The sequence below is a fragment of the Salmo trutta genome, chromosome 23 (assembly GCF_901001165.1).
Source record: "Salmo trutta chromosome 23, fSalTru1.1, whole genome shotgun sequence".
NCBI classification, from domain to species: Eukaryota; Metazoa; Chordata; class Actinopteri; order Salmoniformes; family Salmonidae; genus Salmo; species Salmo trutta.
In genome coordinates this window covers 5,986,021-6,046,968 of record NC_042979.1, presented here as the reverse complement: position 1 = coordinate 6,046,968, position 60,948 = coordinate 5,986,021, and the positions used below count along the sequence as shown (strand labels likewise).

General features: G+C 42.8%; 3 protein-coding genes across 4 annotated transcripts; 2 read left to right on the top strand and 1 right to left on the bottom strand.

Annotated features, from left to right (window-relative positions):
• The first annotated feature begins 497 nt into the window (after positions 1-497).
• LOC115159162 (integrin alpha-2) lies at positions 498-42,235 on the top strand. The gene is made up of 29 exons (XM_029708621.1): positions 498-947; positions 6,612-6,735; positions 13,942-14,051; positions 14,900-14,991; positions 15,542-15,656; positions 16,185-16,312; positions 18,167-18,315; positions 19,122-19,272; positions 19,539-19,704; positions 19,849-19,922; positions 20,085-20,223; positions 20,484-20,629; positions 20,940-21,083; positions 21,795-21,998; positions 22,529-22,659; positions 23,360-23,523; positions 23,963-24,111; positions 26,021-26,131; positions 36,816-36,901; positions 37,685-37,826; positions 37,928-38,020; positions 38,119-38,195; positions 38,290-38,476; positions 38,603-38,713; positions 39,706-39,816; positions 39,966-40,079; positions 40,197-40,286; positions 40,551-40,667; positions 40,846-42,235. Exons 1-29 carry the CDS (start codon positions 899-901, stop codon positions 40,936-40,938), a joined length of 3,567 nt encoding a protein of 1,188 aa, XP_029564481.1. The 5' UTR covers positions 498-898; the 3' UTR covers positions 40,939-42,235.
• LOC115159163 (molybdopterin synthase catalytic subunit) lies at positions 41,974-46,152 on the bottom strand. Its single transcript, XM_029708622.1, has 6 exons — positions 46,051-46,152; positions 45,775-45,870; positions 45,217-45,364; positions 43,766-43,919; positions 43,382-43,505; positions 41,974-42,408 (listed from the first exon to the last, which is right to left on the bottom strand). Exons 1-6 carry the CDS (start codon positions 46,060-46,062, stop codon positions 42,349-42,351), a joined length of 594 nt encoding a protein of 197 aa, XP_029564482.1. The 5' UTR covers positions 46,063-46,152; the 3' UTR covers positions 41,974-42,348.
• A 2,450-nt stretch (positions 46,153-48,602) lies between these two features.
• On the top strand, positions 48,603-56,057 carry LOC115159161 (follistatin-A). 2 transcript variants are annotated; one of them, XM_029708619.1, is made up of 6 exons: positions 48,603-48,796; positions 49,747-49,938; positions 50,226-50,444; positions 51,292-51,516; positions 53,269-53,499; positions 54,368-56,057. In XM_029708619.1, the coding sequence occupies exons 1-6, from the start codon at positions 48,703-48,705 to the stop codon at positions 54,382-54,384; spliced, it is 978 nt and encodes a 325-aa protein (XP_029564479.1). In that variant the 5' UTR covers positions 48,603-48,702; the 3' UTR covers positions 54,385-56,057. The 2 variants fall into 2 exon arrangements, with proteins under 2 accessions (XP_029564479.1, XP_029564480.1); XM_029708620.1 differs by having other exon boundaries at positions 53,269-53,510; positions 54,654-56,057.
• The last annotated feature ends 4,891 nt before the right edge of the window (positions 56,058-60,948 follow it).

Genomic DNA, 60,948 nt, shown 5'->3' with positions numbered 1-60,948 from the left:
GGTTGTTGTCCTACGTCAGCCTACGTACAGTATACAGCAGATAGTTATCTTGAATGGATGATCTTATAAGGAGTCTAAAGCAGATAAAGCACTTCCTGCCTGTATAGAATGGTTCCAGAGAACTTCACACACAGTTACCACACATACCTCACCACATCCCACAGTGTGACTGTTGTAGGTGCAGTGTTATATTCTGAAGTCATCACGTGAGATGTGTCTTTGCTAGTAAACTTCAACTTTAAGAAAATAACGACACAACCACAGTCTACAAAATTAGAAAGGGGTTTTGTGAAAGAAAATCCAATGTTGCTCCATTGTATCCACAGTTTACAAAATGTAACAAAAAATGTTGCCTAGGGCCCCCAAAAGGCTAGGGCCGGCCCGAATTCATAGGTGCCTTTTCACTCAGACAAGTTATATTAAAATGGCCTTAACATGTGATATTAAAATGGGCTTGTTCATGTTGGTGTCATTCTCTCCACATAAAAGCGTAGTCCTGTATTTGTATGCTGCTCCTTGAAATGTCAGTACCCTTCGTTGTCTCTGCCGTCCCGAGCAAGCCGTTACTAGTTACCACAGCCACAAAGTCATAACTATGGCTAAACCCCACCTATTTCCAAAATGTATCTTCTAAAAAATCTGATGTTAAACCTAACCTTAACCACACTGCTAACCTTGTGCCTAACCACAACCTTATATTAAGACCAAAAAGCTTTTTTTTTCATACATTTTTATGATATCCATTTTTTACTTTGCGACTTTGATAACTAGTGGCAACCGACCCGTGCGCCCGTTCTGAACTTCAACAACAGTGAGAGAGGTCTGCTGAAGTTAAAACTGCACTGGGACCGAAGAGGCGCCCGCTTTCATCACCTAGTTGTTTCTCATTCTTGGAACGATGGAGTTTAATCCAAAGAGGACTGTTTTGACGTTGCTTTTGATCCAGTGTAAGTACTTTTGCACTTCTATGGATTTAGATTAAGATTAGAAAACGTTATTTTGCTAAACGTGTCAAGTGCCAGAGATATTCCAGTGCAATACAGGCTACTGATGCAATTGTATCAACGCTATGATTACGCAAATTGGCTTTCTATGGAAAGTATACAAATGTTTCCAATGGCTCCCCTGAGATACCTGGCCACAAGATAACGTTGCTTCAATCTCTCAGTGACATTCCTTTGAAAACATGTCAGTACAGATGAGGCTGGAGGGGTACCAAACTATTTAAGATATTATGGATATCAGGATTAGAAGACTGCGTTTGGAGTATTGGAGTATTGTTATTTTAGGACTAGTTATCCGCTAGATTTAGGAAGAGAGTGTTTTTTGCAGTTGAACGTCAAGAGTGTTGGGAAAGCAGCACTATTGCAGGTTAGATCGGGCTCTATTGCATTTCCATGTGTTCTCAGGTGAGAGCTGGTTTGGCAACCCGGTGAGATATTCTGTTGCCTGAAGCAATGAAAATTATTGTCAGCCATGCATGCTCATACACTACATCACCAAGAGTGTGTGGACATCTGCTCTTCAAACATGTCGTTCCAAAATCATGTGTTAATATGGAGTTGGTCCACCCTTTTGCCGCTTTAAAACAGCCTCCACTCTTCTGGGAAGGCTTTCCACTAGATGTTGGAACATTGCTGCGGGGACTTGCTTCCATTCAGCCACGAGCATTAATGAGGTTGGGCACTGATGTTGGACGCTTAGGCCAGGCGCGCAGTTGGCGTTCCAATTCATCCCAAAGGTGTTCGATGGGGTTGAGGTCAGGGCTCTGTGCAGACCAGTCAAGTTCTTCCACACCGATCTCGACAAACCATTTCTGCATGGACCTCGCTTTGTGCCCGAGGCCACTGTCATGCTGAAACAGGAAAGGGCCTTCCCCAAACTGTTGCTACAGACCTAAGGGGCCTCACTGGAACTAAGGGGCCTAGCCCGAACCATGAAAACCAGCCCCAGACCATTATTCATCCTCCACCCATTTCTACAGTTGGTACTATGCATTGGGGCAGGTAGCGTTCTCCTGGGATCCGCCAAACCCAGAGTCTTCCGTCGGGCTGCCAGATTATGAAGCGGGATTCATCACGTCAGAGAAAGCGTTTCCACTGCTCCAGAGTCCAATGGCGGTGAGCTTTACACCACTCCAGCCGACACTTGGCATTGCGCAAGTGAGTCCCGTTCTGTGAGCTTGTATGGCCTACCACTTCGCGCCTGAGCTGTTGTTGACCCTAGACGTTTCCACTTCACAATAACAGCACTTACAGTTGACCAGGGCAGCTCTAGCAGGGCAGAAGTTTGACGAGATTTTGCCACAATTGCATCAGTAGCCTGTATTGCACTGGAATATCTCTGGCACTTGACACGTTTAAGTCTATGATTTGATATTTGATAGAGCAGTCTGACTGAGCGGTGGTAGGCAGCAGCAGGCTCGTAAGCATTCATTCAAACAGCACTTTACTGCATTTGCGAGCAGCTCTTAGCAATGCTTGCTTAACAGCGCTGTTTATGACTTCAAGCCTATCAACTCCCGAGATTAGGCTGGCAATACTAAAGTACCTATTAGAACATCCAATAGTCAAAGGTATATGAAATACAAATGGTATAGAGAGAAATAGTCGACGCGTCATAATTCCTGTAATAACTACAACCTAAAACTTCTTAACTGGGAATATTGAACCACCAGCTTTCATATGTTCTCATGTTCTGAAACGTTAGCTTTTTTACATGGCACATATTGCACTTTTACTTTCTTCTCCAACACTGTGTTTTTTGCATTATTTAAACCTAATTGAACATGTTTCATTATTTATTTGAGATTAAATAGATTTTATTTATGTATTATTTTAAGTTAAAATAAAAGGGTTCATTGTTCATTCAGTATTGTTGTAATTGTCATTATTCCAAAGATATACAAAAATCGGCCGATTAATCGGCACCAGCCTTTTTGGCCCGCCAATAATCGGTATCGGTATCGGCGTTGAAAAAATCATGATCGGTCGACCTCTAATCAAGATGAGATAAAACTAGAGATCATCCTGGTCATGTCATTTGGTCAGTAAAATCTGTATTTCCTGAACCAATCTATGCTGTCTTTTCACCATCTCTAACATTTCAAACAGCTGTATGACATGATAGCTAACATGGCTTGTTTTGGCGGTGAGAACTGCAGTCAGCATCTCTCTGAGGAGAAACAGGGAGGAACCATGTTGTACATTAATATATAGTTGCCTAACTATGTCATTTTAACTATACTTTGAAAGAATGAAGGTGGCTTTTAGAATGTTGTTGCAGCACGCTCTTCTACACACCTCTACAAACCGCTGCCAGAGAAGTAGGTGTGTCCTCCTCCTTCGCACAGGTCATTGTAACCTCATCATGAGGATACACTATATATATAAAAGTATGTGGAAACCGCTTCAAATTAGTGGATTCGGCTATTTGAGCCACACCCCTTGTTGACAGGTATATCAAATCGAGCACGCAGCCATGCAATCTCCAAAGAGAAACATTGGCAGTAGAATGGCCTTATTGAAGAGCTTAGTGACTTTCAACGTGGCACCGTCATAGGATGCCACCTTTCCAACAAGTCAGATCTGGAAAATTAATTACGGTCTTTGTTAGGAAGAAACGTAGTTGGCAACGAGCCAGGCGGCCCAAACTGTTGCATATACCCTGACTCTGCTTGCACTGAACGCAAGAGAAGTGACACAATTTCCCTAGTAAATCTTGATTATTGTCCAGTCATATGGTCATGTGCTACAAATAAAGACCTAGTTAAGATGCAGCTGGCCAAGAACTGAGCGGCACGTCTTGATCGTCAATGTAATCAGCCGGCTAATATTAATACTATGCATGTCAGTCTCTGTTGGCTAAGAGTTGAGGAAAGACTGACTGCGTCACTTCTTGCTTTTATAAGAAACATTAATGTGTTGAAATTCCAAATTGTTTGCATAGTCAACTTACACACAGCACTGACACACACACTTACCCCACCAGACATGCCACCAGGGGTCTTTTCACAGTTCCCCAGGTCCAGAACGAATTCAAGGAAACGTACAGTATTATACAGAGCCATGGGTGTATGGAACTCCCTTCCATCTTATATAGTGCAAGTGAACAGCAAACCTGGTTTCAAAGAACAAATAAAGTAACACCTCACGGCACAACGCCTCTCCCCCATGTGACCTACTTGTTGTGTGTATGTACTGACATGTATGTGGAACTGATAGATACACACACACACTACATGTTCATATTTTTCAATGTGTGCAAATTGTAAAGTATTTTGTCTATAATGTCTTTCTCGTTATATGTCGAACCCCAGTAAGACTAGCTGTTGCCATTGGCGTCGGCTAATGGGGATCCTAATAAATCGAATCAAATCAAATAAAGTCCCAATAGACATGGATTCACCAGAGCCCTCCGCTGCCCAGCCACTGTCCAATGAGGTCCTCAGTCAGTCACAGAGCAGGGATCTAAAGTGGGTTATCCAGCTTGCTGCACACAATGCACCCAGCCGACTGGAACCACATTGGGACAGAATCAGCAAGGTTTAGCCAGGGCCAGTGGGGACTCTCTCTGTATCTCTCTCTCTCTCTGTATCTCTCTCTCTCTCTTTCTCACACACACACACTCTCTCTCTCTCTCTCGCTCTCTGTCGGTCTGTATATACATGTACAGTACCAGTCAAAAGTTTGGACACACCTACTCATTCCAGAGTTTTTCTTGACTTCTACAATGTTCTACATTGTAGAATAACAGTGAGGACATCGAAACGATGAAATAACACATACGGAAATCATGTAGTAACCAAAAAAGATCCAACAGTGGGACCAAAACTCACGCGTGTGAATAATAAGGTGATCGTCACCTCCTCACCTCCTCTCCTAAGATGTCTGCCCGCCACTTGTCTAACAGGTGGACTAAACTCAAGGGTTGCATCCAAAATGGCATCCTTTTTCCTATGTAGTGCACTACTTTTGACCAGGGCCCATAGGGAATAGCCTTTGTCTAAAGTAGTGCACTGTACAGGGAATATGGTGTCATTTGCCTTTGGCCCGCTCACAGCCCTGTTTTAGTGTTTGCATGTGACTCATTGAAGGCATGCTGAACCATGATAACGCTTAAGTAACTATACTATCATATCTTAGCTGTCTAGTAGTATGGAGGAAAATGCTGCAATCTCAAACTGTGATCCCTATTTCTCCATTTGTTTGGAAGGGTAAAGTTCACCTGGCCTGTGTTAGGTTAGGGCTTGTATGGTATGTGAACTTAACCTGATTGTGGTGTCACCACCCTACTAAGCAAATTCTCTTGTTCTGCAGCATAAAATGCTCAGACCCCTTGGTTGGAATAAAGTTTATAAAAGCGCTTCATGGTGGCTCGCACAGCATATGTAAAAAGTAACATTCGATCACATTCTTTGTCACTGTCTCCAAGTAAGAAAAATGCATTATTGGGAAATGCTCAATTCTAACCCATTAATTCTTTCCGGGCTCGTCAATTGCTCGCGTTTAAGTGTTAGTCATTTAGCAGACGCTCTTATCCAGAGCGACTTGTAGTTTTGTAAGACACCGGTCATAGTGAGTAAAACCTTTCCTCAATAAAGCAGCGATCAGCCAAGTCAGTGCTAGTAAGACAACACAAGTGTAGTGCAAGAAAGGCAAGGGTGTTAGTTAAAAAAATGTGTTTCTATTCTTACTCAGTGTCTCTGTTCAGTGTAGGCTCTGTTATAGACCTTATGGATGGTGCTGTGACGTGACCGTTGTTTTGTCGTCCTGAAAGGCCTTGCTAGTGGTTTGATATCACTCACACTCATCTCAATAGGCCCCTCGGTACTGTGTGTCCTCTATTAGCAGCCACTGCACTGACATGTCCCGCACCTCAGACCAGTAATCTGTACATATTGTCATGCTTCGACTTGTCCAGATCGGTGATCACACACAGCCAGATCCCTGTCTCTAGTTGAATCCATCTTCAGTACCTTTGGGAAATGTGAGGCCGTTGAAATTCTTACCTTGCTTTGCAATAGAACAATGAGAGTACTTCGGGCTGCTGTGTGTATGAATTGATGATAAATACTAGCGAGGTCGTCTAAAAACAGAGTTGAGTATTATTATCATTGTCGTTATATTTTGACCTTCAGTTCACATGGTGGAAAAATACTTTCTTTATGTTTCACTGTGAATGCCTTAGGTGTTATGCCTTGATGGATGTGTTTGAATGTCTCTGACATCTTTATTATCGCAAGACCTGACACTGCGTAGTACTGCATTGTTGTTGGTATTAGGAATTTGTTGTTATTCCTGGTACAACCATAGTATCCTGGGAACAAGGATAACACACACACACACACACACACACACACACACACACACACACACACACTTACATGCACACACACACACACATAAAAGCTAAGCACTCCATAGCACATATCACAGACGAAGAAGGTGTGGTGGTTTTTTGTCATTCAATTCATCTCCCAGTCTTACACAACCCTGAACCTCGCTGCTGCAGCATATTTGTGAGAGTGTTATTTATGATGGCAGTGTGATCTCTCTCTCTCCCTCTCTCCCTCTCTCCCTCTCTCCCTCTCTCCCTCTCTCCCTCTGCAGGTTGGAGCATCCCCCGATCCCTATCCTTTAATGTGGGGACGGCAGGAGCCAAGGTATTCTCTGGACCTGCCGTAGAGGAGTTTGGATACACTGTGAAACAGTTCAGAAATCACCAGGGAAAATGGTGAGACTAGACTACTGAGTCATGCATAGGCCGCCATAACAGAAGCAGTACAGAGTGGTAGAAAGTGCTAGGCAGTGTTAAGTTCTGACATGGTAAGAACAGCATCTCAGCACATTCACAGATGCACACTTGTACTACACTGTGCTTATGTACAGTTACTACAGTAGTACTGTGTCCAATGACTCTCACACACAGTATAGAGCCCAGGAGAACTGAAACAAGCCCTAGCTTCGTTTGGGTCTGAGAGATCCAGAATTGTTGTGTAGCTGCTGGATTTGGAACCCCTGCTGTGAGCATCCGTTCTCTCAAGCTAATGTTGTTCCTGTTCTTACAGTAGGTCACATGACCCTCAGCAGGGTTGGCAACGGAGCAAGATCCAGGCACTTCAAACACTATACTGGCACCTACATACACGCAAACACGCACGCTCGCGCACACACACACACACACACACACACACACACACACACACACACACACACACACACACACACACGCCCACACACACACACACACACACACACACACGCCCACACACACACACACATGCCCACACACTCACATTATACAGTTATACTGCTGATCAGCAGACATCACAGACAGGGCTCACACACACACTTCCTGTAGTCCGTAGTGCCGTCTGTCTGCATCCGGGAGATCTCAGAGGAGACATTTTCCTTTTGAATACATCTCTCCAGGGTCATAACTGCCTTCCTTTCATTCCCATCATAAGCAAACATGGAGACTGAGCCTGGGTTAACCTATGGCATATTAACTATGTGTGGATGGAAACATTGTTAACAAAGGAAAGGGCCCTGAAGAAGCTGTTATGTCTCCACAAGACTAGATTAACATTTAACATTTAACCTCATCCCTTCAGTAGAAGATGCCTGGTTATTTTTTTTAAATGCCTTCCTCACCATCTTAAATAAGCATGCCACATTCAAGACATTTAGAACCAGAAACAGATATAGCCCTTGGTTCTCTCCAGACCTGACTGCCCTTAACCAACACAAAAACATCCTGTGGCGTTCTGCATTAGCATCGAACAGCCCCCGTGATTTGCAACTTTTCAGGGAAGTTAGAAACCAATATACACAGGCAGTTAGAAAAGTCAAGGCTAGCTTTTTCAAGCAGAAATCTACTTCCTGCAACACAAACTCAAAAAAGTTATGGGACACTGTAAAGTCCTTGGACAATAAGAGCACCTCCTTCCAGCTGCCCACTGCACTGAGGATAGGAAACTCTGTCACCACCGACAAATCCACTATAACTGAGAATTTCAATAAGCATTTTTCTACGGCTGGCCATGCTTTCCCCCTGGCTACCCCTACCCCGGTCAACAGCTCTGCACCCCCCACAGCAACTCGCCCAAGCCTCCCCTACTTCTCCTTCACCCAAATCCAGTCAGCTGATGTTCTGAAAGAGCTGCAAAGTCTACTTCTACTTTGCACTTTCTTCCACTGCAAATCTACTATTCCAGTGTTTTACTTGCTATATTGTATTTACTTCGTCACCACGGCCTTTTTTGCCTTTACCTCCCTTATCTCACATCATTTGCTCACTTTGTATATAGACTTATTTTTCTACTGTATTATTGACTGTATGTTTGTTTTACTACATGTGTAACTCTGTGTTGTTGTATGTGTCAAACTGCTTTGCTTTATCTTGGCCAGGTCGCAATTATAAATGAGAACTTGTTCTCAACTTGCCTACCTGGTTAAATAAAGGTGGAGAAAAAATAAATAAAAAAAGAGGTTTGAGGGAGGGAAATGATTGAGAAACATAAATAAATAGATGTCCACAACTTAGGCTGATGATGGGTTGTATAATTGTGTCAATGACTTAAGTGGACTTCAATTGAATGTGGTTTTGACTAACCTCGTCCCCGGACTGACTCAACAGGAAGAGAAATGGCTGGTGGACGAGACTAGGTTTTGACAAAATGACAGTGGAAAGAGGTTTACGGTTTCGTCATTTGTAATCTTGACAATTACCCCATTTGAAATGAGAGGCATAAAGACCTCTTAACCCCAGAGAAAAGAGGTGCCTTGTTGCATTGAAAGCCAGAGTGTATGACATCACAGAGATGGCCAGGTGAAAGTTCACTCCCTTTGTCTAATTGGCTGCCTCCTGTCTCAGAAAGTGGGCTTTGGCTCTAACACCAAGTCAATAGGGGCATAGGGGAGTTTTGGGATATTCTTAGAAACCACACCGAAACATGAATGCCAACCATTGACAAACGTGTACCAAGTTCATAATGTTTCTTTAGTTGTCATCCATCACCATGGGAAAAGGCGTCGAACTCACAAATTAAAGGAGACTAATGGTTGTTGACTTTCAGAAATCAGGCAATGGGTACAACAACAAAAAACTCTAAACCAAATACACCGCTTACTACTATTATGGCAAAATGAGGACGTTTAAAACCACTGGAACAGTGGTAAACTTGCCTGGTATCTTGTCCTGACACGCAGTGAGGGTTTTGGCTCTAACACAAAGTCAGTAGGGGTGTAGGGGAGTTTGGGGATATTCAGAGAAACCACACCGAAACACGAATGCCAACCATTGGCAAACATGTACCAAGTTCATAATGGAACTGAAATGTTTCTTTAGCTGTAACCAGTGGAATACATGTTTATATCTGTGGTTTAGAAACTAGCATGGCGAGGAAGTGCTATTTTCCTGCATACTACTGATACCAGAGGTCATGCTTTGGGCTTCTATTCTGTCTTTATTAGGTTTAATATCACACCAACACACTGTGTCCTGGCCAAAAAGATATACAGTCATGACTGAAATTATAGGCACCCCTGATAAATATGAGCCTATTTAGCTTCCACTGGTCCTGGGGCCCTTGTTAAGGTCAACAGCATCATGAAATATACTGAGTACCAGGACATTCATCTGGTTGCCTCTGCCAGGAGGCTGAAACTTGGCTGCAAGTGGTTCTTCCAGCACACATCGAAATCCACAAAGAAATGGTTAATTGACCACAAAAATCAGCATTTTGTAATTGCCATCTCTGTCTCCGGACATGAACCCCATTGAAAACCCGCGGTTTGAATTGAAGAGGGCAGTTCATAAGCGCAGACCGAAGGATATCAAGGATCTGGAAAGATTCTGTATGGAGGAATCAAACATTACAGAAAAAGGCTAAGTGCAATTATCTTCGCAAGGAGAGTGCACAAAGTTTTGAAAACAGGGTTGCCGATCATTTTTTAATAATTTTTTTATTACTTGTTTAATGAAATATTTACAATTTAAATGTTTTTGTCGCATACAGTATTTAAGCGGTAAGGCACTATAAACCAGGATTATTGTGTTATCTCCCGACTAAGACCTGTTATTATCACACTATAATGCCTGGTTTCAAGGGCCTTATTGCTTTTCTAAAATGGTTGCCAACATATTTTTTTTAAAGATTAATGACATTAAAAACATTATTAAAAACATTATTTTAATGAGTAAATTCGTTTTATTTCACCCTTCCACCAGATAATATAGTCCCGGTCGAAAAATCCAGTTGTTTGTTCTGAATTTCTGAAGTTGGTAACCAAACAGGCTGGTCGTTTATTCTATTCTCATGTTTTGACCCAGTCCTTCATTCTCTTTATTCCACGTTACTATGCTAAATAAATCATTGGCATGTAGCTAGCTATAATAGAGGATCAATGATTACAAGAGAACTTCAGTAAATAATCTAATACATAATTTATAAATAGGCAACAACCAGCTGATTGTCGAGCCAATAAGAAGGTTATGGAGGATAGCTAGGCTAACTTTACTTCTCCTTTGCTAGCTAGCTAGCCAACTACAGCTGTCACATCAAGCAGCTGAAAGGACAGCAAACTATGTGCATTTTAATTTGTTCAAACTTCGTTTCTATTGCCATTTCTTTGGATATATCCATTATAATGATCCTGATAAATGAATTTGCCTGGATCAGATAAGCTGTCAGTCTGGTGACGTTCTGCACGGTGGAGATCGCAATTCCCAGGTTGGGAATGCACAAAACGAGGCTTATTAACCCCAACTGTACCAAACCAAATATTAGGCTAGTAGCATGGGGAAATACTTTCTAGATGCTTTTTCCAGGTGAGATTAAGTTTATACACTGAATAAAAATATAAACGCAACATGCAACAATTTCAAAGATTTTACTGAGTTACAGTCAGGGGCGCAACTTTGGTTTTAGAAGTGGGGGGACATATTATTATTTTTATTTTATTTTGTCGGATAAACACTCCAAACAGCATACCCGACCGCTCGGAGGCGTCCGCATGGTCCTAAAGCACACCCTGCCTCGTTTTGTATCACATTCCAATGATAAAATTGTGGTGGGGGAGCAAAAATAGAATTTCCGAATGTAGGACATGTCCCCCCTCCCCAGTGAAATTTGCGCCCCTGGTTACAGTTAATATAAGGAAATCAGTCAATTTAAATACATTCGTTAGGCCCTAATCAATGGATTTCACATGACTGGGAATACAGATATTCATCTGTTGGTCACAGATACCTTACAAAAAAAAAGGTAGGGGTGAGGATCAGGAAACCAGTCAGTATCTGATGTGACCACCATTTGCCTCATGCAGCGCAACACATCTCCTTCACATAGAGTTGATCAGGCTGTTGATTGTGGCTTGTGGAATGTTGTCCCACACCTCTTCAATGGCTGTGTGAAGTTGCTGGATGCTGGTGGGAACTGGAACATGCTGTCGTACACGTTCCTCCAGAGCATCCCAAACTTGCTCAATGGGTTACATGTCTGGTGAGTCTGTAGGCCATAGAAGAACTGGGACATTTTCAGCTTCCAGGAATTGGGTACAGATCCTTGCGACATGGGGCTGTGCAGTATCATGCTGAAACATGAGGGGATGGCAGCGGATGAATGGTGCGACAATGAGCCTCAGGATCTCGTCATGGTATCTCTGTGCATTCAAATTGCCATCGATAAAATGCAATTGTGTTCATTGTCCATAGCTTATGCCCATACCATAACCCCACCGCCACCATGGGGCACTCGGTTCACAACGTTGACATCCGCAAACCGCTCGCCCAGACGACGCCATACACGCTATCAGCCATCTGCCCGGTACAGTTGAAACCAGGATTCATCCGTGAGGAGCACACTTCTCCAGCATGCCAGTGGCCATCGAAGGTGAAGTCGGTTACGACGCCGAACTGCAGTCAGGTCAAGAACCTGGTGAAGATGACGAGCACACAAATGACCATCCCTGAGATGGTATCTGATAGTTTGTCCAAAAATTATTTGGTTCTGCAAACACAGTTTCATCAGCTGTCTGGGGATGGTCTCAGACCATCCCGCAGGTGAAAAAGCGAGATGTGGAGGTCGTGGGCTGGCATGTTTACACATGGTCTGCAGTTATGAGGCCGGTTGGATGTACTGACAAATTCTCTAAAACAACATTGGAGGCGGCTTATGGTAAAGTAATGAACATTCAATTATCTGGCAACATCTCTGGTGGACATCCCTGCAGTCAGCATGCCAATTGCACGCTCCCTTAAAACTTAAAACATCTGTGGCATTGTCTTGTGTGACAAAACTGCACATTTTAGAGTGGCCTTTTATTGTCCCCAGCACAAGGTGCACCTGTGTAATAATCATGCCGTTTAAGCAGCTTCTTGATATGCCACACCTGTCAGGTGGATGGATTATCTTGGCATAGGAGAAATGCTCACTAACATGGATGTAAACAAATTTGTGCACAAAACTTGAGAGAAAAAAATATTTGTGCGTATGGAACATTTCTGGGATCTTTTATTTCAGCTGATGGGATCAACACTTTACATGATGTGTTTGTATTTTTGTTCAGTATAAATTGACTGGCTGGGTTGTGATAAATCTAATGGAACTGTTAACAGGCATTACACATGGACTGTGGGGATTGTGGTGCTATAACTATCAACTAATCATCATCCAGGATCCAAACAACCCGTTTTATAAAGCTCAGTAATTGTACTATTTATTTTATACTGCCTTTTTTGCTCTCCTTTATCAAGGGTACCGATAGTTTCGGTCATGACTGAAGATTCAAAGCCAGCAGAATATGAAATAATTTACAGATCAACTGCTGAGTGGTCTCTCTGTTCACACTGTAGTTGGTGGCAGGTAGCCTAATGGTTAGTGCGTTGGGCCAGTAACTGAAAGGTTGCTAGATTGAATCCCTGAGCTGACAAGGTAAATATCTATTGTTCTGCCCCTGAACAAGGCAGTTAACCCACTGTTCCTAGACTTTCATTGTAAATAAGAATTTGTTCTTAACTGACTTGCCTAATTCAAAAAAATAAAAGTAGTCTAGCAAGGTGGGGCTTTCCTCAGTGATGTGTAATGGAGTGGGCTTGGTTTTTCTATGGTGTGTGTGTGTGTGTGTGTGTGTGTGTGTGTGTGTGTGTGTGTGTGTGTGTGTGTGTTAGGTCATCAAGAAAGGATAATGAGTGTGACTTGTTTCTAGTGTGGTAGGCTAGTTTGATGTCACGCTGTACAATATAGTGGTCGTGTGTGTCCTGACTGATTGACTCACATGGCAGTAACACCATGGATACCAAGCCCCTGAGCCACCAACAGCACTGGTCATTATGGCTCTCTCATGCAACAGGCAGAGTTGTAAATGTCGCTGTACTCTGCCCTTCAGGGTTAAGGTGTTTATTATACTTTCCCCCCTAAGGTTAACTGTTAATGATGACCTTGGTAAAGTATATGTTTACCTTCCACACCTGTAGATAATGAAAAACTCTGTAACTGTCATTGTCTTGTTGTGAATGTATGTACTGTATCCAAATATGGGTACATATACAGTCTATGGTGTACAAGGACAGTAACATCAGTGTATTCCCTAACAATGGTATAAGCTACCAATAATTGTGTGTAATTTAGACATACATGCCATTGTAATTATTATGTAATCAGTATGCAAATGTCTGTCTGTCTGTCTGTCTGTCTGTCTGTCTGTCTGTCTGTCTGTCTGTCTGTCTGTCTGTCTGTCTGTCTGTCTGTCTGTCTGTCTGTCTGTCTGTCTGTCTGTCTGTCTGTCTGTCTGTCTGTCTGTCTGTCTGTCTGTCTGTCTGTCTGTCTGTCTGTCTGTCTGTCTGTCTGTCTGTCTGCCTGCCTGCCTGCCTGCCTGCCTGCCTGCCTGCCTGCCTGCCTGCTTGTCTGTGTGCATGCATGTGTGTTTGTTCCCCCAGGTTGCTGGTTGGTTCTCCCTGGAGTGGATACAACCAGGACAGGAAAGGAGACATCTACAAGTGTGAGATCAGAGGGTCCAGTTCAGGCTGCCAGAGACTCAACCTGCAGAGTAAGTCATACTTCATACTCTTCATATTGTATATACTTTATACTCAACCTGCAGAGAAAGACATACTTCGTACTCTTCATACATACTTTATACTCAACCTGGAGAGTAAGACATACTTCATACATACTTCATACTCAACCTACAGAGTAAGACATACTTCATACATACTTCATACTCAACCTGCAGAGTAAGACATACTTCATTCTCTTCATATATACTTCTTACTCAACCTACAGAGTAAGACATACTTCATACATACTTCATACTCAACCTGACGAGTAAGACATACTTCATACATACTTCATACTCAACCTGCAGAGTAAGACATACTTCATACATACTTCATACTCAACCTGCAGAGTAAGACATTTATACTTTTCATATGACATTCAAACAGCTCCAGCTATTCATTAGCCTGGTCCCAGATCTGTTTGTGCTCTTGCCAACTCCATTGCTCTTATTGTCAAACCAAACATGGAATTGGTATTACATTCCATAAAGAGTTGGCAAGGGAGCAGAAACAGGCTAGCATCCAGGCTAGCTATTCCTTCTCCCCTTCTGTATTTCTATAAACTCCTGCCCTTTTTTAGCAGTCGTTGTATCGCCTAGCATTAGCTTGTGTTTCACCACAATATTCCATTTAAATCCCATTTGAATCTGGTCAAATCTGTCTGAAAGTCAGAGTGATGGCCACAGTAGTTAGAAAATGACCTGTGTTCTTCGGAGTGTTGCAAGATCTCATTGTGTGTTTTCATGGATGTTAAGCACTGTAATTGCACCATGAGAATGTATTCGTTACCGAATACAAGGACCCTGTAACAATATATTTTCTCTCTCCTATATTTCAGACTCAGTCAGCATATCAACAGTGAAGAACATCAATGTCAACATGAGTCTGGGGCTAACCCTCACCCACACAGCTACAGAAGATAAATTCATGGTAAACAGTTTTTATACATCACTACATCTGTATAGAACTTTTAGCTATCCTAACCCTAATCCTCACCCGCACAGCTACACAAGATAGATTCATGGTGAACAGGTTTGGAATCATTACATCTGATTCTTTACAGCCACACAAGATAGATTCATAGTTAACCGGTTTGGAATCATTACATCTGATTCTTTACAGCCACACAAGATAGATTCATAGTTAACCGGTTTGGAATCATTACATCTGATTCTTTACAGCCACACAAGATAGATTCATAGTTAACATGTTTGGAATCATTGCATCTGATTCTTTACAGCCACACAAGATAGATTCATAGTTAACAGGTTTGGAATCATTACATCTGATTCTTTACAGCCACACAAGATAGATTCATCATGATCAACAGCTTTAACATCACTGCAGCTGGAGAGTTCATATAAGATCGTATCAGTCAATCAATCCCACATGTTTAGGGACTTGGGATTGATAGCCTAAATGTAATGTTGTGTTGGATGTTTTACCTTATATCTTGTGTGTTGTCTTCTTCTCCTGGTAGACATGTGGACCTCTGTGGGCTCAGAAGTGTGGCAGTCAGTATTATTACCCAGGGATCTGTGCGGAAGTTAACCCTCTCTTCAACCCCCTGTCTTCGTTCTCACCTGCCCTTCAAAGTAAGAGTCCTTCATCATTTTAAATATCCTTAGCATACGAGTTATGTATTGTTTTCACCATTGATTAAAAGTATAAATTAAAGCTAGAATCCTTATTTGAAACAATAACAAAGCGTCCTCTCCACCCCTGTTTTGCTAAAAAGCTAAGGGATGGGGCTAGAGAAAGGTAACCACTCTCAAATTCCTAGAAAGAGCTGTGGATGTACATTTGCAACCACATTCTGAGGCTATATATTGTTTATTTGCATGTATGTTGTATACAAATGTACACATTGCCGTAAAACAAGCTTATATGTTGTGTTCTGATAGGGTGCAAAAGTTGAACTTAGCTCATGAGTTAGCTAAGTTATATTCTTCAAGAACCAATGGGTACACCGCTGTATAAAAATTGATGTAGCAACTAAGGATTCTAGCTTTAAGTCCTACTGTATATCATATTTAACGCCCCTTTTGTGATTGGAGTTGTGAATGATTACCATGGAAAATGCACGTGTTGACATGAACTCAATTCTTATCTTGTCTTTCTAGCTTGTGGGGGTCCAATGGATATTGCTATTATTGTGGATGGATCCAACAGTATATATCCCTGGCCACCAGTTGTGGCTTTCCTCAAGAAACTGTTGGAGAATTTAGATATTGGACCGGATAATACTCAGGTAAGTGTGCTCACAGTTATCGATGTATAACATTTGCCATTTGTCAAGGTTATTGACAATGCGTCTTTTAAAGGCAATGTTCCCGCATCCGCAGAGATCTCATTCATGGTAAGCACTGCATACAGTGGGGGAAAAAAGTATTTGATCCCCTGCTGATTTTGTATGTTTGCCCACTGACAAAGAAAGGATCAGTCTATAATTTTAATGGTAGCTTTATTTGAACAGTGAGAGACAGAATAACAACAAAAATATCCAGAAAAACGCATGTAAAAAAAATTACAAATTGATTTGCATTTTAATGAGGGAAATAAATATTTGACCCCCTCTCAATCAGAAAGATTTCTAGCTCCCAGGTGTCTTTTATACAGGTAACGAGCTGAGATTAGGAGCACACTCTTAAAGGGAGTGCTCCTAACCGCAGCTTGTTACCTGTAAAAAAAGACACCGGTCCACAGAAGCAATCAATCAATCAGATTCCAAACTCTCCACCATGGCCAAGACCTAAGAGCTCTCCAAGGATGTCAGGGACAAGATTGTAGACGTACACAAGGCTGGAATGGGCTACAAGACCATCGCCAAGCAGCTTGGTGAGAAGGTGACAACATTTTGTGCAATTATTCGCAAATGGAAGAAACACAAAAGAACTGTCAATATCCCTCGGCCTGGGGCTCCATGCAAGATCTCACCTCGTGGAGTTGCAATGATCATGAGAACGGTGAGGAATCAGCCCAGAACTACACGGGAGGATCTTGTCAATGATCTCAAGGCAGCTGGGACCATAGTCACCAAGAAAACAATTGGTAACACACTACGCCATGAAGGACTGAAATCCTGCAGCGCCCGCAAGGTTCCCCTGCTCAAGAATACATATACATGCACATCTGAAGTTTGCCAATGAACATCTGAATGACACAAATGAAACTGGTGAAAGTGTTGTGGTCAGATGAGACCAAAATGGAGCTCTTTGACATCAACTCAACTCGCCGTGTTTGGAGGAGGAGGAATGCTGCCTATGACCCCAAGAACACCATCTCCACCGTCAAACATGGAGGTGGAAACATTATGCTTTGGGGGTGTTTTTCTGCTAAGGGGACAGGACAACTTCACAGCATCAAAGGGACGATGGACGGGGCCATGTAACGTCAAATCTTGGGTGAGAACCTGCTTCCCTCAGCCAGAGCATTGAAAATGGGTCGTGGATGGGTATTCCAGCATGACAATGACCCAAAACACACGGCCAAGGCAACAAAGGAGTGGCTCAAGAAGAAGCACATTAAGGTCCTGGAGTGGCCTAGCCAGTCTTCAGACCTTAATCCCATAGAAAATCTGTGGAGGGAGCTGAAGGTTCGAGTTGCCAAACGTCAGCCTCGAAACCTTAATGACTTGGAGAAGATCTGCAAAGAGGAGTGGGACAAAATCCCTCCTGAGATGTGTGCAAACCTTGTGGCCAACTACAAGAAACGTCTGACCTCTGTGATTGCCAACAAGGGTTTTTCCACCAAGTACTAAGTCATGATTTGCAGAGGGGTCAAATACTTATTTCCCTCATTAAAATGCAAATCATTTTATAACATTTTTGACATGCGTTTTTCTGGATTTTTTTTGTTGTTGTTCTGTCTCTCACTGTTCAAATAAACCTACCATTAAAATTATAGACTGATCATTTCTTTGTAAGTGGGCAAACGTACAAAATCAGCAGGGGATCAAATACTTTTTTCCCCCACTGTATATCAGCTCAGTCGGAAATTGCCTTTAAAAGCTGCATTGTGGACAACCCGCATACGGATTGAATCTTGGCCCAAGTAAATGATCTATCCCTATCTGTTTTTGTTGACTTTATGTTAATGTATTCAGGCAAGTATTATACAGTACGGGGTTGAGCCATTCGTTGAATTCCGTCTGAACGCCTACAAAACCAAAGACTCGATCATTGCGGCTGCAGCGAACATTCCCCAGAGGGAAGGCCTGGAGACAAACACCTTCCGGGCCATTGAATTTGCTAGGTGTGTCTCAGTCTACAACACTTTCTATTCTTGCAGTGCCAACATAGTCTAAATTCTGCACCCCAAATGGCACCCTATTCCCTACATAGTGCACTACTTTTGGCCAGAAATAGTACATTATGTGGGTGCCATTAGGGAGGCAAGCCTAAGGCATTTCCTCCTGTTCTCTACTAGTCAATGAGTCCTTAGGATCACTCTTTTGTTGCTGCAAATTTTCCTGTACAGCAGGAAATGCAAACTTGTAGTCTATTCAAGGTTTAAAAAGGCTTCTAAAGTTTGTAATTTCCATTTTAAAATGTCAGACTTTCCACTTTAAAATGCCAGATCAAGCCCAACAAAAAAAATGTAATTATAAGCCAGATAATAATTCACATTTTCTGTTGCTGCAGGATTATTTGCTGTAGAAAAGTGGCTCAAATGAAGATCCGATGCAGACAATTACATTGATGCTTTCATCAATCATTCCACAATATTAAAGCTGATCCACCCACAAAAACATTTTTTTTATATATATATTTTTTTTAAATACAAAAATATCCTACATCTGTAAGTGATCGTGACCCTCATGTCATTTAAATATATATATCCTGATTCTGTTGAAAAATAACAAAAGGATTACAATCTCTCTGTGCATACTGAAAACCCCCCAAATGGGGTTAGAATTGAGAGCACTTGAATGGAATAGAATGGAATACAACACAATGAAATGTGTTCAGAACAAATGTTTTAGAAGCTTTTTCTTTACATTGGTATTGAATTGGGTTGGAATATGTTGAGATGTGACACTTTTTGACCGTGTGTCACAGACAGAACGCGTTCCTGCCCGGGAACGGGGCTCGACCCGGAGCCAGCAAAGTGATGGTGGTGGTGACGGACGGAGAGTCTCACGACAAGAACCTCCGAGACGACGTCATCAGGAAGTGTGAGAGTGAGAAGATCACCCGCTTTGGTATTGCTGTGAGTAAATAGCCCACTTATTTGGTTGAACCTTTATTTATCCAGGTTAGTCTCGTTGACATAAAATCTCTTTAGCAAAAGACACCTGGATATACAGTACAGTGGGCACAGTACAGTGTTGACTGTGAGGTATTAACATTTACTGTTTGTGACCTTTGATACCTTTATAAAATTGCATTATTATTATTATTATTACGTTACATCAATCTTCCTTTTTATTCTAATATCAATTATTTTAAAATGTATTCTTTATTATGTTTTTCTAGGTCCTTGGGTATTACATAAGGAATGACATTGACACTAAGAACCTGATTGCTGAGATCAAGTCCATCGCCAGTACCCCGACAGATAGGTATTTCTTCAATGTATCAGCTGAGGAGGCTCTGCTCGAGATCGCCGGATCTCTGGGAGACCGCATCTTCAACATTGAGGGTAAAGTTGTGCTTTAAGTAACGCTGAATTTGTATCATGGTCCATTCTAACAATAATGAGTTACCATTTACAAAACTAGAAATAGTAACACAACCACTTTATTGCACTTAACCTAACCTGTTCGTTGTGTTTTCTGGGGGTTAGGTACTGGGAAAGGGGGTGACTTTCAGATGGAGATGTCCCAAGTGGGATTCAGTGCCCACCAAACCAAGAAGCAGGTATAGGATACAAACCCCAGCTATTACTTTAAATCAGTTAGCCTATTTGGTACCATTTTATTTCACGGGTGTCTACGTAACACATTCCTAACACATTCATAAGCAGTAGCTGAACATTTCTTAGTGTGTTTTTAACAGGTACTTTTCTCGCTCTCATTACAGAACATGATTATGCTGGGTGCAGTGGGGGCCTATGGCTGGAGTGGTACTGTGGTTCACTACACTACCCAGAAATCGGACATCTTCCCCAAGACGGCCTTTGAGAAAATCTTAGAGGACAGAAACCATAGCTCACTATTAGGTAAGTGAGCTTGCAATCATCTACGAGTCAATATTGTCTCCTTAATCTTCATTTTATGTTGTGCTATTGTATTATGAGTTAATCAACACCAAGCCATTCTAAGGCCTCTTGCTTTTCCAACAATTTCAAACTTTCTTTGAATGTGTATTGAAGCTCAAACAATAGATAACTTGATTTACAGTGTGACTGGCAGTAAGACTACTAGCACTGGACATTGTTACAGATCAGTCCATAATATCCTGTTTGGCTGTTCTGCTCAGGCTACTCTGTGACGACGCTGAATGATGGCAGCATAGAGTACTATGTGGCTGGCGCTCCTCGGTCCAACCACACTGGACAGGTCATAGTGTACATCATCAACGGCAAGGGACAACCCACCGTCATCGACTCCCAGAGAGGAGACCAGGTAAGGCTCTCTGATTAAAATGGAAGAGAAGAGCAGTTGACAATGGGGACAGTTCTGTAAGTCGCTTTGGATGAAAGTGTTTGCTAAATTAACCATATTGAGAAGAAGAGCATGTCAATTGGTGTGTTAGATGTTATGGCTCTCTACTATCTCTATCGATCATACAGTATCTCTCTCTCTCTCTCTCTCTCTCTCTCTCTCTCTCTCTCCCTCTCCTGCTTTGTAAACGTCGTTATCCTTTGTTTCTGCTCACTGATTCAAAAGATATGTGCTTCTTAATAGTTTGCTGTATACTCTTTCGATTCTGTAGATAGGCTCCTACTACGGCAGCGTACTCTGTCCTCTGGATGTGGATAAAGATGGTGTGTCTGATCTACTATTGGTTGGAGCTCCCATGTTCATGAACGAACAGCAGAAGGAGATTGGGAAAGTCCATCTCCTCTCCTTCACTAAGGTAAGCCACACCTCTTTTTATTTCACCTTTATTTAACCAGGTAGGCCAGTTGAGAACAAGTTCTCATTTACAACTGCGGCCTGGCCAAGATAAAGCAAAGCAGTGCGACACAAACACATGGAATAAACAAACGTACAGTCAATAACACAATAGAAAAAGTCTATATACAGTGTGTGCAAATGAAGTAAGGAGGTAAGGCAATAAATAGGCCATAGTAGTGAAGTAATTACAATTTAGCAAATTAACACTGTAGTGATAGATGTGCAGATGATGATGTGCAAGTAGAAATACTGGTGTGCAAAAGAGCAAAAAAGTAAAAAAGTAAATAAAAACAATATGGGGATGAGGTAGGTAGATTGGATGGGCTACTTACAGATGGGCTGTGTGCAGCTGCAGCGATCGGTTAGCTGCTCAGATAGCTGATGTTTAAAGTTAGTGAGGGAGATATAAGTCTCCAAATTCAGCGATTTTTGCAATTCGTTCCCGTCATTGGCTGACTTGGTGTACTGTACACCAAGTCAGCCAGACAGATCTTCCTAAAACGGTTTATATTTTTTGAGTGCAGACCCACTATTGTACATTTCATCTAATGGTTTTAACTTTGGTGTACACACGGCATGCTCTGAGTACAGTGGTTTCAAGATCTTTTGAAAGTCACATCTTCCTAAAGTACACTAACATTCATTGTTTGTTTTCCATTGGTGTTTCTAGGGCATCCTAAGTGTCCAGGGGTTCCTGAAGGGTCCGTCCCCAGTGGAGAACGCTCGTTTTGGGATGTGTATCTCAGCCGTGCCTGACCTCAACATGGATGGCTACAGTGATGTGTTGGTGGGAGCCCCACTGGAAGACAACAATAAAGGTGTAATCTATGTCTTCAACGGAGACAAGAAGAGACTCAGGACACAGTATTCCCAGGTAGCTGCAGGTTGCAGATTGTGCTCAGTGCTATCACTCAACGCAACCTTATCCTAACTCTTGTCACTCGCTAGAGCAGGGGTGGGCAAACTACGGGCCGCGAGACCATTCAATCCGGCCCACGGGAGGTTTTAGTAAAAAAAAAATGAAAATAACTTTTATGGGGGAGGGGGTTATTTTGGGTTGAAAAAAACCTCCAGGCCACACCTTAACGTCTAAAACTAGATAGAAAGTATGTAAAAATTACAGTAGATCTATATATTTTTAATAACTGACATTTTTCTGGCCTGCAAAAAAAAAATCATCTGTGCGGCCGTTGAGTTTCTAAATCTCGACGTGGCCTTCGAGCCAAGACGTTTTCTCACTCCTGCGCTACCGCCATGTCACAGCTGAACCTGTTGTGTCATCATACAATTACCTGATGCTTTGGGATTCAATAGAAGTGCTTCTCAATCGGATGGAATTCAGCCAACGTGAGCATCTAATGTGAGATCGAGTGTAAAATCGTGTTTTATCCTTGTTCATTTCAGAGAATCCTGGGCTCCAAGCTGGACCCTGCGTTGCGGTACTTCGGGAGGTCCGTGGACGCCAGCTCCGACTTAAACGATGACACCATACCAGATGTCTCAGTGGGGGCTTATGGGATGGTGGTCCAGCTCTGGTGAGACTCGCTCAGTCGTTTCTTTCTCTTTTTTCAAATATTTTCTTTTTCTTAACCCTGCTCTCTCGGAGGACAACGAAATCATTTGGTTTCCCGCAATTCACACGCGTCTCGCACGTTATCTACTCGAGTTACAGTGTTTACTTTAAAGACTTGATATCAGCAAATTGGCAGCTGTGCTTTGCAGCTGAACAACTTGTTTTGGTTTACAATAACTCCAAACCGAAGAAAGTCAAATTACAGTAGGCTCTTACTGTATCAGTAGGCTCTTACTGTATCTCCTCAAGTTTCAGTTGACTGAGTGAGATGTGCTGTCTCATGGAAAGCCTTCCCTTACATAACTGTGGGAAGGCATTTAGTCTTGTGACCTCCTCCCACTCCATCTAGAGAGCAAAACAGCTGGGTGGATTTGGTTTAAAGAGGTTGGATTATGCTGACCAGTCCCATCTGGGTCTGACGCTGCTGCTAACCGCTCCTACGTAGTTGCTGATGTCACTTATACAATCAATACATTAATCAATCAATCGGTCAACCAATGAACCAATCAATTAATCAATACAATAGCCAATCTGAAGTTGACTCATGACTCATGAAGTTGCCTTGTGATTGAAGCGTCTCTCAGTAGATGTAGTCATTCAAACATCAAAGAGCTAGTTAGCTTGATATATGATTATGACTCACTGATTATGACCTCTCCCAGGTCCCGGGGTCTGGCCGTGGTGACAGCGAGGGCAACCTTCAACCCTGACACGGTCAGCATCCTGAGTAAGACGTGCAGGGTCAGTGGGAGGCTGGTGTCCTGCTTCAACACCTCCGTCTGTTTCAGCGCCACCTTCAGGCCCAAGATACCTGTAGGACCTGTGGGTAAGCCCTGCTTTCTTCTGTCTCTATCCCTCCCTCTCTCTCTCTCTCTCTCTCTCTCTCTCTCTCTCTCTCTCTCTCTGTCTGTCTCTCTTTCTCCCTCTCTCTCTCTCTCTCTCTCTCTCGCTCTCTTTCTCCCTCTCGCTCTCTCTCTCTCTCTCTTTCCGTTTCTCTCCCTCTCTCCCTCTCTCCCCTCTCGCTCTCTCTCTCTCTCTCTTTTCCGTTTCTCTCCCTCTCTCCCTCTCTCTCTCTCTCTCTCTCTCTCTCTCTCTCTCTGTCTCTCTCTCTCCCTGTTTCTCTTCCTCTTCCCCTGTCTCCCACTTCACAGTGTCACTGTCAAATCAGTGGACACGCTCAGTATAACAGGGGCTTTTCGCATCCTAATAATGGTTAGTATCTCCCTCTAATTGTGTCTTGCTGCCTGTGTTACTTCTCACCTCAGCTGTCAGGTTCAACCTGACCCTGGATGCTGAGCTCCAGTCGTCTCGTGTCACCTCCAGAGGTCAGTTCAGGAACTCAGAGAGAGTCATGCAGAAAGACATCAGGGTTTCCACTGGGGAGGTCTGTGAGACACTAGAGGTCTTTGTTCAGGTAAAGATAGATAATATGAAACGGTTTGAAACTGATTTGCTGAATGAAGTGTGTCTGGTTTTTCTCCTTTATCAGGCCTTATTGAATTACTGTGTTTATTTATAATGGACGAAACATCCTTTTAACAAACTCTTAAATATCAATCAATTTATTTTATTTGAGGAACATTACCAAGACTAATGTTTACTTGTATGTACAGTACCAGTCAAACATTTGGACATACCTACTCATTGAAGTGTTTTTCTTTAGTTTGACTATTTTCTATATTGTATAATAATAGTGAATACATCAACATTATTACGTAACACATATGGACTCATGTAGTAATCAAAAAAGTGTTAAACAAATCAAAATATATTCTAGATTTTAGATTCTTCGAAGTAGCCACCCTTTGCCTTGATGACAGCTTTGCACACACTTGGCATTCTCTTAACCAGCTTCACCTGGAATGCTTTTCCAACAGTCTTGAAGGAGTTCCCACATATGCTGAGCACTTGTTGGCTGCTTTTCCTTCACTCTGCAGTCCAACTCATCCTAAACCATCTCAATTGGGTTGAGGTCGGGTGATTGTGGAGGCCAGGTCATCTGATGCAGCACTCCATCACTCTCCTGCTTGGTCAAATAGCCCTTACACAGTCTGGAGGTGTGTTGGATCATTGTCCTGTTGAAAAACAAATGATAGTCCCACAAAGTGCCAACCAGATGGGATGGCCTATCGCTGCAGAATGCTGTGGTAGCCATGCTGGTTAAGTGTGCCTTGAATTCTAAATAAATCACAGACAGTGTCACCAGCAAAACACCCCCACACCATCACACCTCCTCCTCCATGCTTCACGGTGGGAACCACACATGCGGAGATCATCGTTCATCTACTCTGCGTCTCATAAATACACGGCGGTTGGAACAAAGGGACAGATTTCCACCGGTCTTATGTCCATTGCTCGTGTTTCTTGGCCCAAGCAAGTCTCTTCTTCTTATTGGTGTCCTTTAGTAGTGGTTTCTTTGCAACAATTCAACCATGAGGGCCTGATTCACACGGTCTCCTCTGAAGAGTTGATGTTGAGATGTGTCTGTTACTTGAACTCTGTGAAGCATTTATTTGGGCTGCAATTTCTGAGACTGGCAACTCTATTGAACTTATCTTCTGCAGCAGAGGTAACTCTGGGTCTTCCTTTCCTGTGTCGATCCTCATGAGAGACAGTTTCATCATAGCGCTTGATGGTTTTTGCGACTGCACAAAGTTCTGGATTGACTGACCTTCATGTCTTAAAGTAATGATGGACTGTCATTTCTCTTTGCTTATTTGAGCTGTTCTTGCCATAATATGGACTTGGTCTTTTACCAAATAGGGCTATCATCTGTATACCACCCCTACCTTGTCACAACACAACTGATTGGCTCAAACGCATTAAGGAAATTAATTCCACAAATGAACTTTAAACAAGGAACACCCGTTAATGGAAATGCATCCCAGATGACGACCTGGAATGCCAAGAGTGTGCAAAGCTGTCATCAAGGCAAAGGGTGGCTATTAGAAGAATCTGAAATATAAAATATATTTTGATTTGTTTAACACTTGTTTGCTTACTACATGATTCCATATGTGTTATGTCATAGTTTTGATGTCTACACTATTATTCCACAATGTATAAAATAGTAAAAATAAAGAAAAACCCTGGAATGAGTAGGTGTGTCCAAACTTTTGACTGGCACTGTATGTATGTATGATGATGATGAAGAAAACATTTTTTTTTCACTACTTTGCTGTATTATCTTGTGGTTTCCTTTTCGATACTTATACAATTCCAATAAGTTAATTGAGTTCTGATCCTGCTGATATGAATTAGCTTTGTAGTCAAATTAATGAAAGGAATATATAAAATCCTATCTTTTGCTTACTGTCTGACAGGAGGCCCCTGACTTTGTGAGCTCCATCGGTCTGCGTGTGGACATCACTCTGCAGGACCCCGACTCCAGTCCTGTTCTGGATGTTCTCAGTCCCACTGCCTGGGAGTTCTTTGTGAGTTACCACTCAATTAAAAGATCAATAATATGGGATGTACATTAAATATATGTTGATGTTGCAATTGCTTGTGGTTGTGTGTCTATAGAAATAATGTGCTTTACGTGTTAGTGATTCTCCTTTTGATGTTAGTAGGAATGAAAATCTTGTAGTTTTAGACTATTATTTGATATCAAAGTGTCATGATTAGGCCTAGTCATGATCAAAGTTGAACCAGGATGTAGACATGAATCTAGGGTTAGGGTTAGGGTTGAGGCTAGGATATAGACATTAATCTAGGGTTAGGGTTGTGGTTGAGGCTAGGATATAGACATGAAGTTAGGGTTGGGGTTGTGGTTGAGGCTAGGATATAGACATGAAGTTAGGGTTGTGGTTGAGGATAGGATATAGACATGAAGTTAGGGTTAGGGTTGTGGTTGAGGCTAGGATATAGACATGAAGTTAGGGTTAGGGTTGTGGTTCAGGCTAGGATATAGACATGAAGTTAGGGTTAGGGTTGTGGTTGAGGCTAGGATATAGACATGAAGTTAGGGTTAGGGTTGTGGTTGAGGCTAGGATATAGACATAAAGTTAGGGTTAGGGTTGTGGTTCAGGCTAGGATATAGACATTAATCTAGGGTTAGGGTTGTGGTTGAGGCTAGGATATAGACATGAAGTTAGGGTTAGGGTTGTGGTTGAGGCTAGGATATAGACATGAAGTTAGGGTTAGGGTTGTGGTTGAGGCTAGGATATATACATGAAGTTAGGGTTCTGGTTGAGGCTAGGATATAGACATGAAGTTAGGGTTGTGGTTGAGGCTAGGATATAGACATGAAGTTAGGGTTAGGGTTAGGGTTGAGGCTAGGATATAGACATGAAGTTAGGGTTAGGGTTGTGGTTGAGGCTAGGATATAGACAAGAAGTTAGGGTTAGGGTTGTGGTTCAGGCTAGGATATAGACATTAATCTAGGGTTAGGGTTGTGGTTGAGGCTAGGATATAGACATGAAGTTAGGGTTAGGGTTGTGGTTGAGGCTAGGATATAGACATGAAGTTAGGGTTAGGGTTGTGGTTGAGGCTAAGATATAGACATGAAGTTAGGCTTGTGGTTGAGGCTAGAATATATACATGAAGTTAGGGTTAGGGTTGTGGTTGAGGCTAGGATATATACATGAAGTTAGGGTTAGGGTTGTGGTTGAGGCTAGGATATATACATGAAGTTAGGGTTGTGGTTGAGGCTAGGATATAGACATGAAGTTAGGGTTAGGGTTGTGGTTGAGGCTAGGATATAGACATGAAGTTAGGGTTAGGGTTGAGGCTAGGATATAGACATGAAGTTAGGGTTAGGGTTGTGGTTGAGGCTAGGATATAGACATGAAGTTAGGGTTAGGGTTGTGGTTGAGGCTAGGATATAGACATGAAGTTAGGGTTAGGGTTGTGGTTGAGGCTAGGATATAGACATGAAGTTAGGGTTGTGGTTGAGGCTAGGATATATACATGAAGTTAGGGTTAGGGTTGTGGTTGAGGCTAGGATATATACATGAAGTTAGGGTTAGGGTTGTGGTTGAGGCTAGGATATAGACATGAAGTTAGGGTTGTGGTTGAGGATAGGATATAGACATGAAGTTAGGGTTAGGGTTGTGGTTGAGGCTAGGATATATACATGAAGTTAGGGTTAGGGTTGAGGCTAGGATATATACATGAAGTTAGGGTTGTGGTTGTGGTTGAGGCTAGGATATAGACAAGAAGTTAGGGTTAGGGTTGTGGTTGAGGCTAGGATATAGACATTAATCTAGGGTTAGGGTTGTGGTTGAGGCTAGGATATAGACATGAAGTTAGGGTTAGGGTTGTGGTTGAGGCTAGGATATAGACATGAAGTTAGGGTTAGGGTTGAGGATAGGATATAGACATGAAGTTAGGGTTAGGGTTGTGGTTGAGGCTAGGATATAGACATGAAGTTAGGGTTGTGGTTGTGGTTGAGGCTAGGATATAGACATGAAGCTAGGGTTAGGGTTGTGGTTGAGGCTAGGATATAGACATGAAGTTAGGGTTGTGGTTGAGGCTAGGATATAGACATGAAGTTAGGGTTAGGGTTGTGGTTGAGGCTAGGATATAGACATGAAGTTAGGGTTGTGGTTGAGGATAGGATATAGACATGAAGTTAGGGTTAGGGTTGTGGTTGAGGCTAGGATATTGACATGAAGTTAGGGTTAGGGTTGTGGTTGAGGCTAGGATATAGACATGAAGTTAGGGTTAGGGTTGTGGTTGAGGCTAGGATATAGACATTAATCTAGGGTTAGGGTTGTGGTTGAGGCTAGGATATAGACATGAAGTTAGGGTTGTGGTTGAGGCTAGGATATATACATGAAGTTAGGGTTAGGGTTGTGGTTGAGGCTAGGATATATACATGAAGTTAGGGTTAGGGTTGTGGTTGAGGCTAGGATATAGACATGAAGTTAGGGTTGTGGTTGAGGATAGGATATAGACATGAAGTTAGGGTTAGGGTTGTGGTTGAGGCTAGGATATATACATGAAGTTAGGGTTAGGGTTTGAGGCTAGGATATATACATGAAGTTAGGGTTGTGGTTGTGGTTGAGGCTAGGATATAGACATGAAGTTAGGGTTAGGGTTGTGGTTGAGGCTAGGATATAGACATGAAGCTAGGGTTAGGGTTGTGGTTGAGGCTAGGATATAGACATGAAGTTAGGGTTAGGGTTGAGGATAGGATATAGACATGAAGTTAGGGTTAGGGTTGTGGTTGAGGCTAGGAAATAGACATGAAGTTAGGGTTAGGGTTGTGGTTGAGGCTAGGATATAGACATGAAGTTAGGGTTGTGGTTGAGGATAGGATATAGACATGAAGTTAGGGTTAGGGTTGTGGTTGAGGCTAGGATATAGACATGAAGTTAGGGTTAGGGTTGTGGTTGAGGCTAGGATATAGACATTAATCTAGGGTTAGGGTTGTGGTTGAGGCTAGGATATAGACATGAAGTTAGGGTTAGGGTTGTGGTTGAGGATAGGATATAGACATGAAGTTAGGTTTAGGGTTGTGGTTGAGGCTAGGATATAGACATGAAGTTAGGGTTAGGGTTGTGGTTCAGGCTAGGATATAGACATGAAGTTAGGGTTGTGGTTGAGGCTAGGATATAGACATGAAGTTAGGGTTAGGGTTGTGGTTGAGGCTAGGATATAGACATGAAGTTAGGGTTAGGGTTGTGGTTGAGGCTAGGATATAGACATTAATCTAGGGTTAGGGTTGTGGTTGAGGCTAGGATATATACATGAAGTTAGGGTTGTGGTTGAGGCTAGGATATAGCCATGAAGTTAGGGTTAGGGTTGTGGTTGAGGCTAGGATATAGACATTAATCTAGGGTTAGGGTTGTGGTTGAGGCTAGGATATAGACATGAAGTTAGGGTTAGGGTTGTGGTTGAGGCTAGGATATAGACATGAAGTTAGGGTTAGGGTTGTGGTTGAGGCTAGGATATATACATGAAGTTAGGGTTGTGGTTGAGGCTAGGATATATACATGAAGTTAGGGTTGTGGTTGAGGCTAGGATATATACATGAAGTTAGGGTTGTGGTTGAGGCTAGGATATATACATGAAGTTAGGGTTGTGGTTGAGGCTAGGATATAGACATGAAGTTAGGGTTGTGGTTGAGGATAGGATATATACATGAAGTTAGGGTTAGGGTTGTGGTTGAGGCTAGGATATAGACATGAAGTTAGGGTTAGGGTTGTGGTTGAGGCTAGGATATAGACATGAAGTTAGGGTTGGGGTTGTGGTTGAGGCTAGGATATATACATGAAGTTAGGGTTGTGGTTGAGGCTAGAATATAGACATGAAGTTAGGGTTAGGGTTGTGGTTGAGGCTAGGATATAGACATTAATCTAGGGTTAGGGTTGTGGTTGAGGCTAGGATATAGACATGAAGTTAGGGTTAGGGTTGTGGTTGAGGCTAGGATATAGACATGAAGTTAGGGTTGTGGTTGAGGATAGGATATAGACATGAAGTTAGGGTTAGGGTTGTGGTTGAGGCTAGGATATAGACATGAAGTTAGGGTTAGGGTTGGGGTTCAGGCTAGGATATAGACATTAATCTAGGGTTAGGGTTGTGGTTGAGGCTAGGATATAGACATGAAGTTAGGGTTAGGGTTGTGGTTGAGGCTAGGATATAGACATGAAGTTAGGGTTAGGGTTGTGGTTGAGGCTAGGATATAGACATGAAGTTAGGGTTAGGGTTGTGGTTGAGGCTAGGATATATACATGAAGTTAGGGTTGTGGTTGAGGCTAGGATATAGACATGAAGTTAGGGTTAGGGTTAGGGTTGAGGCTAGGATATAGACATGAAGTTAGGGTTAGGGTTGTGGTTGAGGCTAGGATATAGACATGAAGTTAGGGTTAGGGTTGTGGTTGAGGCTAGGATATATACATGAAGTTAGGGTTGTGGTTGTGGTTGAGGCTAGGATATAGACATGAAGTTAGGGTTAGGGTTGTGGTTGAGGCTAGGATATAGACATGAAGTTAGGGTTAGGGTTGTGGTTGTGGTTGAGGCTAGGATATAGACATGAAGTTAGGGTTAGGGTTGTGGTTGAGGCTAGGATATAGACATGAAGTTAGGGTTAGGGTTGTGGTTCAGGCTAGGATATAGACATTAATCTAGGGTTAGGGTTGTGGTTGAGGCTAGGATATAGACATGAAGTTAGGGTTAGGGTTGTGGTTGAGGCTAGGATATAGACATGAAGTTAGGGTTGTGGTTGAGGATAGGATATAGACATGAAGTTAGGGTTAGGGTTGTTGTTGAGGCTAGGATATATACATGAAGTTAGGGTTGTGGTTGAGGCTAGGATATATACATGAAGTTAGGGTTTGTGGTTGAGGCTAGGATATATACATGAAGTTAGGGTTGTGGTTGAGGCTAGGATATATACATGAAGTTAGGGTTAGGGTTGTGGTTGAGGCTAGGATATAGACATGAAGTTAGGGTTGTGGTTGAGGATAGGATATAGACATTAATCTAGGGTTAGGGTTGTGGTTGAGGCTAGGATATAGACATGAAGTTAGGGTTAGGGTTGTGGTTGAGGCTAGGATATAGACATGAAGTTAGGGTTGGGGTTGAGGATAGGATATAGACATGAAGTTAGGGTTGGGGTTGTGGTTGAGGCTAGGATATAGACATGAAGTTAGGGTTAGGGTTAGGGTTGAGGCTAGGATATAGACATTAATCTAGGGTTAGGGTTGTGGTTGAGGCTAGGATATAGACATGAAGTTAGGGTTAGGGTTGAGGATAGGATATAGACATGAAGTTAGGGTTGGGGTTGTGGTTGAGGCTAGGATATAGACATGAAGTTAGGGTTAGGGTTGTGGTTGAGGCTAGGATATAGACATGAAGTTAGGGTTAGGGTTGTGGTTGAGGCTAGGATATAGACATGAAGTTAGGGTTAGGGTTGTGGTTGAGGCTAGGATATAGACATTAATCTAGGGTTAGGGTTGTGGTTGAGGCTAGGATATAGACATGAAGTTAGGGTTGTGGTTGAGGCTAGGATATAGACATGAAGTTAGGGTTAGGGTTGTGGTTGAGGCTAGGATATAGACATGAAGTTAGGGTTAGGGTTGTGGTTGAGGCTAGGATATAGACATGAAGTTAGGGTTGGGGTTGTGGTTGAGGCTAGGATATATACATGAAGTTAGGGTTGTGGTTGAGGCTAGAATATAGACATGAAGTTAGGGTTAGGGTTGTGGTTGAGGCTAGGATATAGACATTAATCTAGGGTTAGGGTTGTGGTTGAGGCTAGGATATAGACATGAAGTTAGGGTTAGGGTTGTGGTTGAGGCTAGGATATAGACATGAAGTTAGGGTTGTGGTTGAGGATAGGTTATAGACATGAAGTTAGGGTTAGGGTTGTGGTTGAGGCTAGGATATAGACATGAAGTTAGGGTTAGGGTTGTGGTTCAGGCTAGGATATAGACATTAATCTAGGGTTAGGGTTGTGGTTGAGGCTAGGATATAGACATGAAGTTAGGGTTAGGGTTGTGGTTGAGACTAGGATATAGACATGAAGTTAGGGTTAGGGTTGTGGTTGAGGCTAGGATATAGACATGAAGTTAGGGTTAGGGTTGTGGTTGAGGCTAGGATATATACATGAAGTTAGGGTTGTGGTTGAGGCTAGGATATAGACATGAAGTTAGGGTTAGGGTTGTGGTTGAGGCTAGGATATAGACATGAAGTTAGGGTTAGGGTTGTGGTTGAGGCTAGGATATATACATGAAGTTAGGGTTGTGGTTGTGGTTGAGGCTAGGATATAGACATGAAGTTAGGGTTAGGGTTGTGGTTGAGGCTAGGATATAGACATGAGTTAGGGTTAGGGTTGTGGTTGTGGTTGAGGCTAGGATATAGACATGAAGTTAGGGTTAGGGTTGTGGTTGAGGCTAGGATATAGACATGAAGTTAGGGTTAGGGTTGTGGTTCAGGCTAGGATATAGACATTAATCTAGGGTTAGGGTTGTGGTTGAGGCTAGGATATAGACATGAAGTTAGGGTTGTGGTTGTGGTTGAGGCTAGGATATAGACATGAAGTTAGGGTTAGGGTTGTGGTTGAGGCTAGGATATAGACATGAAGTTAGGGTTGTGGTTGAGGATAGGATATAGACATGAAGTTAGGGTTAGGGTTGTTGTTGAGGCTAGGATATATACATGAAGTTAGGGTTGTGGTTGAGGCTAGGATATATACATGAAGTTAGGGTTGTGGTTGAGGCTAGGATATATACATGAAGTTAGGGTTGTGGTTGAGGCTAGGATATATACATGAAGTTAGGGTTAGGGTTGTGGTTGAGGCTAGGATATAGACTTGAAGTTAGGGTTGTGGTTGAGGATAGGATATAGACATTAATCTAGGGTTAGGGTTGTGGTTGAGGCTAGGATATAGACATGAAGTTAGGGTTAGGGTTGTGGTTGAGGCTAGGATATAGACATGAAGTTAGGGTTGTGGTTGAGGATAGGATATAGACATGAAGTTAGGGTTGGGGTTGTGGTTGAGGCTAGGATATAGACATGAAGTTAGGGTTAGGGTTAGGGTTGAGGCTAGGATATAGACATTAATCTAGGGTTAGGGTTGTGGTTGAGGCTAGGATATAGACATGAAGTTAGGGTTAGGGTTGAGGATAGGATATAGACATGAAGTTAGGGTTGGGGTTGTGGTTGAGGCTAGGATATAGACATGAAGTTAGGGTTAGGGTTGTGGTTGAGGCTAGGATATAGACATGAAGTTAGGGTTAGGGTTGTGGTTGAGGCTAGGATATAGACATGAAGTTAGGGTTAGGGTTGTGGTTGAGGCTAGGATATAGACATTAATCTAGGGTTAGGGTTGTGGTTGAGGCTAGGATATAGACATGAAGTTAGGGTTGTGGTTGAGGCTAGGATATAGACATGAAGTTAGGGTTAGGGTTGTGGTTGAGGCTAGGATATAGACATGAAGTTAGGGTTAGGGTTGTGGTTGAGGCTAGGATATAGACATGAAGCTAGGTTTAGGGTTGTGGTTGAGGCTAGGATATATACATGAAGTTAGGGTTAGGGTTGTGGTTGAGGCTAGGATATAGACATGAAGTTAGGTTTAGTGTTGTGGTTGAGGATAGGATATAGACATGAAGTTAGGGTTGTGGTTGAGGCTAGGATATAGACATGAAGTTAGGGTTAGGGTTGTGGTTGAGGCTAGGATATAGACATGAAGTTAGGGTTGTGGTTGAGGCTAGGATATAGACATGAAGTTAGGGTTGTGGTTGAGGCTAGGATATAGACATGAAGTTAGGGTTAGGGTTGTGGTTCAGGCTAGGATATAGACATTAATCTAGGGTTAGGGTTGTGGTTGAGGCTAGGATATAGACATGAAGTTAGGGTTAGGGTTGTGGTTGAGGCTAGGATATAGACATGAAGTTAGGGTTGTGGTTGAGGATAGGATATAGACATGAAGTTAGGGTTAGGGTTGTTGTTGAGGCTAGGATATATACATGAAGTTAGGGTTGTGGTTGAGGCTAGGATATATACATGAAGTTAGGGTTGTGGTTGAGGCTAGGATATATACATGAAGTTAGGGTTGTGGTTGAGGCTAGGATATATACATGAAGTTAGGGTTAGGGTTGTGGTTGAGGCTAGGATATAGACATGAAGTTAGGGTTGTGGTTGAGGATAGGATATAGACATTAATCTAGGGTTAGGGTTGTGGTTGAGGCTAGGATATAGACATGAAGTTAGGGTTAGGGTTGTGGTTGAGGCTAGGATATAGACATGAAGTTAGGGTTGTGGTTGAGGATAGGATATAGACATGAAGTTAGGGTTGGGGTTGTGGTTGAGGCTAGGCTATAGACATGAAGTTAGGGTTAGGGTTAGGGTTGAGGCTAGGATATAGACATTAATCTAGGGTTAGGGTTGTGGTTGAGGCTAGGATATAGACATGAAGTTAGGGTTAGGGTTGAGGATAGGATATAGACATGAAGTTAGGGTTGGGGTTGTGGTTGAGGCTAGGATATAGACATGAAGTTAGGGTTAGGGTTGTGGTTGAGGCTAGGATATAGACATGAAGTTAGGGTTAGGGTTGTGTTGAGGCTAGGATATAGACATGAAGTTAGGGTTAGGGTTGTGGTTGAGGCTAGGATATAGACATTAATCTAGGGTTAGGGTTGTGGTTGAGGCTAGGATATAGACATGAAGTTAGGGTTGTGGTTGAGGCTAGGATATAGACATGAAGTTAGGGTTAGGGTTGAGGCTAGGATATAGACATGAAGTTAGGGTTGTGGTTGAGGCTAGGATATAGACATGAAGCTAGGTTTAGGGTTGTGGTTGAGGCTAGGATATATACATGAAGTTAGGGTTAGGGTTGTGGTTGAGGCTAGGATATAGACATGAAGTTAGGTTTAGTGTTGTGGTTGAGGATAGGATATAGACATGAAGTTAGGGTTGTGGTTGAGGCTAGGATATAGACATGAAGTTAGGGTTAGGGTTGTGGTTGAGGCTAGGATATAGACATGAAGTTAGGGTTGTGGTTGAGGCTAGGATATAGACATGAAGTTAGGGTTAGGGTAAATTCTTGTGTTCTTTTATTATATATTGTATTACCTCGTCTGTGTTTATCAACTGTTGTGCTCTTGTTATTTTATTACTATTTGTATTATTTGTATTAATCTACTTTGTATAGTGATAGTTTTGCTACTTTACATTTATTCTGCACTGTTTAGGAAAAGCTGCAAGTAAGCATTTAATTGTACTGTTACACTCGCTGTATTCTGTGTGTCTGACAAATAATTGTTGATTTTATTTTAATTGGCATGTAGGTACGGTTAGTGTTGTGGAGGAGGCTATGGTTATGGTTGCACCAGTATGTGGACATGAAGCTAGGGTTAGAGTTACGGTTGTGGTTAGGGCTAGGGTTAGGGTTGAACTGGACGTGGACGTGAAGCTGGGATTAGGTTTTGGGTTGTGGTTGAGTGTTAGGGTTGACGTGTGGTGTGGACATGAAGCCATAGTTAGTGTTACAGTTGTGGTTGAGGCTAGGGTTGGGGTTGAACTGGGGTGTTGAACAGGGATAAGGCTCCTCCACAATTCCCAATACAACAGAATGTTGGGACTAAACACCTACCTCTGCAACTGGATCCTGGACTTCCTGACAGGCTGCCCCCTGGTGGTAAGAGTAGGTAGCAAAACCTACGCCACGCTGAGCCTCAACCCAGGGGCCCCTCAGGGGTGCGTGCTCAGTCCCCTCCTGTACTCCCTGTTCACTCATCATTAAGTTTGCCAATGCGATGACACAACAGTGGTAGGCCTGATCACCGACAACGACGAGACTGACTTCCTCCCTATAGGCTGAGACCTGGCCATGTCGTGCCAGGACAGTGCCAGGACAACAACCTCTCCCTCATTGTGATCAGCGGGGCTGTAGTGTAGCAGTTTGAAAGCTTCAAGTTCCTTGGCGTCCACATCACAGGAAACTGAAAGGATTTGGCATTGGTCCTCAGATCCTCAAAATGTTCTACAGCTGCACCATCGAGAGCATCCTGACGGGTTGCATCACTGCCTGGTATGGCAACTGCTCGGCCTCCGACCGTAAGGCACTACAGAGGGTAGTGCATATGGCCCAGTACATCACCGGGGCCAAGCTTCCTGCCATCCAGGACTTCTATACCAGGCGGTGTCAAAAGAAGGCCCTAAAAATTGTCAAAGACTCCAGCCACCCTAGTCATGGACTGTTCTCTCTGCTACCGCACGGCAAGCGGTACCAAGTCTAGGTCCAAGAGGCTTCTAAACAGCTTCTACCCCCAAACCATAAGACTCCTGAACATCTATTCAAATGGCTACCCAGACTATTTGCATTTTCCCCCCAACCCCTCTTCTACGCTGCTGCTACTCTCTGTTATTATCTATGCGTAGTCACTTTAATAACTCTACCTACATGTACATATTACCTCAATTACCCTGGACTAACAGGTGCCCCCGCACATTGACTCTGTACTGGTACCCCCTGTATATAGCCTCGCTATTGTTATCTTACTGCTGCTCTGTAATTATTTGTTACTTTTATTTCTTACTTTTTCTTGGTATTTTCTTAAAACTGCATTGTTGGTTAAGGGCTTGTAAGAAAGCATTTCACTGTAAGGTTGTATTCGGCGCATGTAACAAATAAAATTTGATTTCATGTCATGTGAACTCTTACAACAGATCCCATTCTCCAAAGACTGTGGCTCTGACGAGGTGTGTTTGAGTGACCTGCTCTTGAAGTTGAAGAAAGGAGAGATGATTCCCAGGTGAACTCTGACACTCTCTCAACCTAGCCTAGTAAAACCAGACTGAACACTGGGCTCTATGTTGAGCACAGCATTCAGTCTGGCTAAACCAGGCTACTCTCAACCTACACTCTTCCTCCATGAGCTCAGGAATAACGGACATGTCTCGTATTCCCATGTGTTCTTCTATGGGAACAGACAAATAAGTCCTGTTCTGTTCTGTTGGTCTGGTTTAGTGGGAATACACTTTCTCTATTAAGCCTTGCTGGTTAAAGAAAATACATAACTTGTTTCATAAGTTGAATGACACAGACCGGGATTCAAACAAACCCCAATGTGCCGACATTGCACTGTACTTGACTTTCAAAAGCAATTTCCTTGACTTTCACGGAGATAGCGTTCGCGGTAAACACTACAGATGCGGCTCAAACATAAATAACCTTTAACAGTCAAATGGAGTGTGATTTGTTTGAATCCCAGCCGCTATATGATACACAGACAGACAGACAGACAGACAGACAGACAGACAGACAGACAGACAGACAGACAGACAGCACCTCTTAAAGTGAGTGGTAAGGTCGTCAACCTTGGCCAGTCAGAGGGACATATGTTATTTTCACTGTTCCAGTGAATGGTGACAACTTACATGGCCCCATGAGATCTATTCATGGATTCCCCCATCAAACTGGTGGTGTCTTCATTCTACAGCATTCCCTTTTCCCCATGCACATACAGGTAGAATTATACATTCATTCTTACCCCCCGCTGTATTGTTCTGAGTAAAACGAGTGTTGTGTTTTGCAGCTCGTCTAGGATGCTGGTCAGCTTTAAGGACAAGAGGCTCTCCTTCACTGTGTCTGTGACCAACAAGAAGGAGAATGCGTACAACACCCAAGTCACGGCCACATACTCCAAAAACCTCTTCTACGCCTCCATCAATCCTCCAGTATGCATCAGCATCTTTGCTTTTTACACATGCACATGCACTAGAGGAGGACTATTTTGATATTTATCAGTAAGCATTTACCTAACGTTGTTTCATTTCAGAGTGATGGAACAGAGGTGAAGTGCACCTCCACCAAAGAGTCTCTTACCCTCTCATGCCAGGTGGGATACCCAGCTTTAAGGCAGAACCAAGAGGTAAGACCTGACAACAAACAGCAAGACAGCCGTCGTGTGTGTCTCTGTCAGCCGGGGTTGCCGTTCCTAAACAATACACTGTTCCCTGTTCCCTGCAGGTGACATTTGGAATCAACTTTGACTTCAACCTGAATCAACTGCAGACCGAAGCCGATGTGAGCTTTGAAGCTCTAAGGTAGCGCTTGTTTGTGTACCAACCATAGTATAGTGTTCTCTGTTAGGACTATGGGTCTTCTTCTGTTGCACGGGCTTACTTCTCCTCTCTACAGTGACAGCACAGAGGAGAACCCGTCAGACAACCAAGCCTCTATCTCCATCCCTGTCCACTATGACGCAGAGATCTCCCTCTCCAGGGAATCAAATCTCAATTTCTATGTGGTTGACATGGACAATGAAGCGAAGACCGCAGTTAATACCTTCAATGACATCGGTCCCGAGTTCAAATTCTCTATGAAGGTGAGAAACGGTCATTTGAGTACTTTACAGTGTACAGTTTATGGTAAAATACTTCCTTTCTCCTTGTGGCAGAAATGGTAAGAGAGGTACGATGCGTCAATGATAAGTGTTTTCTCTTCTGTTTAGGTCTCTACAGGGAACTTCCCAGTCAGTCTGGCCTACCTCACAGTCTCACTGCCCAGTTCTACAGCAAGAGGGAACCCATTGCTGTATGTGACAGGAGTCAAAACGGAACCTGTGAGTATAAATAACCAGTCAACCTGTCTTGTCTCCAAATAACTAGCTTTGGCAGAGTTTGTGCCCTCGCATTCTGTCTCAATAGTCTTTGCTGCCAGATCCCGTGCCGGTGTTGTTTTGGAATACAGCTGGGCTGTGTTCAGGAGAGAGAAAACAGAGCGAAACACATTAAGCGCAACGCCGGGCTCTATTCAATCCGTTGTGCTGAAGATACGCTTTAGAGAGCGATTGGCAATTAAAGGCAATGTTCCCGCGGTCGGACACTGCATTCCCGTTCCCGCGGTCGGACACTGCATTCCCGTTCCCGCGGTCGGACACTGCATTCCCGTTCCCGCGGTCGGACACTGCATTCCCGTTCCCGCGGTCGGACACTGCATTCCCGTTCCCGCGGTCGGACACTGCATTCCCGTTCCCGCGGTCGGACACTGCATTCCCGTTCCTGCGGTCGGACACTGCATTCCCGTTCCCGCGGTCGGACACTGCGTTCCCAGTAAACAGAGCATATTTCAGCTCAATCGGAAAGGACCTTTACATTTTAACGCATATCTTCCGCGATACTTCAGTGTGTCACGAACCGGCTCGTAGCCCATAACAAAAAGGGAGACAACGTGGAGATCAAGGAATAACAAAAATATATTTATTCCCTAAAGTAAACTATAAACAAGTAACAATGGTGTGTGTAGTCGGTAGTGTAAGTGGTTGCGTGCATACATGCAATAATGAGGGGTGTTGAATGGTGCCAAAGCAAGCAAACAAACAAACAAAACAGCCACAAAAATGCCCAGACCAAAATCTAAGTGTGTCCGCGTGGAGAGCGTCCCATGTCGCAGACGACCCTCCGCACCCCGACATCCTATTAAGGAAAACAAGAGCAAAGAGAAAGAATTCGGCAGACAGAGTGGGAGGGTCGTCACACAGTGAAACGGATTGGATCCAGCCCGAGGACGTACCACCTGACCAGTACGAATACAAATGTTGTTGCTGTTCTGCAGGCTGGCGAAGTGAGCTGTGAAGTAACCAGCCTCGTCGACCCTCTGAAGATCAGCGAGAAGCCTTACACAGCATCCTTCTCCAAGGAGAACCTTATGGGCACAGAAGATCTGGTGCGTGCGTGTGTGTGTGTGTGTGTGTGTGTGTGTGTGTGTGTGTGTGTGTGTGTGTGTGTGTTTTTTTTGACAGACAAAGCTGGAGTCACAGTTTATATCTAATGATCACCTCTGAATACATGTCTATTGTTTTCTGATGTTTCCAGAACTGCAAGACAGTCAAGTGCCAGCCTATGAATTGTGTCCTGAAAGACATGGGGATAAAGAGCGATTTCTTTGTGAATGTGACCACGCGGATATGGAACGGTACCTTTGCTGCTGTACGTATAGATGGCACACTCACCTACTCCTCGTCATTTACATGCTCGCATCTCCTCCTATGGAACGGCATCTTCTCATTACCTCATTCATTCTCCTCCTGTCTCGTCTCTGAGCAGTCATCCTTCCAGTCCACTGTGCTGACTGTGAGCACAGAGATAGAGACCTCCGAGCCTGAACTGTTGGTCATCTCTCACAAGCACCTGACGGTACTGGAATAATACATCAAAGACATTTGAATACAGCCTAACCTAATATCTTTGAAACCCAGAGAGAAGCTGTAAAAAAGTGCCTTTGTTTTGTTGTTTTGTACAAGTTAGCATCTACACTGCCCTCTCCTGGATCTGGGATGAACAGCATATTAACAGCTACAATACTTGTATTGCCTGACCGTTCGTTCGTAAGTGTGATACATCCCGTCTCCTGTCCTGTCCTGTCCTGTCCTGTCCTGTCCTGTCCTGTCCTGTCTGCAGGTTGGCGTCACCATCAGTAAACCAGGGGTGAAAGGAGAGGTGCCTGTAGGCGTTATTGCGGGCAGCGTGATTGGAGGCCTGCTTCTATTGGCTCTGGTCATTGGCCTGCTTTGGAAGGTACTGTATGCGCCAGTCTTTTGTCGACTTTACTGCTGTAAAACTCTCTTAACAGCAGATGCTCTGAGCTTATCCTACCAAGACCAAGAAGTACTACCATGTCATTTCTTACGTCTGTGTGCCTCGCTCTCTCCCTCCTCTGTCTGTCTCTCTCTTTCTCTCTCTTCCTCTCCCCCAGTTTGGCTTCTTCCGGAGAAAGTACAAGCAGCTGATGCAGAACACCGAGGAGGATGAGGCAGAGACCGAGGTACTGGAGAACACAGCAGCGTGAGAACCAGGCACGGGAAAGAACCCATCTCGGAAACGACAATGTGCCTACAGACTGAGAACACATAATGACCAACGGACCACAACCACACACAAAACAATAACTGAACAAACATGAATTGTACATACATATTGAACCAAGGGCTTGTTAGCGGAAAGGGCTGTCTGGTTGGGTTGGTGGCTTTAAAATGGTTTTGGGTTGTGAAGTGAACGGAGTGTTTTGAGTGAGCAGAAAGACATTGACCCTCTGACCCATCGAACACATCCAAACAAAGACCCCATTATGTCTGCCATCTTGGATCCTTTATAGGAAAGTAAATAATCTACGGTGCATTTTTACATGCTGAATTCATACTTGGGTACTGGTTGATTTTTGTTGAAATAATTGTTGCTTTTAAGTCATAGGCTTAGGCCTATTGTTGGATAAGAAGCTTGTGTATAGTCATTTGTCATATCTATGGATGTTACTGTGCAATGTACTGTGCAATTGGTTGGAAAGCACAGTAGTATATTATAAATAGCCTACGCATAAGAGATTATAGACAATCGGCATGGTTATCATATGTTGGCATGTGGCATTCTCAGTGTTTTACTTTGCAATGGGAGGGATTTGACATTATATTGATGCTGAGGCATCCTTTTTTTATTTGTGTACTTAATATCAACATTTTAACAGAATCCACAACCCTTCTATCCTACTTTCACTGATGCACTTCCTGCCTCTGAGTATCTCAGTCACTGTTTTACAGAGACAACACTGTATAGTTACCCCAGCCATACAACTGTGAAGACACTGTCTTTAGAATATACACTGTATTCAGATCAGATTAATATAAAAATCGATGTATTTACTATTTGTAAAAAATGTTGTGATATCAGAGCAAAAGGCAGTAATTGAATGTGTAGAAAATGAGAATATTTATTGTGCGATTTAAATATGAAATATGTATCATTCAGATACATTATCATCAATTTAAAAAAAAGTGTTTTACTTATTCCCTACATAGCAAAAGTATAAATACAATATTAGAAGCGTGTACTGGTTAATTTGTTTATTTGTAAAGTTACTGTATCGTGATTGAGAGAAAAGAGAAGCTCAGTGTAAGATACGCACAGTAGCAAAGACTAAACTCTGAGAGAATGTTCATGAGAAGAAATGTTGCACTGATATTTTTCCAGATATATTTTCAATGGGTACATGCCACTTCTTTCATTAACATTTTATAGCATTCAAAAGTTTGAAAGAGTTGTAAATATACAGATGGTACATTTTATTTCATTAAAACTTTACGTAGATAAAAGGTGGGACTGACTTTATTTTTGTATTAGGGACAGCTTTAAAAAACGGATACAGTGTGTATTACCTAATATTTGGCATAAAAAAGCTCCTAGATGAGGTTAGAAGTCAACTCTGTCATGTCCACTGGCACTCTTTGTTCTCTTTCCAACGGGACTCGTCAGCTTCATACACCTCCTACCAAAGACAGAAAACATCCCCCAGCATTAGCTTCCTGTGGAACTAATTGCAGTAACTCAAACTGTGTCTTCAGACAGGCTCTGCAGCCATGTGACTGAGTCACTTGACAATGATTAGTTTAGTTGTGGAAGTTCGCACAACTCTCTTAAAGTTAAACTTCGGGATTTTGGCAGTGAGGTATAGTAATTACATTGTTACTGCACAGGTATATGAGCAACTTAATTGAAAGTGTTTACTAAATGTATGTATGGGTACAATGTAGTACAGAATGGTCACAAGACATAGGGTAATCATTGAAGGGATACTTCAGAATTTTGGCAACGAACCCCTAATCTACTTCCCCAGAGTCAGATGAACTCATGGATACCATTTTTATGTCTCTGCATCCAGTATGAAGGAAGTTAGAGGTAGTTTTGCGAGCAAATACTAACCCGTGTTAGCGCAATGACTGGAAGCCTATGGTATTCCCACGGGGGACCAGTACGGAGAAAACTAAATGTATGAAATGTATGCATTCACTACTGTAAGTCGCTCTGGATAAGCGCGTCTGATAAATGACTAAAATGTAAAATGTATCTACTAATATGCTAACAGTTACCATAGACTTCCAGTCATTGAGCTAACACTAGTTAGCAATTGCGCTAACACTAGTTATCAACTTCCATCAAACTGCACACAGAGACATAAAAATGGTATCCACAAGTTCATCTGACTCTGGGAAGATAGATAAAGTACTTCATTGCCAAAATCCTGAAGTGTCCCTTCAATGATTACCCTATGTCTTGTGACCATTCTGTACTACATTGTACCCATACATACATTTAGTAAACACTTTAAAATAAGTTGAATTGATACCTGTGCAGTAACAATAATGACTACGGAAACAACATTGTGTTAGTAACATTTCAGTAATAACAATAGGAAACCTTTGCTTATCCGTCTCTAACCTACATGATCAGGTCCTGCTTACCTTCTTCCATATGGGCACGGTGCCTTTCAGGGTATCTATACAGTACTGCACTGCCTCCAGAGAGTCCCGTCGGTGAGGAGATGAGATGCCGATGATCACACTGGCCTCAGTCACAGGCACCACCCTGGGAAAAAAAGAAGACATGTCTTATAGCATAGTTATCCTATAATTAGTGTTACAGTTCCCCCACCCATAGTCCGACATACAGGTAGGCAGGTAGATAGGTAGGTAGGTAGGTAGGTAGGTAGGTAGGTAGGAAGGAAGGAAGGAAGGAAGGAAGGAAGGAAGGAAGGAAGGAAGGAAGGAAGGAAGGAAGGAAGGAAGGAAGGAAGGAAGGAAGGAAGGAAGGAAGGAAGGAGACAGTAAGAGATTTATGAATCTCACCCCAGTCGATGATGAACACAGATGTGCCTGACAGTCGGCCATCTTGCCCTGATGTCAGTGTATATCTTCCTGAGTTCTGATTCGGCCATGGGGATGTAGGCTTCATACTCCAGCTGCACCACTTTCATCCCTTCGAAACTGTTCCTCGTCGTCCCTGAAATAATGAATCACAATCATCACTGGCATTATGGCCTCAGCTTGGACTGAACATACTATGTGCCACAGCTCTGTGTTAGCCTGCTGAACTAAAATCTAGACATTCATTGAACCACCCCCATTAAACATGTCAAATCAAATGTTATTGGTCACATGCACATGGTTAGCAGATGTTAATGCGAGTGTAGTGAAATGCTTGTGCTTCTAGTTCCGACCGCGCAGTAATACCTAATAACTAATCTAACAATTTCACAACAACTACCTTCAGCCTCCTGAGGTTTCTTCAGCCTCCTGAGGTTGAAAGTGCGCTGTTGCTCCTTCTTCACCACGCTGTCTGTGTGGGTGGACCATTTCAGTTCGTCTGTGATGTGTACACTGAGGAACTTAAAACTCTCCACCTTCTCCACTACTGTCCCGTCAATGTGGATAGGGACGTGCTCCCTCTGCTGTTTCCTGAAGTCCACGATCATCTCCTTTGTTTTGTTGACGTTGAGTGAGAGGTTGTTTACCTGACACCACACTCCGAGTGCCCTCACCTCCTCCCAGTAGGCCGCCTCGTCGTTGTTGGTAATCAAGCCTACCACTGTAGTGTCGTCTGCAAACTTGATGATTGAGTTGGAGGAGTGCATGGCCACGCAGTCATGGGTGAACAGGGAGTACAGGAGAGGGCTGAGAACACACCCTTGTGGGGCCCCAGTGCTGAGGATCAGCAGGGTGGAGATGTTGTTTCCTACCCTCACCACCTGGGGGTGGCCCGTCAGGAAGTCCAGGACCCAGTTGCACAGGGCGGGGTCGAGACCCAGGGTCTCGAGCTTAATGACGAGTTTGGAGAGTACTGTGGTGTTAAATGCTGAGCTGTAATCGATGAACAGCATTCTTACATAGGTATTCCTCTTGTCCAGATGGGTTAGCGCAGTGTGATTGCGATTGTGTCGTCTGTGGACTTATTGGGGCGGTAAGCAAATTGGACTGGGTCTAGGGTGTCAGGTAGGGTGGAGGTGATATGATCCTTGACTAGTCTCTCAAAGCACTTCGTGATGACGGAAGTGAGCGCTACGGGGCGATAGTCGTTTAGCTCAGTCACCTTCGCTTTCTTGGGAACAGGAACAATGGCGGCCCTCTTGAAGCATGTGGGAACAGCAGACTGTGATCGGGATTGGTTGAATATGTCCGTAAACACACCAGCCAGCTGGTCTGCGCATGCTCTGAGGACGTGGCTAGGGATGCCGTCTGTTGTGATATAACGGTAGACATAAAACAGTAGTTGAGCTGAGCTGTGTGTAGTCCCTACCCACCTATGAATATGGAGATGGCTCCACAGGAAGGGCAGGTGACAGAGTCGGACACTGTGTCCACAGAGAGTTTGTCATGTGTCAGTTTAACGAGATCCCTGGGATCCCCTTCCGCCTCAGCCATCTGGGTTAGGAACGAGGGATGAGGGATCTAAAAGAAGCAGACATTTGACATTAAATTGAAATTGGTGGAGATGGTGAAAAAGTAGTCGAATTTACCGCAGGGGACAAAAAGCTGAACCTAAAGGAAAAGTAATTCAAATGGTCAATATGCAATGTGAATTTGTCTTTCATGATTAAGCGAGTTAATGTTAATTCATTTTTTACCTAAATTATGTTTAATTTATCCTCCACTCAATGGCGGAATGACAGCAACCTCATCCCCGTCCCTAAGGCTCACACGCACGTCCCCAAGGGCCAGGTACTCCTGTCGCACAGCCAAAACAACTGAATCGCGCACAGCAGATAGTCTTGGGAATAAAGAAAATACATCACATGAATAAAGGAATGAGTTAAATGACTAGATATCTTATAATTGAACTTGTAGGGTCTCGTATTTACCTGGGGTGTCTGCTGACAAGGTCTTGCCACAGCTCGACGGTCGTCAGTTCTGAGGCGACCCTGATCGTCTCTGATTTGAGTCCCGTCAACTCGGCACTTTTGGCGAAATAGAACACTGACACCTATTGAACACGTAAAAACACACGCACTGCTTGCTGTAGGCCTACCTTTGACAGATATGAAGACACTGACAGTTCAGATTAATATTGAAATAATTCTGCATTCCACTTGTTTCTTTTGGCAAATACAAACTATTGAACCGCCAACTGCGCTTACCTCGGTAGTCATGAATTAAGATGTATCCGCAACATTGATAAATTAATGTAGACTTGCTATGTTACTACTGCAGGACTCCAGACCCGCAGACTACCAAGGGAGAATCTCAATTGCATCCTCCTGGCGTCCTCTCTCCTCGCCTCCGTCTCAAAACCCATTGGATGAGATAGCCATAGATCCCGCCCCTCTGATCTTCTCCTCCAATGGGGTTTTGAGAAGGAGGCAGGAGCGAGACCGTGAGGTAACATCAATTGAGATTTTCCCATGCATGTGTTCGTTACACTCACGCCTCCTTGCAGTCAGCTGACTAGAAGGCAGGAAATAGGAGGAGTGTACATTCACTCCAAAACTAACAGACAGGCCACCAGATGTCCCCATAACACATTACAAATGTAGGCTAGACCCAAATAAACCGAAATGATGCCATAAAGAAAATCTAAAACCACATTTTTTCCCCTATCATTCACAGCTGTTATGCCATACTCTCTACTTCGATGTCTCTCTGGTATTGCTATTTGAGGTTTAACCTACGCAAACTAGTATTAATATGTATCTGTTTCAAAAGGTTATACATTTCAAATGAACCATTTAAAGGGGCAATCTTCAGTTGCCACATCCATTTTTGGACTAAGAAATTAATGACATGTACCAATTGATTCTTGAAGAATAGAACGTATAAATGCCTCGTGAGCTTAGTTCAACTGTCGTACCCCATCAGAACCCACAATATAAGCTTGTTTACTCAAATGTAAACGAACACTGTATAGCCTCAAATTAGGATTAATATCATAATGATATCGATGTTGATATCATGGATGGAAAAAAGTCATTGCATCCATAGCAGCTGTCTCTTAATTTGAGAGTGGTTACATTTCTCCAGCCCCCATAGAAATATAAAGGTCATTTCCGATTGGGAAGAGATTCTCCAGCGTTTACCTTGAATGCAACGTGAGATGCCACCTGTTGACGCGTTGAGACATGGGGAAGAGCCATATACAAGCAACACTAAGGCTGTTCAGCAGGCAGCTAAACTTTTACGTTTATCTTTAAAAGCCTCTTTGGAGACGGGATTGGACAGCCTATATTTATATATTTGACCCAAGCGAGTGAGGGCTAAACAACTGTCCAATCTATTATTGGAATGGTGGTATTCTAACAGCTATTATTATCATCTGTTAGTCGCTATCTATCCACACTGCAATGGAGCACTTAAAAAAGATTAACGCATCAAAACTGGAACTGAGGCCACAGCCTATGCATGGGGGTACTAGCCCACTGGAAAATAATTCTGCACATTCCAGTAACTCTATTTGCATTTGTATTTCTCGCTGGACATGAAATCACTCTTGTAATATTTTTTGTTGTTGCATCAAATGAATTTCAATGACAATTTAAAACTGAGCTGGTTGTTTGACATTTTACTTAACACATATTTTGAGCAAACAACAGCAAATGAGCTGTGAAACATATACATCGTATGGTGTTCAAGTATCTGTACAGTTCATGACACAGGTAGCCTACAATTTATGAAATCTGAATAAAAGGCGCGAGTCCCACCATAAAGCCTGCACGTTTTGGACTTCTAACCTCTTTTAAACCTTGTGTGTTTGAGCTACAGACTTCCGGGTTGTACCATTGGATTGGTATATTTATTCTACATCTGTCGATGCCAACCATTAGTCTGTGTGATTAACAGGGACTGAGCTAGAGCGGTGTTTGAGAGAGTCCCGAAGGCGCCGGTGTCTTGGTCTTTTTACAACAACAAAATGTGTGTGGAGTCCGAATGGTTTGAGCTGCAAACAATTCAAATCTATTCATGAAAAGATGATACTCTCACTACCACATGTTTCGCTCTATGACGCTACGCAAGAGTGATTAGAAGGTAAGGCGGCTTCTACATAGGTCACAGAAAATCTCAGGACACAATGTCTATAATACTGTAATAAGCTCACTTGGTTGCTGTCACAAACTCAAACGCCACACAGTTGTCACTGACTAGTTGGATATTCATTTCCCAGTGAGCTGGCAATTTCTGTACACATACAATTCATATTCATTCATACTTTATTTTATCAGGTATTTGCTTTGGCAGACCTTATTTTTGTATTGACATTTGTACAACTCATGAATGCAGCTATTTATATCAAATTGTTTTGTGTTCTACTTGTAGCCATGGTTGGTGCTGAAAAGAAAAAGGTAAAACACTTAATTGTGAGGCTAAATCTAAGGGCTGGACATGCAGATAAATGAAAGTCAGATAACTGAAGAGCCGATATTTTCTGGGATTTCGGGACTGATATTAATGCCCTCTCTGGTCAACATTGTGGTCTTGCCAATATCTATACGCACCACAACCGTCAATAATCCTGCACCAAAGCAGTCTTTAATGCACGCTCAATATTGAGTTGCTCTTCAGTAGGCTACCTGATGAAGAGGAAGCTATTATAAAATATATCTCTCTCTCCACCCCCCACCAATTTGAAGACCGCCCACTTCAGATATTTTGCTTGAGGAGACCCCCTTAAAGATTTAAAAAGAGAGACGGAGTCGGACAGTTTGACAGTCACTCACTGAGGGTTGGCATCGCGTGCGCACAGACACAACTTCTCCGCTGCGCGTCTAGTCGCTCACGCCAGTCCGCCTTCTGTCCTCATGTTTAGGATGCTACAAACACCGCAGCTCCGCCAAGGCGTGATTGCGCTTTTCATGTGGTTCACTCACTTTATGGAGGACCACAAAGTCCAGGGTGAGTATGCTATGATTAATAATGTGATACGGCATAACTTTTTAAGGTCAAGTTGTAGGCGACATTTGTCATTGGTGCATCAGTCCATGGGAACCTTCATTCAACCTAGTGTCTTATTTCATACAAAATGGAAAGGCGACTGCATGGGTGTGTAACTTTGAGTTATATCTTTGTTTCTGACTTTCTGGACTGAATTCAGTACTTTCATGTTTTTTCCACTTCCAAATTACCACATTTTCTAAGAAAACGCGGTACCAAGCCCAGTAAAGGCATCTTTTAAATACGTCATAAGAACATATGGGTGATTTTGTATTAAACAATTGGTGATTGTGTCTAATGGAGTTCATGGCAAAATGCTATGCATCATAAAATGACGCGTGGGTAGTCTGAAGAAGGAATCAATTGCACATGGAGATTGGTCAACATGACTCCCTATACCTTTACAAGTGGGTCAATGTCCTACGAGCTGAGCTGAGACAGATGGACTGGTGAGTCCCAAGGAGGAGTTACGCGCGGCTCCTCTCGTGCGTCCTTTGGTGAAATCCCGCTGCGTTGGGATTTATTGGTCTTTACGCAACCAGACACATTTGGCACAGCCTGTATTGTAGAACTTTGCTCTAAACACACACACACACACACACACACACACACACACACACACACACACACACACACACACACACACACACACACACACACACACACACACACACACACACACACACACACACACACACACACACACACACACACACACACACACCCACACACACACACACACACACACATACTGTATATGTATCCATTTATACTTTTTTGTTTAGAGCAAAGTTCTAGGGTGCTATAGAGGGAAATGTGGTGTTGTTTACGATGTAGCCTGCTCAAATAAGGCTCTAACCGTTATACCTGTGATATGAGACGTTAATTGGACATGGGCTGTCTCTCTCCAGCCGGTAACTGCTGGTTGCAGCAGGGTAAGAACGGCCGGTGCCAGGTGCTCTACATGTCCGGGATGACCCGGGAGGACTGCTGCCGGAGTGGTCGTCTGGGCACGGCATGGACCGAGGAAGACGTGCCCAACAGCACGCTGTTCCGGTGGATGATCTTCAATGGAGGCGCGCCTAATTGCATACCTTGTAAAGGTGAGTGAAAGTGTGTGGTAATGATGAATGTCCTCATTGCAAGCGGTGCAACATTATTCTGAAACTTGGTGGAACCTCTTGCAGAAAACTCCAACATGTTATAAAGTGTGTGGCATGTAATGTTAAGTAATTACTCCCACATAGTATCCTGTAATAATGGGTTTTGATAAAGGCATTTGTCCTTATATCAGACGGACCCATTATGTATGATGACCGGTTCATCCGTCCGTCCATCCCTCCCTCCATCCATCCATCCACCCAACCATCCATCCATCCATCCATTTCAGAAACATGCGACAGCGTCGACTGTGGTCCCGGGAAGAGATGCAAGATGAACAAGAGGAACAAGCCGAGGTGTGTGTGTGCTCCGGACTGCTCCAACGTCACAGGGCAGGGGTCCGTCTGTGGGTCCGATGGAAAGTCCTACAGGGACGAGTGTACCATGCTCAGGGCCCGATGCAGAAACCATCCCAACCTGGAGGTCCAGTACCCCGGCCGCTGCCGCAGTAAGTCCCTCTCAGGATTAGGGTAGCAAAAATCGGGAAACTTTGCCAAAATTCTTACGTTTTCCAGAGACAGTATCCCTGTTGTGGGATCCCTCCCCTGCTTATTCCCTCTTGATTCTGGGAATTTTTGGAAACGTTTCAGGAATTTTGCAACCCAGCCAGTTCATTTAAACAGGGTCAATTGAGGACATGCTCTCACTTTCAGTGAGGAACTTTCAGCCAGACTTAGCTTCCATTTCCAGTCTTTCACTTATATGCATTATTTCGGAAACAATTGTCTGACTTGTGAGACTATACCAGGCTTAGGTTAAAAGACTGTTTTCCCATGTATGGCACAAGGGGCTTACTGTACTTACTGTTTATGACCTGGAGGCAGTAGACTAGGCATTACTAGGCTCACTGCCTAAATTGGGCCAGGACTCACTCACTGGTAGACGGTGCACACACACTTCAAAGTGTGTGAGGCTGAGTATCAACTATTGTAGACTAGTGTATCAACCTGATTCACAGCACATGTTCTGGTGCGTGGGCATAGAAACAGCTGGTTTAGACAACTTTAGAGTTATGCGGGTCCAAAAAAAGACCAGAAGTGTGAGGCGGATTCTGTCATCTGACTTCACATAGGCTAAGTCAAACTTGGGCAGTAAGGAAAGCTTATATGTTACTGCTCTATAGCAGCGAGGGAAAAACAAACATCGCACGTGAGTGAATACTCTGAGATTGGTGAAGTGAAATGATCTAATTGTGTGTAATTGAAGGGTTGACATGTCATGAACAGTGTCACGTATGTCAGTCGTGCCTCTAAATGTTTCTGTCTGTGTGCGCGTGTGCGTGTTTCCATCCACAGAGACGTGTCATGGAGTCCGCTGTCCCGGTAGCGCATCGTGCGTCGTGGACCAGACGAATAACGCCTACTGTGTGACATGTAATCACCAGTGTCCAGAGGTGACGTCACCAGACCAGTACCTGTGTGGGAACGATGGTGTTGTTTACGCCAGCTCCTGCCACCTGAGGAGAGCCACGTGCATCTTGGGAAGGTCCATTGGTGTGGCCTACGAAGGGAAATGCATTGGTGGGTACTAGAGCGGCAATATGTGGAGTTGCATGTGAAGTTGATACATCGATTGTAGAATGGAGTTTCTGTACACTTACAGAACCAGTCAAAAGTTTGGACACACCTGCTCATTCAAGGGTTTTTCTTTATTTTGACAATTTTCTACATTGTAGAATAATAGTAAGAACATCAAAACTATGAAATAGCACATATTGAATCATGTAGTAACCAAAAAAATATTAAACAAATCAAAATATATTTGAGATTCTTCAATGTAGCCACCTTTGCCTTGATGACAGCTTTGCACACTCTTGGCATTCTCTCAACCAGCTTCATGAGGTAGTCACCTGGAATGCATTTCAATTAACAGGTATGCCTTGTTAAAAGTTAATTAGTGGAATTTCTTTCCTTCTTAATGCGTTTGAGCCAATCAGTCGACAGTTAGTCATTACTTTAAGACAAGATGGTCAGTCAATCCGGAGTCACAAAAAACCTTCAAGCGCTATTATGAAACTGGCTCTCATGAGGACCGCCACAGGAAAGGAAGACAAAGAGTTACCTCTGCTGCAGCCCAAATAAATGCTTCACAGAGTTCAAGTAACAGATACATTTCAACATCAACTGTTCAGAGGAGACTGTGTGAATCAGTCCTTCATGGTCGACTTGCTGTAAAGAAACCACTACCAAAGGATTCCAGTAATAAGAAGAGACTTGCTTGAGCCAAGAAACACGAGCAATGGACATTAGACCGGTGGAAATCTGTCCTTTGGTCTGATGAGTCCAAATTTGAGATTTTTGGTTCTAACCGCCATGTCTTTGTGAGACATAGAGTAGATGAACGGATGATCTCCGCATGTGTGGTTCCCACCGTGAAGCATGGAGGAGGAAGTGTGATGGTATAGAGGTGTTTTGCTGGTGACTCTGTCTGGGATTTATTTAGAATTCAAGGCACACTTAACCAGCATGGCTACCACAGCATTCTGCAGCGATACACCATCCCATCTGGTTTGCGCTTAGTGGGACTATCATTTGTTTTTCAACAGGACAATGACCCAACACACCTCCAGGCTGTATAAGGGCTATTTGACCAAGAAGGAGAGTGATGGAGTGCTGCATCAGATGACCTGACCTCCACAATCACCCAATCTCAACCCAATTGAGATGGTTTGGGATGAGTTGGACCGCAGAGTGAAGGAAAAGCAGCCAACAAGTGCTCAGCATATGTGAGAACTCCTTCAAGACTGTTGGAGAAGCATTCCAGGTGAAGCTGGTTGAGAGAAGGCCAAGAGTGTGCAAAGCTGTCATCAAGGCAAAGGGTGGCTATTTGAAGAATATAAAATCTAAAATATATTTAGATTTGTTTGACACTCTTTTGGTTACCACATGATTCCATATGTGTTATTTCATAGTTTTGATGTCTTTACTATTATTCAACATTGTAGATAATAGTAAAAAAAATACTTGAATGAGTAGGTGTGTCCAAACTTTTGACTTGTACTGTAGATCGATGAAGATTTTAGTGCTTTGATGTGCCAAGCTTTCGGTCACAAAGGCCTTTGTCAGATTATACTGGAGTAGTAGGTCTACTAAGCATCAGAAAATGTGTCTGTTCTGTCCGTTCTAATTCAAACAGGCAGGGCACTAAGTCTATTGGCGCCATCACCAGAATCATGCTGTCTGTTTGAGTCAGAAATGGATCTGCACTGGCCTGGGCCTGTGAGGAAGTGTAACAATAGTGTCTGATGTTCTCTGTGTGTGTCTCCTCTCCAGACGCCAGGTCATGTGAGGACATTGTGTGTCGGGGAGCAAAGAGTTGTCTGTGGGATGAAGCGAGTGGCCGCGGACGCTGCTCCGTGTGTGACGAAGCGTGTCCAGATAGTCGGCAAGCCGAGAGTGTGTGCGCCAGTGACAACAACACCTACCCCAGCGAGTGTTCCATGAGGCAGGCCGCCTGCGCTCAGCAGCGCCTCCTGGAGGTCAAACACTCAGGATCCTGCAACTGTAAGTATACGGTTGCATTTGAAATGGCACCCCATTCTCTATGTAGTGCACTACTTTCGACCAGAGCGACGCATCCACTGAGAACTTAGGAGAAAGTGGCTCCAACTCCAATACATGCGTTTCCCCAGTCAGTTTCCCCAAAGTTTACCCAAGGTCATCATTGAGGGGAAAATCCTAAGTGACATCAATGCATGACTAAGTTAACATTTTACTTAAGTGGAAGTTAGGATGAAAAATAACTCCAACCCATCCCTCATCCTATTTCCACAATGTGATGTTACGTTAAAGTTGTCTTAGTGTGCCGATTGTGGCAAAGTCACTTGCACAAAAATAACTTGCTTGTACAAGTTTGATAATGCAGTCTTTATCTCTCTCTGTGGAAGAAATGAGCCTGGGGATGAGGTTAGATACAATGTATAGGCAAACCTTATGACCGACCACCTCATAATGTGACTGTTATTCTATTGTTCCCGTGATGTTTGATTAATTCAAAACATGGATGAATGTCTCTCAGTGTATCATTCCTATAATTACCACAATGCCTTGTGTTTCTCCTGTAAACAGTAAACAGTAATGTTGCTGGGATTCAATTATTTCAGCATGTGGATTATGAGGACTGGGTTTTGGATGGGTTGTTTTTTGGATGGGGTTTTGACTACATCTGCCTGTGGATGTTTGTTTTGAAGATAAATATTTTTAAAGGGCAAATACCACACTAACAGGGTGGTCCTTTGCAGAAATGGGATAGGTCCCAGTCCCGTCTTGTGCATCAGCTGAAAGCAGAGTTTCACAATACAGAAATGAAGTTGTATTATATTCTATTGTAAGGATGAGTATATGAGCTCTGTTCTGTTCTCTCTATTTCCAGGTTTAAACCAGATTTAAACCACTGAGCCAACTAAACCCTCATACACCACCGTGACCACCACTGCCCTGCCCAGCCCATCCAGCGTCTCAGCGTCTCAGCCTCCCAGGACCCAGCTTCTGTTATAACCAGAATCACCGTGCTTCATGTCCCGTACGGGAGAAGAAGACTGCCACCGAATCAAGTCAAGGAAAAGAAGCTAAATGTTGCAGTGAGATTCTGTGCTGTTGTTATGTCCACTGACGCAACAGCAAGTGGACCGTTTGCTCTTCCATATATCCACCATCAGATACGGAACTTTGAGGAAGAGGAGGATGAAGAAGAGGAGGAAAAAGAGCAGGAATACTAAGGCTTTCTCAATCAATACGTCCTCCAACACAGACCGGATGATAAACATTCATAATAGCTGAACAGTGTTTCAGTTCAGCCACAGAATACTGTTCATACTGTACATAAAGTGTATGATTATTTATTGTCCTGAGCCCAGTTTCCCAAATGCATCTTAAGGCTAAGATCCTATGGTTCTAACCATGAACTTAGCCTTAAGATGCTTTTGGGAAACCGGACCTAGGAAGAGAAGAGGAACTAAGCAATCGTATATTTCAAAACTTCTGTGTGTTGTTTACTTGTATGTATTTATATATTTTGTTTATTATTATTTATACATTTACAGTGTCAGTCTGTCTTACTGTATACCCTTTGTCTCTTGCATTTTATCCAAAGAGAAAGTGTATTATTTATTTGAGGTGCAATGCTACCCACATTGATGTTCTTCTCATGTAAACTCCTGTAACGCAATTCTCTGTCTGAGCTGTACACATCTGCTTGTCGTGGGCAAAGATTTGGATTTTTCCCATCTTACCGTGTTCCTCCATTGTGAAATGTTGGCTAGCTAGTTGTGTGTGTTCCAGTTTATTTTATTGCTAACTTTTTGCTCACTGATGTATATACCCTTGTGAGAGAAAGGCCCTGGTTTTGTTTACAACTCAAAGCTGACCAAAATGGCTTTGTCTAGTTTTTGTTGAACAAAAGTTACCCATCCTAGTCCCAGTACAGTGCATACCAATACTTTAAGTCAATTGTCTCTTTCCCTTCAGAAATGTAATATCTTTTGTGCATTATGGGGAAGAGGATGGAGAATACTGTGACTGAAACAATGTATGTATTATGTTTTATACAACATCTGAGTAGGAATAATTTCATTTTTTCATTTTTGAGTTGACAATATTTTTGTTTTTCATATTTCATAATATGCCATTGATACTCTTGTACACTTTGAATTGCCAATGTTTTTCAGTGCGGTCAATCATTGAATTGATATCACTCCCTCTGAGCCAAGTAAATGCAATTTACCACACAATGTTCATCACATACAATATATCAAACTTAAGCATGTTGTATTTCCTCACACTTTGGGGGATATTCATATGACTTAACTGCTGCGGTAAATTTACTACCTGTTTGTCCAAAACAGAAATCTGTTTTCAGAAGATAGCAGCTGCTAAATTTACAGTGGGGATAAATATCGATGAATTAACCTTGGTCTATTTTGTTATATTATGTTGAATAGAGATTCAGTCATAAATATATAGTTTTGTATTTTTTATGTGAATGTTAAATGTACATAATAGCTATGATGATGATATTTGTACAGGGCAAGAGAGTAAAGAATAAAATCATTTTTTCCCTCAAACTTTTTGCGCTTTGTCTACCATTTACACACACATGACACAAAGCAAATACCTACTTTTCCTCTCCTGTGTACTCAATCCAGTCCAGTATTCTACATCATCATCAGATTTGCATTAATACAATCACAGTCAGAAAGTCAGTCAGTCATTTTCTCTCCTCAGTGCTCCATGTGCTCCTCCTCAGTCCTCAACTACCTGAGAGTTGTCTGTTACTTGTGCTGAAGGACCACATAGATAGATACTGTATTTATGTATTTATCTCCATGTGCAGGACAGAACTGTGTCACTCAGTCACAGCCATATTTAAACCGATAGATAAAACTTGTGGCTGATCGACTGAAGCTTGTTCGGCATCGTTTCCCCAGCCGTGTGAAAAGCTGACTTAGCTTCTGTGCTAAGTTGTTGTGTTTGGTCTCTCTCTCTCTCTCCCTCTCTCCTCCAGTGTGTGTGTGTGTGTGTGTGTGTGTGTGTGTGTGTGTGAGAGAGAGAGAGAGAGAGAGAGAGAGAGAGAGAGAGAGAGAGAGAGAGAGAGAGAGAGAGAGATCGGGGGGATCAGGGTCCAGCAGACATGAACCAGCCCAGCAGCTCTCCTCCTCTCCATCCCTCTCCCGGCTCTGCCTTGGATCTGAACCCGAGACTCTCATCTAATCACATTTCAGCAGCAGTAAATGCGATCCTAATCGTACTGTGTGTGCCGTGACTGGTCCTTGTCTGTCTTTTTTGGAAAATTGCTGCCTGGGCCTGGGAGTCCACACCGCTAATATAACAACATTATGGAAATGCTGATGCGACAGTCTGAGCCGAGGCTGAGCTGAGTGGGAGCATTTCCCATGGTGGCATCAGAGGTGAGGTTACTCTCTCTCTTCTCTCCTGTCCTGACCTTGTCATAGCATGAAAGACAAAACCTGGAAGGTTGCACTGAAAACCAGTGACTCATCACTAAAGTTACTTCCATAGATTATAAAGTCCTAGAAATGATCATAAACATATTTATATGGGGACTTCTATTTGGATTGCGCATACAGTAGACATTGTAAAAGGATTGCAGAATGTCATGCCTGTTTTTAATAGGAGAAGAGGACATTTTGAGGGAGGGAGGGAGGGCGCGAGATAGAGATGGGAGAAAGAGAGAGGGGGAGAAAGAAAGAGAGGCAGACAGAGAAAGGGACAGATAGCCAGAGAGACAGACAGGCGTAGAGACAGAATAGAGGGAACCAATGACTCAAAAAAGGAGGTGTGTTGGAAGTTTCATACGAAAAGTGTTAGACGGTAACAGTGCTTGACGGGGTGCTCAAAGTGCTGCCCACACACAATGCCGTCTGCCAGAAACTGGGGACCTTTTTGGACTAGTCTAGTTAGACGGGCCGGATGAGTGTGTTATATGAATCCTTTCCTCTTTCCTGTTCACAGACAGACCCCTGTAGCCCTGACAGACAGACCCAACCGGACACGCTATAGACCCCTGCCGAGCTCCTCTGAGGAGTTCAATAGAAACGTGTGAAAATGTGTAGCTGTCTGTGGAAAAGGACTGTATCAGTCAGTCACAGCAGGTCCCCGCAGGGCAGGGGGCTGGCTGGGATCTGGGAGCACATCACAGCACAGAGTGTACGCTACCACTTATACACTGTGAAAAAGAAATGAACTAACACTGGGGATCTATTGAAATCGAAACAGTACTGTCCCACTGGGCACACACTGGTTGAATCAACGCAATTTGTCGACGTATTGTGAAATGGAATCAATGCGGAGAATACACTGGATGTGAAAAAGTAATCAACTAGTACTGTTTTAATCTCATTTCAACCAGCGTTGTAAACATTGAAATTAGGGTAAAACTTCAACTTAATACTTTGACTTAACCTGACTAACAGGTTGTTACATATCAATTCAATTTCAACATAATCATCAGATGTACACTATCGTTAAAAAGTTTGGGTTCACTAAGAAATGTCCTCGTTTTTGTCACGCCCTGATCTGTTTCCCCTGTCTCTGTGCTTGTCTCCACCCACCTCCAGGTGTCGCCCATCTTCCCCATTATTCCCTGTGTATTTATACCTGTGTTTTCTGTCTGTCTGTGCCAGTTTGTCTTGTTTGCCAAGTCAACCAGCGGTTCTCTCTCAGCGCCTGCTTTTCCCCGGTCTCTCTTTTTCCTCGTCCTCCTGGTTTTGACCCTTGCCTTTCCTGACGCTGAGCCTGCCTGCCGTCCTGTGCCTTTGCCCCTACTCTGGATTACCGACCTCTGCCTGACCTGACCCTGGGCCTGCCTGCCGTCCTGTACCTTGGCCCCACTACTCTGGATTATCGACCCCTGCCTGCCTTGACCTGTCGTTTGCCTGCCGAGGTTGTTACAATAAACATTGTTACTTCAACACAGTCTGCACTTCGGTCTTAGCTGAAACCTGAGTTTTTTTTAAAGAAAAGCACATCTTTTGTCCATTATAATAACATAAAATTGATCAGAAATACAGTGTAGACATTTAATGTTATAAATGACTATTGCAGCTGGAAACGGCAGATTTTTTATGGAATATCTACATAGGAGTACAGAGGCCCATTATCAGCAACCATCACTCCTTTGTTCCAATGGCACGTTGTGTTAGCTAATCAAAGTTCATTTAAAAGGCTAATTGATCATTAGAAAACCCTTTTGAAATTATGTTAGCACAGCTGTAAACTGTTCTGATTAAAGAAGCAATTAAACTGGCCTTTAGACTAGTTGAGTATCTGGAGCATCAGCATTTGTGGGTTCGATTACAGGCTCAAAATGGCCAGATACAAAGACTTTCTTCTGAAACTCGTCAGTATTCTTGTTCTGAGAAATGAAGGTTATTCCATGCGAGAAATTGCCAAGAAACTGAAGATCTCGTACAGCTGTGTACTACTCCCTTCACAGAACAGCACAAACTGTCTCTAACCAGAATAGAAAGAGGAGTGGGAGGCCCCGGTGCACAACTGAGCAAGAGGACAAGTACATTAGTGTCTAGTTTGAGAAACAGATGCCTCACAAGTCCTCAACTGGCAGCTTCATTAAATAGTACCCGCAAAACACCAGTCTCAACGTCAACAGTGAAGTATAGGCGACTCCGGGATGTTGGCCTTCTAGGCAGAGTTCCTCTGTCCAGTATCTATTATTTTGCCCATCTTTGTAACGCTCCTCTTCATCAGAAGATATAGAGAAATCGCTGTCGGAAAAAGGTGGACCAATACGCAGCGGGTTGAGTGCTCATCTTTATATTTATTAAACAATGTGAACAACAAAATCAGAAACGACAGGTACAGTTTAGCAGGCTAACATAAAGCAGCAGTGCTAACGAAACAACCCACAAACCCAGATGACAAACACACTCCTAATATATGACTCCCAATCAGGAACAACGATAACCAGCTGTCCCTGATCGGGAGCCACACAGACCAACATAGAAACAGACATCCCAGAACACACATACACAGACTTCTTCTTCCACGTCCTGACCAAAATACTACACAACTACTCCCTCTGCTGGTCAGGACGTGACAATCTTAATCTTTTATTTTTATTGGCCAGTCTGAGATATGGCTTTTTCTTTGCAACTCTGCCTTCAGCTGTGCTAACATAATTGCAAAAGGGTTTTCTAATGATCAATTAGACTTTTAAAATGATAAACTTGGATTAGCTAACACAATGTGCCATTGGAACACAGGAGTGATGGTTGCTGATAATGGGCCTCTATACACCCATGTAGATATTCCATAAAAAATCTGCCGGTTCCAGCTACAATAGTCATTTACAACATTAAAAATGTCTACACTGTATTTCTGTTCGATTTGACGTTATTTTAATGGACAAAAAAAATGTGCTTTTCTTTCAAAAACAAGGACATTTCTAAGTGACCCCAAACTTTTGAACGGTAGTGTATATGTTAAAATTGCAATAAAAATTCCACGTAGAAACGTTAAAATCCTATATTCAATATACTGTACATTGGATGGTGGAACTTCATATTTCAGTAGACATATTTTATTTGACCTTGTGTCAATGTTGATAGTAAAATGGTATGTTTGAATCACTGTCATTGTTTCAGCGTAATGCTATCAGCCGAAATAAAGATAAATATTAAGTAAAATGAGAAGCCACAGTCCAACGAGTTCTACTTGAACAGTGACTCCTACTGGTATCTGAGGGGTAATACACTCTTCCTGCTTATGTTTCTAAACAATGTGTGTTCGTTTCAGCTGAGCTATCATCCCACCACATTTAGACATTGATCAGGTTCCATACTTATTTGCGTAGACAACCTAAATAGCACTGAATAGTTGAAAGTAAGTCCTTTAACTTTTCTTACACAAGCTGTATGTGAAAGTCAATTCGGCGTGAGGTTGGGTTTATGTAGGCTACATTGACATCTGATTTGCCCAATTGGACACCATCAACTCAAAGGGAAGCTAGGTATAATGTCATTCATCCATGGTTTGATTTGATCTTTGGAAGTTAAGTAGTTAGCATTAGCCCTTAGGATTCCAAATTCATTATATTAGTAATATCATTTTAGCTTTGGATATTGTCTTGTATATGGTTGGTTGATTTCAAATTTAATATACAAGTTATTCATATTATGGATTCACCTCTCAATCTCCACCAAAACTCTAACTTGAAGAATAGGACTAAATCAAATCAAACTTTATTTGAAGCGCATTTAAAGTTTGATTTGATTTAGTGCTATTCTTTAACTTAAATATTTGGTTGAGATGGAGACGTGAATGCAACAAATCAAGCATTAATTTGTAAACAAACTGGATATTGAATTATGAATGCAACCAAATATCAACAATTGAAGGAGGTGTATCTTCTGCTTGGATAGTGAATATTATGAATAACAAATATAAAAGACAATGTCCATAAGTAAAAGTGTATTA

What these genes read in the sequence shown, in the direction of transcription:
- LOC115159162 (XM_029708621.1), top strand. Translation starts at nt 899, where the DNA reads ATGGAGTTTAATCCAAAGAGGACTGTTTTGACGTTGCTTTTGATCCAG. An exon ending in CTACAGAAGATAAATTCATG is followed by an intron (nt 14,992 to 15,541) that starts GTAAACAGTTTT and finishes TTCTCCTGGTAG; the next exon opens with ACATGTGGACCTCTGTGGGC. An exon ending in AAACCATAGCTCACTATTAG is followed by an intron (nt 20,224 to 20,483) that starts GTAAGTGAGCTT and finishes TGTTCTGCTCAG; the next exon opens with GCTACTCTGTGACGACGCTG.
- LOC115159163 (XM_029708622.1), bottom strand. An exon ending in CTTGTCAGCAGACACCCCAG is followed by an intron (nt 45,365 to 45,774) that starts GTAAATACGAGA and finishes TGCTTCTTTTAG; the next exon opens with ATCCCTCATCCCTCGTTCCT. An exon ending in CCGTGCCCATATGGAAGAAG is followed by an intron (nt 42,409 to 43,381) that starts GTAAGCAGGACC and finishes TGTCTTTGGTAG; the next exon opens with GAGGTGTATGAAGCTGACGA.
- LOC115159161 (XM_029708620.1), top strand. Translation starts at nt 48,703, where the DNA reads ATGTTTAGGATGCTACAAACACCGCAGCTCCGCCAAGGCGTGATTGCG. An exon ending in CTACGAAGGGAAATGCATTG is followed by an intron (nt 51,517 to 53,268) that starts GTGGGTACTAGA and finishes TCTCCTCTCCAG; the next exon opens with ACGCCAGGTCATGTGAGGAC. An exon ending in CCTGCAACTGTAAGTATACG is followed by an intron (nt 53,511 to 54,653) that starts GTTGCATTTGAA and finishes ATCCACCATCAG; the next exon opens with ATACGGAACTTTGAGGAAGA.